This window comes from Telopea speciosissima, chromosome 9 (assembly GCF_018873765.1).
Source record: "Telopea speciosissima isolate NSW1024214 ecotype Mountain lineage chromosome 9, Tspe_v1, whole genome shotgun sequence".
Classification (NCBI taxonomy): Eukaryota; Viridiplantae; Streptophyta; class Magnoliopsida; order Proteales; family Proteaceae; genus Telopea; species Telopea speciosissima.
Genome location: NC_057924.1, coordinates 58083473 through 58141306, shown reverse-complemented (window position 1 = coordinate 58141306; position 57834 = coordinate 58083473). Strand labels below are relative to the sequence as shown.

Genomic DNA, 57834 nt, shown 5'->3' with positions numbered 1-57834 from the left:
CGTGGGTGCGGCCTCTCAGTTTTATGCTAGGAAAATTAGTGATGAGTAGATGCTGAGGTCCAAGTGACCATTACTCCGTGCACGTAGGCAACTTGCCAAAGCACGTATTTCTCTGTGTTGTGGATGCTTGCTTGCCTTGGTTAGAAGTGCATTTCTGCAGGATGGGTGTACACACTTGGTAGAGCCTTTGAGTCTGGCTAGGGTGTGTATACGACTTTGTGGTTTGTATTCAGATCCTCTAGTTGTGATTGAGTCGGTGTGCTTGAGTGATGGATCTCCAACGATTGACATAGCGACTCTTGACAACACTTTGTTTAGTAGCTCTTGGCAGCGATGTCGGTGATTGTGGTTGTATGTGACCGTGTCAGGATTGCTAGTTAGAGTGTGGTTGTGTACCTGTTTGCCTTTTGAGAAGACTGTGTGGGTGGTTGTGGTGAGTGTTAAAGATCTTAACAGGTGAATTGGGAGTGAACCTGTTGGAGGGAAAGATTTTTATAGTCCACTGATTCACCCCCCCTCTCAGTGGCCATCACTGTTCAACAAGGCGGTCAATGCGTGCCACCTTATGTCTGCACAGTACGATAGGATAGAGCAGCGTGCCGTAGAAGATCTGTGTACCCAACCAATCCACCTCCCTAATAATTGGGGACGGTTTAGGGACAATGAGAATTTTCAGCCTTCTAACACATCAAATCCTGCAAATTATAGACCGGAGATTTAAAGGAAATAGATAGCTCCCTCAGAAGATTAAGGGTCAAATAAAGGGTGTACCCAACCACTTTAGAATTTCCATCAAATTTCCTTTTGTTACATTCCAACTAGAGAACATATGGAACAAAAACCACACTTGTTAGCCAAGCATCAGCCAAGCTAACCACTTTAGACTCTCATCCACCAAAGGATAAGCTCTACAAAGGAAGATGGAGACGGCCATTGTAGACCGAAAAAATCCAAGAAACCACATCACACTTGTCTAGAGTAATCACAATCAAAGAAGAGGTGGGAAATAGAATCGGTTGCCATAGCCCTTCAACCTAAGAGTCTCATCAATAGGAATTTTTTCATGCCCTAGTCTCCAAGCAAAAGAAGAAACTTCTTCTCCTCTTCCTTTTTTAGTAAGGTTTCCTTTTTTTTTTTTTTTTTAGCCTGTTACCTAATACAACATAAGCACCTACTCCAAATTGAACTCAAATTGAAGAGTACTAATGTTAATCAAGAAGAAAGGTGATCAAGTCAGCAGGTTAAGGGTGGAGAGAAAAGGACAAGGAGAAAGAAAAGAAAACAGATTGTGTTATTTCAAAACTGGACTTGGTTGGAAAATACTCAAACCAGATTAGATTAGCTTAGAGCCTGTGAGCATTTGAGATCCATGGCTAGCTACATGGTTGTTGCAATCAATGAAGTTGATTTTGAGAACATGAGAACCCCTATTTAATAGTGTCATCTGAAAATCAATAGGAAAACTCTATAGTTATCCATATACTTAATCAAACAGAGTGGGTTTTGTTTCAAACAGACATAAAAATAAACACAAAAGAATGAACCAGTTTAAAGGTTTCATGCTCATGCAATTAAACTGTCCTGCAAACTCAGGCCATGAAGGCAGTAATCTTCATCTTCATCTGCAACAACAAACAAAATTTATGAGTCAGAGGAATTACTCCCCATATTTAATATAATAACTCCTTTCCACTTGTAAATGAAGCTCCAGAGACATGTGATTGAATCCCATGAGTGTGCAAAAAAGCACATGTAGGGATCATTAATAAGCATTTCTCTCCCAGGAATTGAAAAACATGAAACATTAGATAAAGCATGGAAAAACTTACATGAGAGGATGCTAGTATGGCCCTGTTTCATAAAATAGAATAGTAGCAAATCCTTCTTTATCAATTGTAGAAGAGCTCTACATTAGATAATCTTGGAGTTGGGATGATGAGAAGTGGTGTTCTTTTCTTCAACACGAGTCCAAATTCTTCTGATAGATCAAGCTCTACATTTTCTGGCAATTTCCACTCAAAGGAATGCAAGAGAGAAGCTAACATATAAGTTGACACCCTTTCTGCTAAGGGAATCCCTGCACATATCCTTCTTCCAGATCCAAAAGGAAGATAATTGAAGTTGTTGCCCTTATAATCATATTCATTCGAATCTCCTAAGAACCTCTCAGGGAGGAACTCTAATGGATCTTTCCATGCCTCAGGGTCCCTATGTATCTTCCAAATATTTAAAAAGACATTACTACCCTTAGGAATAGTAAACTGACCAATAGTGCAAGATTGGCTTGGGCAGTGTGGGACCAAGAGTGGGAGTACTGGGTGCAACCTCTGAGTTTCTTTCACCACTGCATTTAAATATGGCAACTTGGATATGTGGGACTCTTTCACTGTGTTACTCATTCCAACTCCTTCACCCAGTTCTTCTTGAGCTTTCCTCATTATATAAGGATTCTGCATTATCTCTGCAAAAGCCCACTCTAATGTAGTGGTTGTGGTGTCTGTTCCAGCCGTAACGATGTCCTATTAACAGATATAAACAACATTAGTTTTGTAAATTATCAGAAAAGAACCCTCGATTCTTCGAGATCGAAGGAGAAACTCACCATGGTTTCTTTGGTAAACAAGAACTCTGCTAGGTTCTAAAAATTCTCCCAAAGAAGAACATTTTTTTTCTTTTTTTTATTATCCGAGAATTATCTCTACAACCAAACACGTTGGCTTTTAAATAGCCTCAACTACAACCGATTAAATTAGAATACTATTCATACTCAAAAACCAATAACTAACTAAAGACACCTATAAAAAAACAAACTCTAGACTTCTAAGCTCCTACGGAAATAAAGAAACCTAGACTCACAACATAAAACAACTATTCCTATTTGATAACTCTAAAACAGCTTATCCCCGAAACTCAATACCAACTACAGATAACTATTAGTGTTGATGTTCTGTACGTGTGGGCTTGGTTGGCTTAGCTGGACCATCGCTTCCTTTACGAGATTGGGTCTTTGCAGAATGCCTAATGGCCTTAGTATGATTGTGGCCCGTCTCAACCTGATCTGCGATAGTATCCGGGCCTACATCAGACTCATCCTAATGTATTGGGTTCTTTATATACATATAAAGCATCCACAATGGGTCTTTCTTCTTCTGGTCCAATAAACAATGTTATTTCTCTTCTTAGTTGATTTGAAATTTCTTTTTCATCAAAATAATATATGGACATAGTTTTCCTCCACCCATAGAGGATGGTTCACCCACCATCTTAAGGTTCACAAACCTTTCCTAGGGTTTTGTTGTTAGGGTTTTGGGTTTAAGCACAAGATAAATACACCCTGCATATCAAATTTGGAATAAACAGGTTGTTGCCTTCAGCTATTATTTATAGGAAAGACTAGGATTTTGGGTTAGATGGGTTCTATCCAGTGGGGTCCGCCACAGCTTGATTCCTTATTCAAGTAGACTTATATTAGAACATATATTAGAGTTATAGAATATACCCAACAATCTCCTCCTATGTTCTACATATAGTCAGCACCAAGAATAGATTAGTATTGTTCAAACGAAATACTGAATCAAATAAATAGAATATTTAAAACTTTAACGAATCATAAAGTAAACTTCAAGAAATAAAACCTTTGAGTTTTAGATCAAATCTAAACCCAAACAACAACAAGAAGTTTCACATGCAAGTGAAAAATTAAAGAAAAAGAACCTTGCAATCCTTAATGACTTTACTCATCAAGTAAATTATCATCATCGAGATCCAGATTTAAACGTTCTCCTCCATCTAATTTGTATATTCTAAAATACCCTTCTGATACCCATTCTCGCCCTTTCCTACCCCATATATATATATATATATATATATATATATATATATATATATATATATGAAGCATAAATATATAGGGAAAAGGATGGATGCCCACCATGTGTCTCTCTCCCCTCCCCATGGGAAAGGACCACCCTGCCCCTCCCATTGGGCAAGCTGCCCGCTTACCTGGAGCAGAGAGCATGCCTTATCCTCTCCCAAATATATATTATGGATTAGGGATAAAGGTGGGCAAGCAATCGCCCTATACATGCCTCCTCTGCTCCTCACATTCCTCTTCTCTCTCCTCATTAAATGGTGGGGCAACTTCGTAAATCGTTTGTGACCCTAAAAATCTCTTTAACCTTTTTAGCATGTATGATTCCAATATATATTGTATCATATCTGAACCATAGTACTATGATAATGTGTATTTGAACCAAGCAACTTAAAAAGGGTGCACTCAATGCAAAAGGCTCCCACAAGTCTAGGATCTAGAGAGGGTCATAATGTATGCAGCCTTACCCTCACTTTGCAGAGAGGTTGTTTCCTAATTCGAACCCGCAACCGCTAGGTCATAATGAGCAACCTTACCTTCGCACTGAGACCCACCCTCTTGACCCAAACAAATCTTGAACCCAAAATTCCTGGGCTAAGACTAGGCCTTCATTAACCTAACCCAAGCCAGCCCCATTACATCAATACTATATATATGAACTATAAATTGAGAAAAATTTCAATCAAATCAATTAATGTAAGATTTAAAAGGAAAATTACCAGTAATAAGGCCTTAAGTTGCGTCATGCTTAATGTTTCTTTGCCATCTCCTTCTTTCTTATTAAGCTCCAAGAGAATTTCCAAAAAATCTTTGCTTCCCAGATCATCCTTCGATGGCTTCTTCTCTGAGTGCATTGCTTTCATTTTAAGCCGTTCATTTATTACAGTATCCAAGATTGTATCAGCCCACAAAAATACCTCCTTAGCTTTCCTTTCAATCCCTTGTAAATCAAAGCGAGCAAGGATGGGAAATATATCTGAAACATTGGTCTTACCAAGTAGAACAACCAATTCCCCTATCATTTTCCGAAACTCTACACCAATTCTAGTCTTTTCTTCTCTCTTTATTGCTCCACCCCATAACATGTTCATAAGCATATCAAGCATGGTTACAAAAATAAGGTCACCAATATCAATTGGTGTACCATTCTTAGAATAAACCTCTCTCAACATTTTTTGAATCTCTTGCCGGCGAAGATCGTAACAGACATCAAGACTTGTATTACTCATCATCTCTCGAACTAATACCTTACGCATCATTCGCCAATTCGGGCCATGGGTATTCCATAAAATGTCATTACCACCATAAGTAATGACCAAAGCTGCAATGGGTGGATTGTGATTTGCAAAAGTTGCATCATTGTCTTTTAAGATCTCTTTAGCTAAGGAAGATGAACTCACTACAACACATTTCTTGGTACCTAATTGAAGTTTGAAGATAGGACCATAGATTTGAGAAAGCTCAGAGAAGTGGGTATGGAGATCAGGTTTGAGAAAAGGGAGATTCCCAACCAAAGGCAAGCCTCTTGGTCCTGGTGGCAAAGGCAATAAGTCTCCCTTCTTGGATCTCTTTGATAGAAATACATAAGTAGTAATTGTAAGTGTAATCACTGAAAGTGTAACGATAATTACCTGGTAATTAATGAAGTCTTTGCCATCAGCTTCACCGTTTGATTGATTTGGATGAGAACCCAAGTATGCCATGGTTATAAGAAACTTCTGAAGCTTTGTTTGATTGAATTGGATGAGAACCCAAGTATATATGCATCCTCTCTCACCTATCAGATTAAAAGACATTTGTTGCCGTGAAGAGAGATTAGGAATTTGTGGTGGATAAGTGTTGTTGCCTATCTCCTTTTCTATCCTTTCTTTAATGGACATTATGTCTGATCGTTCACGCCTCATCCCCTAGCAATCCAGGTGACAAAAGTCGTTGTGTAAGCTTTCATTTTTTTTTTTAATTATTAAATTTTAATTTTTGTTTTTTTGGGTTTTTGGGGGGGGGGGGGAGGAAGGGGTGGGGGGGGGGTGGTTTTTTTTTTTTTAAAAAAGTTAAAATTTTTTTTTTTTTTTTTTTTTTTTTTTTTTTTTTTTTTTAATTAATTTTTTTTTTTTTTTTTTTTTTTTTTTTATATTATTTTTTATTTTTTTTTTTTATTTAATGAAGGAGGGGTTTTGATTGGTTTTTTTTTTGTTTTTTATTTTATTTTATTTTTTTCTGGATTTTTAAAATTTTTTAAATGGAAATACATACGGATATGAATTGAATATTTTATCCGTTTACATGTAAATATAATTTTTCAAATAGCTATAATCTATTTGTATTCGCATCTATTTAGCTTTTGGACAGATTCGGATACTGCTAAATGGATACGGACACGAATACGGAAATCGACTATTCATTTACACCCCTAACTTGAACTAGATAGTTGTCTTCAATGCTTAATTTTTTATCTCGAAAATAAATAAATAAATAAAAATAAAAAACCAAGATATCAGCCATCTTGCGTGAGATTTTCCAGTCTCACCTTTCATATTTCATGTTTTCCAGACTATCCTTGACAAGATCACCTTTCCTTTATCATGCTATGAATATTATATTTATATTAATTAAAATTCACTTATGTTTCTTTCCACCATTACGATTCTCGGCGCAATGGCGGAAGGGATGAAATTGGCGTTGAAGTCATACGGATCGTTAGGTGGCAATTGAGTACTACTAATTTGTGCAACGGCGTATGGAAACGACAGAAGCAGTAGGAGCAAGTAGATGCAAATGAGTCTATGGTGACCTGCTCTGTGACGACCGAACATATAACAGGATGTTTTGCTCATGCTGCACTAACTCTTTCAATTTCTTTACTTTCTTCTTCGTAGCTTACTTGCTTTATCGTTTGCCTTTGGCAGCTAGGAATTGCAGAGCTTGAGATGAAATCAAGGTGGAGCAAAATATAAAGGGTTAGGAAGAAGAAAGATTGAATTGGACGGTGATGCAGAGGATTGCCAAGGGTGGGTTAGGAGGAAGAAAGATGCATTGTGTGTTGGCAATACACCCAATGCGCAGCGGAATTTGGATCAGGTCAATACAGCTTGTAGTTCATGATCAAGAGTAGAGAAGAAACTAATTCAAAATAACATTCATGGTTATTTTAGAGTCGCAAGTGTAACTCCTCTTATAGATAATAGGTCTTCCAACTTGTGCAAACTTGAAGATTGAAAAATTGTTCAACACTTTAAAGCTTGATCAATCCTTGCAACCTTCTAGAAGATCACAAAAAACACCAAAGCCTAAGTCTCACACACACCACTACAAGAGAGGGGATAGAGAGAAATCGTGGGAGAGGGAGAGAGCACTGCCAAAATTGTGGAGAGGCTCCTCCTTGTCCCTCTTTTATAATTTTAGAGATCCTTGGATCTCAAACATTCCCCTTCCATCTTAGCCTTGGCTCAATCTTTCATTTTTGTGTTTTGTGAATCTTCTAATTTTTGCAACTCCAATTTGCTACTAAAGTGAAGACATAGAATCTCAAAAGAGATACAATCTTTCTAAACTATTGTATAGAGGTATGAAGTGGGTTGCGTGTGCATCCCTCTCTCGATTAATTAGTATACTCACATTTATGATATGTTGTATAGAGGTATGAAGGGGGCAAGCTTATATAGAATGAGACCCGAACCATAGTACTATGATAATGTTTACTTGACCCAACCAAATAAAAAAGGGCGTACCCAATCCACAAGGCTCCCGACATTGTGGGATCTGGGGAGGGTCATAATGTATGCAGCTTTATCCCCTCTTTGGGGAGATGTTATTTCTTGATTTGAACCCACAACCACTAGGTCGCAATGGAGAAACCTTACCACTGCACTGAGGCCCGCCCTCCTGACCCCCCAGGTCAATCAGGAACCCAAAATTCCTAGGCAACACTAGGCCTTCATTAGCCTAGCCCAAGCTAGCGCTCCATTACATCCTTACTATATATTTGAGCTAAGGATTGAGAAAAATTTTAGACAAACCACTAATTGTAATATTTAAAAGGAAAATTACCAGTAACAACGCCTTAAGTTGCTTCATGCTTTATGTTTCTTTGCCATCATCTTCTTGTTTCTTATGTTTTTTTTCTTCGTCCAAATATAAATAAAATTTGGAAAAGACAGGCACAACATCCGTCCACTCCAAGCTAATGCCTGCTCTATCTATCTCTCTTTCTCCCTCCTTTGAAATGACCCCATTATCCCTCCTGTATGATGTCCTGTCCCATGCCTTCGTTGGTGTCACCTGCCAGCTTATTGCGCATGGGAGATATATCTATATATCCCTTACTATAAATATTAAAGCTAAGATCACGTTCACGTAAGTGAATGAATGAGAATGGCTCACAGCCATTCAGATGGAATCCACTCTATGAGACCCACGTGGAGTGGAACCGTTCTCGTACATTCACGTGAGCCCAACTCATAAAAATTAGACTAACGTTGTTCTAGCCTACCCGAGTAGTTCTGTCACACCCCTATCCCGACAAGGGATAAAATACAATATCGGGGTATGATTGGGGTGACACGCGTCATCCCACCTCACCGCCAGGATCTCGATGCAATGGCCAACTCACAGTCATAAACCAATATTACAATACAATAATATCGAGTGCGAAAGATAAAGGAATATTACATTTCCAACGATCATAAAATAAGCGGAAGCGTTCATGGTTACCTCATGTTCACACGGCTAAGTGATACATAAATAGTTTGGATGGATATCCCGAATGACCATAGCATAACTACCCCAAAACAAGTATAATAATAAATATTTATACAAGGCACGTGGCCCCAAAAGAAAACAAAAGAAGGAACAAGTCCCAAGTATCAATACACCCGTAGGCACAATCATCATGGGCAACCATTGCCATGATCCTCGATCCACGGCCTTGGCTCCACAAGAATCATCGCATCAAAATCTAAAAAGAATGTGTACGGGGTTAGCTCCACCGAGCTAGTGAGAGAGAAAAGGGGATGCACAATCACACAATCACAAATAGTCCATGGTGCATGCTATTATTAATTCATTTATCACCTAACACACAATGCTAAGTCAATGGGTATATGCTACGCAATAACTCGGGAAGACATTGTGGATCCTTCCATTCTCACCACAATGCAACCTCAATTATTACTATGGAGCCCGCCGGTCGTAGTCATCACCACCCGCAGGCGGACCAGATAACCATTACTACCCTGGCTCGGCCTCTCTAACTCTCCACAGCGGCAGTGCTTGCTACCCAACACCTAAACCCCTGTTGGTAAGGGTCGTAGCATAGGGAACTCGAGCCATTTACCACCTAACACACAATGCTAAGTCAATGGGTATATGCTATCGCAATAACTCGGGAAGACATTGTGGATCCTTCCATTCTCACCACAATGCAACCTCAATTATTACTATGGAGCCGCGCGCGGTCGTAGTCATCACCACCCGCAGGCGGACCCGATAACCATTACTACCCCCGCCGGCCTCTCTAACTCTCCACAGCAGCAGGGTGCTCGGCTACCCAACACCTAAACCCTGTTGGTAAGGGTCGTAGCATAGGGAACCAGAGCCTAACCATGCGGATATACTACATGAATCCTATCGTGTTGAGAGGGTACATCCGGTGTGTCAACGTCCCATTCCATCTAACACCGGTACCAAGACAACACGGCGCATACAGGAAAGAATGAGATGCAATATACAATTCCACGTAATACGGGGTTGGTGCCAATACTTCCCGCACACCGTAACCCAACACAAATCCATATCATCCAAATCATCATCATCGAATAAGAATAAATGCAAATATGCAATCATGCTTGAATGATAATGTCACAATATAATTCATAAATGCATGAATAAACAATAGTAAACAAGCTCAAACAAATCACCCAAACCCACTCACCAATTACTTCAAATGGAATTTGTATAAGCGCAACGATTCCCGCTTAAAATCACCCCATTGCACATATATTGGCACCTATGGAAGTGAATAAGAGTGTGAGAGAGTGTAGGGGAGGCCTCATAGAGAAACCCCACCGTTTACATAAGTTATAAGCTTTAAAAACTGCATCGGAGGCAACGTCGGACTCAGCAGCCCGCCTCCGACCTTGCCTCCGACCTTCCCCGCAGGCTCGGGACACATCGGAGGCAACATCGAGGCACAGACTTGCCTCCGATGCAACCCAAATGCGATTTCAAGGTCTTAAAAGCCCGGGTTGTCCCATTTGGTTCTCTAAGCCTCAAGGGACTAGGGAGGGGGTGTCTTGGAGTCTATTTGGGTCTTAGAAACACCCAACATTCAAAGATTTAAGGGGGTTTAAAGGATCAAAAGCTCAAAATCCAGATTTGGGGTTTTCTTTGGTGGTTGAAGCTTTAGAATCAAATAGATTCAAAGAAGAGGTCAAAATAGAGGTCTTTATAGGATTGTAATGAAAATGGGATAGCATCCTACAAGGGAAACTACACATGGCTCGAGCTAACCCTTTGGGTTTCCAAAAAGAAATCCCATCTTGGGGCTGCAACCAACGAACCACCCAAGCTCAAGCGAGCAAGGGGAAGAGAGAAAAATGGGGGAAAAGGGCACTTGGCTTACCTGGTTTGAGGTACACACGAGGTGCCCTCTTTAAAGCTCCAAACCCAGAGCTGCTTTCCTTCTTCTTCTTCCCTTCCTTCTCCTCCTTCTCCTCCTCTCTTCAAAGCTCTCCTCTCCTTTCACGATTAGGTTAGGAAAGAGAAAGAAAAAAAGAAAGACTAAGGAATAGTCTTACCCTCTCTCTCATATAGACTTCACATTTATTGGCCTATTTGGATAAGGCCTCATAAGTGTAACCTAGGGTCTATTTGGGTAGGGTCAAACATGGCAGGCACCAATAGCACCTTAGCCACAGGGTCTCACCCACAAGGGTCCTTGTTAGCGGCATTGGATGCGGGGTCGGAGGCCGAAGTAACCTTGCCTCCGATGCGAGTAGGAAGGTGGTTCCCACCATAAGAGGTCGGGCCTTTGGACCATACTTCGAGGGCTTTGAGAGGGCGAAAGCACACAACAAAATTTGGTCAACTACTTACCCCGACACGCAAGGTGCAACCTCCGTGGTCCCGACTAGTTTCCACAGGCAACCTCGTACTATGGTCAATATAGTGTTTGACCACCAGAGAACAACTCACCAAACACGTGGCGTGATAACTACACGTCACGGGAAGAATTAATAATTAATTATACTCAGTGCGGGTATAACAAGTTCTATCCCTTAGGCTCCATTTGTTTCAGTGCAAAATTTTACCTGTAATTTTACTTCGCAAATGTATAATTTTACATGTTGAAAATTTTTTTAATGTTTGTTTTCATAAAAAAAAAAAAAACATTGGAACAATTTTCAACATTTAAAATTGGGTAAATTACACATCACCCCCTAGTTTTCAAACGAAACTCAAATGACCCCCTGGTTTTTGAAAAACTCAAATCGCCCCTTGGTTTGGACCCCAATATGACAAATTAGTCTCTATCATTAGTTTTATGTTGTTAAGTGTTGATGTCAGCCAATTAAATAAATTTAAATCCCTAAACTACCCTTGACCAATGTTGAAGATGAAGGAAGGGTAGTATTGTAAATTTAATTCTATTATTTTAGTACAAGGGTAAAATAGTCCTTTCACACCAATAACTAACAGTAAACTAACACCGTTACTGTAGAGGGGGTGATTTGAGTTTTTTCAAAAACTAGGGGATGATCTGATTTTCGATTGAAAATCAGGGGTTGACGTGTAATTTACCCTTTAAAATTTTACATCTACAATCTTTTGAAGTGAAAATTTATTTTCATCCTGGGGAAAACCTTCCCTAGCCATTAAGTTACTTTTGTAGCCTACACGAGTAGCTTTTTCCCCAAGTAAATCTTCCCTGGGTATTATTACTTGCCGTGTAGATGAAAATAATTGATCTGGATCATTTGGGATCGATAGGGAAGTTGGGGTAGGGACAAGCAGGAGGGAGGAGATCCCTAATCGGGAGAGTAATAATAAAATTAAGGGAAAATTTCACGAACACTCGCTAAAAGTATCCAATATCTCAAAAACTTACCATACTTGGTCAAAATGTCACGACACCCCAAACGTTAAGCACAGTTAGTACCCAAAGATGAAATTTTACCCCTTAGTTATTTAAATAAAAGGACAAAACTGTCATTTCATCTTCTTCCCTCTATGGCTCCGGCTCCGGCAACCATCACCTGCTCTGGCTACGGCGACCATTACCAGCGGCAAGGCAAGGAGAAAGCGAACTGAAGAAGGGCGACAAAATGAGAAGATGACCGAACTTCCATTTCCACCCATGGCTGAAAGCAAACTGAAGAAGGGCAACCAACCAAGGCAAATACATCTTCCATTTCCGAAACCCCATCACCGATCATCTCTCAAAACCCTTCTCTGCTAAAACCGCCATCATCTCCACTAACCCCTATTTCTCCTTTCATCCCTATTCTTTTCTCTTTATTTTTTTATCATTTTCATTCTAAAAACCCTCATCCCACCATCACCGATTCTCCTCTCCATTTCTTTTCACTTCTAATCTAACCCACATCCTTGTCTAAACAAAACCCCAATCTGAATTCCAGCCATGACCACACCCATCCTCAACTAATATATCATTTCTGATCCCATCATGTCTTTGATTTTCATATCCATTTTCCCTCCCATTAACCTTCGGATCCCTATTTCTTTTCTTTTATTCCCATTTTTCCAAACCCAACACAAAATCAGAATCCATTGGCTGCCATCATTTTTTTTCAAGCTCTCTAGAATCCATTGTCTGCTGTGGTGCAAAGAAATGTGGAGTAGAAAAAATAGAAGAAGATTAAGAAGAAGAAGAGGAAACCCGGGCAAAGAAGAAGGAGATGAGGAGGAAATTGTGCGGACATAGAAGGAGGGCTGGAGGGGGTGGCGGTGGTGGTGGTGGTGGTGGCGGCAGAAGAAACAGCAGAAGGAGAAGAAGGAGAAGAAGAAGGGGAGAAAAAAGGAATAAAAAAAAAGTATTGAATAAAAACAAGGGCAAAATTGTCTTTTTCTAAAAACTAACTTCTAACATCATTAATTCATTGTTAAGGGTATTATAGGGATTTCACTGTGGTAAGGGTAATTTGGCCATTTAAAAAGAGTTAACAGACACTTAACTACAGAGACTAACGGAGTGGACTAAATTGAAATAAATTCATAAAAACAGGGGGTGTCTATGACATTTTGACCAAATATGATAAGTTTTTGAGATATTGGATGCTTTTAAGGGGTGTTCGTGAAATTTTCCTTAAAATTAATTCTTTGACCAAGTTGCATGATTCCCAAGCCTTCATGTGATATTAGAATTTAAAAAAAAAAAAAACAAAGCGCGTGAATACCAGTGTACACTTATCCAATGCCTTTCTATAAGAAAACAATTGAGGCAGGACAGAGCATAGCAAAGAAGAGAGGTCCCTCAGTATCTCTGCAGCTGCAACTTCATTCATGGCTTCATTATCTGGCTCCTCTCGTCGTCGGCCTTCTTATGATGTGTTCATCAATTTCAGGGGTGTAGATACTCGTCAAAACTTTGTCACTTTGCTTTATGATACTCTAAGTAGAAATGGAATCCATGCCTTCATAGATAGCAAATTAAGAAATCTGGGAAGGAGAAGAGATTTGCTCGTCGGTTCTAAGTGCAACCGAAGGGTCCAATATCTTGATTTCTGCCTTTTCTAAGCGTTATGCAGATAGCAAATATTGCCTTCTGGAACTTACTGAGATATCGGAGTGCCATTTATCTAAAATATAAAATACTGTCGCTACTAGATATTGATTCTAATGATGTACGATTTGTAGCTATATGTGGAATGGGTGGACTCGGAAAGACAACTATTGCAAAAGCTGTTTACAACCAAATCTTTTGAAACTTTGTAGGGAATAGCTTTCTTAAAGATGTAAGAGAAGCATCACATGGAAAAAAAGGTATAGCGTCTTTGCAAAAGCAACTTCTTCAAGAAATCTTGAAAGAGGATCGTGACATAAGCAGTGTTTCTGGAGCGTTGATTAAAAAAAAGACTTCAGAGAAAAAAAATCCTTCTTGTTCTTGATGATGTGGATGATACTGAACAGCTTGATGCACTGGCTGGTGGATGCAATTGGTTTGGTCAAGGAAGCAATGTCATAATAACAACTAGAGATGACCATATTTTGGATGTACATAAAAGTAAAATCGATAAAGATATTCCAATATACATGCCCAAAGAACTGGATTTCAAGAATTCTCTTCAACTCTTAAGTTTGCACGCCTTTGAAAGTAGTGAACCTCCTGAAGATTATAAGCAGCTTTCACATGAAGCCGTACACCATGTTGAAGGGTTACCCTTGGCTCTAGAAGTGGTGGGTTCTTTTCTAATTGAAAAAAACGAAGAAGAATGGGAAGATACATTAGAGAGATTGAACAATATTCATGATGACAAGAAGTTTGGAAAGCCAATAAAAAGCTATGATGACAAGGTCTTTCGAAAGTTGATGGTAAGTTATGAAAAACTAGGAGATCCTGAGAAAACCACATTTCTTGATGTTGTGTGCCGTTTTATTGGATGGAAAGTAGAAGAAGCAAGTTTCTTATGGAAAGCCTGCGAGTTGGGTCCAAAATTAGCAATAAAAGAACTCATTCAAAAGCATCTCTTAAAGATTAAAGGTTATGATAAGAAATTGTGGATGCACGATCTACTTCGAGATATGGGAAGGAGAATCATCATGGAAGAGAGCTCTGGGGAACCCAGCAAACGTCGTAGGTTATGGTCTGATGATAAGATCTTTAAAGTATTAAAAAAAGACAAGGTAAGAGCTAAATGCTTACATCTTTTTTCTTGTTCACTTTTTATTATAACCAGTCACATAATCCTAATAGTAGTATTGTCACTCTGCATGATTGTAAAAATTGAGTTGACAACACAATAATATAACAAACAAAATACAAAGGTAAGGACTACCTCTAATCAACCCCTCATGGACCCTACGGAAGTAGGACTAGCACAGGGTATGGTATTTTTAAACATATAATCCTAGTTTGTGGAGATATATTACTACCACGTACAAAAGAATGAACCAAGTACAATAAATATTAATTGCATTGAGTAAGATTCTACATCTTTACCTTTTGTTTGGGTGTGTGTGCATTATATTTTCTTTACTTGGAATGCTATTTTTCTGTTGTAAGAAACTCAAATGGTTGAAGGTATCCTCCTTCATGGAAATATTAAATTTGAAGCAAAAAACATTTTAAGTTGGAAAGACTTTGAGAAAATGCACCATTTATGATTTCTCCAATTTAACAAAAGAATTAACAAACTCAATGGAGATTTTTCACAACTTCCTTCTACAGGAAGCAATACCCTTTGAAAAATCTACCAGATAATTTTTATCATGAGGAATTGGTTCATCTTGAGTTCTCTGGAAATTATTATATCGAACAAGTTTGGAATGATACTCCTCAAAATAAAAATAAGGTATCGTAAAATAGTCCCTCTTTTTTAGTTGTTTTATTATCAAATTTTAAATAGAGAACAATATTTTAAATCATTTCTTTGTTTTACAGCGGTTCCAAAACTTGAAGGTTCTTAGTCTCACTAATTGTTGGTATCTCTCTAAATCTCCCGACTTCTCATGGTTTCCATGTCTACGAAGATGCATGGGCAGGTCCTTTTCTCTATCTTTCTCTCAGTTAATTACTTCAAATGCAAGTTTCTATACATCGCAGCAATGCTATAATAAGTAGGTAGTGCTTAAAGTATGGTATTCAGCTCTCCTCCAACAGTGGCTGGAGCTGGAGGATCCAGCCCAACAAAAACAGAGGTGTTTGGGTCATTTCACAAGCCACCACTGGCCTATGAAATGACCAAACCCCCGTGTTTTTCTGGGTTGGATCCTCTAGCTCCCACCACGGTTGGAGGAGAACCAGGTCCATAAATATATGTCACCAATTAGTTAATTTGTATATGTGATTGACGAGACTTTTCCTTCACTACTAATATAAATGCAGCAAACATTTCTATTTATTTCTCAAAATGGTACTTTTGGCAAAGGCCGTGGGAGTATCTCAATTGTTGCTGCTGATGAGATCTATATTGGTTCACCAGTTCTGTGTGATGTTATCCTAACATTTTTCGAATATCCAGTGGATACCAGCACTCTTTCTATTTACGCTTCTATCCGTTGGAGAGGAAACAGGACTAAGAGTTACCATTCGATAAGAATAGAGAACCTTCAAATACCCAACCATGGAAGTCCTTCGTACTCCCATTGGATATATATCCACCAATTCAAAGGGTTTGGCCGCGAATTCTGGGAATGTAAAACAAGTATTTGTGAAGGGGGGGGGGGTGGAGCAGCAGCAGTAGAGTATCATTGTGGAAGTTCTTAGTCGAAAGCAAGAATTCATTATTAGCAGATTCTCCAGATCGTCAGGTATTGACTATGTTGACAATGAGTACGATGCGATGTTGAGGGAATTTGTGAGAATTAGTTTTGGAAACAAGGAAGAGAAAGAGGAAGAGGAAGAGGAAGAGGAGGAAGAGGAGGATGAAGAGGACTCTCTCTGTCTCTTTGAGTATAATTGATGAGGAAGGCTAGCTTTATTAATCCAAGAAAAAGAACCCTGCTTGACAGCACGGGCGCCTGCACCAGACACAAAGGGATGCAAAAATTCCTGTTCGTTTTGATGCTCCCGTGCATATTGTGATTGGCTATTGTGACATAATGGGATGCAACATAAACAACTTCTTATTGGACCAACAGGTATTTATATACAGTGAATTAAAGGTTTGCCAATACAATTAGGAGATCATAAAATCGCATTTGAGTTTGAAATTTGACATATGACCAAATGGAACATATCCCCTTCCCCCTTTATCTCCAAAAGCTCTTTTGTCTGATAGTTTGTAATAGTGCCCTCCCTCGTGAGGTGAGATCTCCTCAATAAAATTTTTCTTTACCCAAACAAGATACAAGTTCACAACTAAAATTTGTAGTATAGATATTAAAACAGATCAATCATTGATTGGGTGATTGGAGTTCTTAACACAACTTTGTAGGATAATAGTATCACAAGCAAGGGAATAAAATTGTTTTTAGATATTGAAATAGATGGGTAGTTAACCAAATAGGCCTTAAAGTAGTAAAGCCCCATGGTGGAAGGTAAGGGTATCAATGTGTACCGTGTACCATATATTGATATCGTTTTCGTACCAAATTATCTGTATCAAACTGTATCGAATAAATTCGGTATGGTATTGGTCTGAGATACCTATACCAAGTCGATATTCGGTACAGTAGTAGTATGGACATAATGCTGAAAATACATCATACCATTATGATACCATACCAAATATCTGTACTGAACCATACCGAATCGATTTTGTATAATATCGGTATGATATATCTATACCGAATCGATATTTGATACCATATCAGTATGGGATATATGTGCAGTGTACCATACCAAATACTGTATACTGTACCTATTGACATCCTTAGTACTGGAAGGAATCCAACACAAAATAAACTGCCACCTCCATTTTGAAGAGGGTTGTAGTGGGATTAAACTGTCTTTAATCCCTATGAACCAGTTTAGAGGTTCTATGCTCATGCAATTATACTGTCCTGCAAACTCAGGCCAAGAAGGTACTAATCTTCATCTGCAACAGCAGAAGCAATTAGAATTATGAGTCAGAGGAATTACTCAACATATTTAATACAATGGTGCAAGTTCTCTGTCCAAGAGCGCATCTAGGTGAAGGCTGCACCCAGACACATGTGGCATGACAGGAGCGGGATTTTTGGCATTCAGAGGGAGTGGTGGACCGATCATTTTACCCAACCCCCATGTGTCTAGGCACACCCTACACCCCTGGTGCAGAGAACTTTTCTCCTTGATATAATATCTCCTTTCCAATAGTAAATTAAATTCCAGAGACATGTGATTGAATCCCCTTTAGTGTGTAAAAGCACATGTAGGGATCATTAATAAACATTTCTCTTCCAGGAAAAACATAAAACATTAGATAAAGTACAGCAAAACTTACACGAGATGATGCTAGTACAGCCCTTTTTCATAAAAGTAGAATAGTAACAAATCCTTCTTTATCAATTGTAGAGCTCTACATTAGATAATCTTGGAGTTGGAATGATGAGAAGTGGTGTTCTTTTCTTCAACAAGAGTCCAAATTCTTCTGATAGATCAAGCTCTACATTTTCTGGCAATTTCCACTCAAAGGAATGCAAGAGAGAAGCTAACATATAAGTTGACATCCTTTCTGCTAAGGGAATCCCTGCACATATCCTTCTTCCAGATCCAAAAGGAAGATAATTGAAGTTGTTGCCCTTATAATCATATTCATTCAAATCTCCTAAGAACCTCTCAGGGAGGAACTCTAATGGATCTTTCCATGCCTCAGGGTCCCTATGTATTTTCCAAATATTTAAAAAGACATTACTACCCTTTGGAATAGTAAACTGACCAATGGTGCAAGATTGACTTGGGCAGTGTGGAATCAAGAGTGGGAGTACTGGGTGCAACCTCTGAGTTTCTTTCACCACTGCATTTAAATATGGCAACTTGGATATGTGGGACTCTTCAACTCTGTTACTCATTCCAAATACTTCACCTAATTCTTCTTGTGCTTTCCTCATTATGTAAGGATTCTGCATTATCTCTGCAAAAGCCCACTCTAATGTCGTGGTTGTGGTGTCTGTTCCAGCCGAAACGATGTCCTGTTAACAAAATTATAGATATAAACAACATTAGTTTTGTACATTATCATAAAATGCAAATTAATCTAATCTAACAAGTTTACTAGTGAGATCCATCCTAAATACATATAGGGGAAAAGGGTGGGTGCGCTGTCAAGGGGCCCATCCTGTGTCTCTCTCTCTCCTCTTCATGGGAAAGGACCACCCTGCCCCTCCCTTTGGGCAAGTCAGTCAGCATACCCAACCCTCTCGAAAATATATATTATGGATTAAGGATAAAGGAGGGCAAGCAATCACCTTATACATTCCTCCTCACATCCCTCTTCTCTCTCATTAAATGGTGGGGGCAGCTTTGTAAATCGTTTGTGACCCTAAAAATCCCTTTTACCTCTTTGGCATGTATGATTCCAATATACATGGGTTGTGTGCGCATACCTCTCCTGATTAATTATTATACACACATTTATGATATGTTGTATAGAGGCATGAAGGGGGTTGTGCGCGCATCCCTCTCTTGATTAATTATTATACACACATTTATGATATGTTTTATAGAGGTATGAAGGAGGCAAGGTTATATAGAATGAGACCTGAACCATAGTACTATGAGAATGTTTACTTGACTCGAGCAAATCAAAAAGGACATACCCAATGCAAAAGGCTCCCGCCATTGTGGGATCTGGGGAGGTTAATATTAATGTACACATTCTTAGTCCCGCTTTGGGGAGAAGCTATTTCCTTAGTCAAAACCACGACAATTAGGTCACATTGGAGAAACCTTACCTCTGCACTAAGGCCCACCCTCCTGACCAAGGTCAATCATTGACCTGAAATTCCTGGGCAAGACTGGGCCTTCATTAGCCTAGCCCAAGCCAGCCCCATTACATCATTACTATATGGGCTGATGTTCTCTATGCCGCAGCGTAATTTACGCCCAGACATATGAGCCTGCCATTCAGGGGACAAGGTGGTCATTTCACCCACACCCATGTGTGGGGGCTCAGCCTACGCCCCAGCACAGAGAACATTTGGCCCTACTATACATAAGAACTATAGATTGAGAAAATTTTCAATCAAACCATCAATTAATGTAAGATTTAAAAGGGAACTTACCAGTAACAAGGCCTTAACTTGCTTCATGCTTAATGTTTCTTTACCATCTCCTTTCTTATTAACCTCCAAGAGAATTTCTAAAAAATCTTTGCTCCCCAGATCATCCTTCGATGGTTTCTTCTCTTGCTCTGCTTCCATTTTAAGCCTTTCATTTATTACTGTATCCAAGATTGTATCAGCCCACAAAAATACCTCCTTAGCTTTCCTTTCAATCCCTTGTAAATCAAAGCGAGCAAGGATGGGAAATATATCTGAAACATTGGTTTTACCAAGCAGAACAACCAATTCCCCTATCATTTTCCGAAACTCTACACCAATTCTAGTCTTTTCTTCTCTCTTTATTGCTCCACCCCATAACATGTTCATAAGCATATCAAGCATGGTCACAAAAATAAGGTTACCAATATCAATTGGTGTACCAATCTTAGAATAAACCTCTCTCAACATTTTTTGAATCTCTTGCCTGCGAAGATCGTAACAGAGATCAAGACTTGAATTACTCATCATCTCTCGAACTAATACCTTACGCATCATTCGCCAATTAGGGCCATGGGGATTCCATAAGATGTCATTACCACCATAAGCAATGACCAAAGCTGCAATGGGTGGATTGTGATTGGCAAAAGTAGCATCATTGTCTTTTAAGATCTCTTTAACTAAGGAAGATGAACTCACTACAACACATTTCTTGGTACCTAATTGAAGTTTGAAGATAGGACCATAGATTTGAGAAAGCTCAGAGAAGTGGGTATGGAGATCAGGTTTGAGAAAAGGGAGATTCCCAACCAAAGGCAAGCCTCTTGGTCCTGGTGGCAAAGGCAATAAGTCTCCCTTCTTGGATCTCTTTGATAGAAATACATAAGTAGTGATTGTAAGTGTAATCACTGAAAGTGTAACGATAATTACCTGGTAATTAATGAAGTCTTTGCCATCAGCTTCACCGTTTGATTGATTTGGATGAGAACCCAAGTATGCCATGGTTATAAGAAACTCCTGAAGCTTTGTTTGATTGAATTGGATGAGAACCCAAGTATATATGAATCCTCTCTCACCTATCAGATTAAAAGACTTTTGTTGCCGTGAAGAGAGATTGGGAATTTGTGGTGGATAAGTGTTGTTGCCTATCTCCTTTTCTATACTTTCTTTAATGGACATGATGTCTGATCATCCCCTAGCAATGCAGGGGACAAAAGTCGTTGTTCAGGCTTTCATATTTGACTATCTCAAATAATTCATTAAAGCTTTAGATTTTTTAAGAGATTTATTGCCGTGAAGAGAGACAAGGCACTTGTGGTGGACAAGTGTTGTTGCCTCGAAAAGTTAAAAGAGGGTCCTTCCTGTCCCTTGTCTATGTAAACAGTACACCTTTTTTAATAAAGAGGCTTTTGTCTTTTTTTGTTTTTTTTGTTTTTTGTTTTTTGTTTTTTTTGGTAAGAATATGCCACACGATTTTTTTGAATTGTACTTGAACTGAAAATGTAAAGGAATCGGATTCGATTCAGATAGTATTATATTCGTATCCACATTCAGATGAATTTGAATACTACTAAATGGATATAGATATGGATACAAATTGAATATTTTATTCATTTACATGTAAATATAATTTTTTGAATAATTAAAGCCTATTTGTATTTGCATCCATTTAACTTTTGAATAGATTCGAATAATACTAAATGGATATAGACACAAATACGAAAACGAATTTCAACTATTCATTTACACCCCTAACTTGAACTAGATAGTTGTCTTCAATGCTTAAACTTTTATTGACGAAAAAAAAAAAAAAAACCCAAGATATCAGCCATCTTGCGTGAGATTTTCCGGTCTCACCTTTCATATTTCATGTTTTTCGGACTATCCTTGACAAGATCACCTCTCCTTTATCATGCTATGAATATTATATTTATATTACCTAAAATTCACTTATGTTTCTTTTCCACCATTACGATTCTCTGGGCAATGGCGGAAGGGATGATGTTGGCGTTGAAGCCATACGGATCGATAGGTGGCAATTGAGTACTACTAATTTGTGCAACGGCGTATGGAAACGACCGAAGCAGTAGGAACAAGTAGATGCAGATGAATCTATGGTGACCTGCTCCGTTTTGCTCATGCTGCACTAACTCTTTCTATTTCTTTACTTTCTTCTTCGAAGCTTACTTGCTTTAACGTTTGTCTTTGGCAGCTAAGAATTGCAGAGCTTGAGATGAAATCAAGGTGGAGCAAAATATAAAGGGTTAGGAAGAAGAAAGATTGAATGGGACGGTGATGCAGAGGATTGCAGAGAGTGGGTTAGGACTTAAGACTTAGGACTTGGGAGGAAGAAAGATGCATTGGGCGGGTTGAGATCAGAGTTGATCCATTTTGGGGCTTTTAAATCCAAGGGTAAAATAATAACTCAACCCATGATTAAGGGTAGTTTAGGAATTTAAAAAAATGAACTTGCTGACTTTATCACTTAACCCCATAAAACTAATGGTGTGGACTAAACTTGTAAGATAGTTCACTAATTAGAGGATACAAAAGTGAATTTTAAACTAAACCGGGGATGAGTTGAGTACGGGAAAACTTACAGGGGATGTCACGTAATTTACCCAACTCTAAATATAATGAAGCTATTGTTGAGAGTACGGAATTGTTCTAAGTTATTATGGTAACACAGGACCGCACAAAATGACCGTTGCACCCTCAATAATTTCCACTTTTCCCTGGGGGCATGGAGAATACATTAGGGAATCCAGGTTAGAGGGAGTTCCTTCATTGAGACCAATTGAAAAATTCCTCAAGACATCAGAAGATCAATATGATTTTGATCAAGTGGAGTCAAGATTTCATAGAGATGACGGATCATGCAAATGTGAATAGAGATCAGAATCTTTCTGTATAACTTCTCACAAGCTAATTAACAAGGACCAGGTTTCTCCAAACAAAAAGGAATATAATACAAAAGTTCAATCACAAAATGGCCAACTGGACTTTCATCCAAATAAGAAAAACAAAAGGCCAAATGGAAACTTTGTAAAGGAAAAATATTATAAGGAAAACTGATCTTTTAACAATGCTTCAACCCCACACTCTCAAGCTGGTTTTCTTCTGTTAAGGAACACAAGTTATAAATATCAAGGCTGGTGAAATGTATTCCCTCCATTCTCTTGGTGACCAACTGGAAGACTCACCACAGGAATATCCAAGCTGCTTCCCTCTGCTTCAGGGGATATTCTTACATCAGCTATCCTTGCCTCTGTAGCCCTAATATCATTCCATTCCCCATCTCTGATTGAATGGAGATCGACTTGATTTACAGACAATTGGTCGATGCCATCCTCAGAAATTGGAATAGCTCTTGAAACGCTGAGACATGCTTTGTCTACATTCCCTTGCAAGAAGTCTACATGCTTTGTTAATGGAAAGGTGTCACCAACATCTGAGCATGACTCTGTCTTCTCTTCAAAAACATGTTTTGTATCACTCTGCTGCCTGTAAAAAAATAAAAATGTTCAACTTTGCTACATTTTTATTCCTAAGAAGACCTCCCAAAAAAAAAAAATCAGAAAGAACAAGGAGATATTACCAAGATAAGTTGGCTTTAGAAATGAGTTAATATAAGCTACCATTAGTATCTGATCTAGAAGTCTTATTCGTTAGACAAATGGATACTCCGTCATCTAAAACAAGCTGATTGGACATGTTTTGACATCTTGTTACGACCACATCCAAGCGAAACAACCATATCCATGTCATCATTTTACCCTTTCCCCAAACAGGTACTATAAAATAAATCTAACAGAATAAAGGAAGATCAGAAGATGTACCTTTGTAGTTGTCCTTGCAGTGTATTTACATATGCTAGGAGCTTTTCCTTCTCCTTCACAGCAGCCAATTCTTTCTCTACAGCTTCTTTTACCTTAGCTTCAGCATTTGCCTCTGAAACCCTCACCCTCTCTTCAGCTCTAACAACAGCCCCTTCCAATATCACAACACGTTCTCTAGCTTTTGCAAGCTCAGAACGCCATAGGTGTGCCTCCTGAAGAGCAGAGTCTCTTTGCTTTAATAGTTGATCCCTATCCCTACTTAGAACTTCAACCTTTTCTTCAGACACTCTCGACTACAATTTACCAAAAACAAATCAATGTGGAATTAGAAAGCAATTAAATATTAGCAGTATCACTTAAAAACAACAAGAAGATGACATATAAAAGAGAAGTGTATTTTATATAGTTTCTGAAGAAAATCTGAGTAGTAACTGGGAACCTACATCATGCAGCTTTCAGGTAAAGGGAGTGCTGAGAAATCACATCCACATTAACCAGAACATCAATAGGAAGTGGGGACATGTACCCAAAATGGTCCGGGTACAAGGATTTGGTTATGTTTCAAGAGAGGGAGGTTAATGCATCAACAAAAAAGCAGAGTCAAACCTATTCTTCTTCACTGCTGTGTCCGAATCTCCAGCTTCTTGTCGCAATTTTGGACGCGTAAGTAATAACCTTACCCATATCAGTAGATAAATCACAGAAGTAGGTTTATTTAAGTGGAAATAATCCCTCGGTTAGGTTAAAAATGTGTTGAGCCTTGGTTCAAGGGGTTTTCATTATAATAGGCCACTTTAATGGGCCTAAAATATGGATAGGAGGTAGGAAAATGGGATTTATAAGTTAGTTAAGTTGGGATTTTTATTCTTTTATTGTAAAGCTAATAGTGGTTTGGGATTGTTTTACTCCAAACTGAGCTGGCTGCTCTTACTAGATAGATGATGTAATAAGTTCGTTTGGGGCATTCCTATTAGTTAAATGATGGAAGCTCTGATTTCCTATCAGGTGAAAGATGTAAGCTCTCCCTTTAGCCAATCATGGGTGAAGAGGAGCTATAAATACATGTAGGACCTTTATAAAGATATTCAGTTTTTGGAATTTTGGCTAGGTGGTTCCAGTGCTTCCTGCTGTGGATTCAGTGTTGTACTTGGTGGATTCCAAATGAAAAATAAGGTGGATTCTTTAGTGGAAAAATAGATTCTCTTCATAAGCCTTGGTGGATTTCTAGCCTGAGGTTTAGATGGGTTCCTACCTGTTTACCCTCTATCTTTAACTATATCTCTGTCATAAACTAAGGTCAAATCTACTCACTAGTATACCGTACGGCTAGACTCTTTTTTATCAATTTTCAGATCTGTTCTTGTGCTTAATTTCAATTTCTGTTTCTATTTATCAGAAGTGTAGTCTGCCTTCTATTAGCTCCAGCAAATTTTCAGATTTCATCCTATATAAAATGTTGTAATTGATCTATGAATCTGTTCAATGCTAAAAACTTTGGATTTTGGTGAGATTTCAACCCCTACCGACACTGAACTATTTTGATTAAACTTCGGTTAATTTTGCATATAAATTTTTAGGGTAATTTACACATAACACCACTGAGGTTCAATGAAAGTATAATTTTACCCCCCAGTTTTGGATAGTTCTGTGTATCCCCCTAAGGTTTACAAACGTTAACAAATACACCCATTCCATCAGTTCATGACTAATAACGTTAAAAATATGATGTGAACTGACAAAATTGCCCTTACAAGAGAAGAAAAAAAAAAACCTGCAACTCATCTTCCCCAAATCGAATTTGGGGAAGATGAGTTGAAGGTATCCTTGTAGGGAACACCATGGCTTCATTCCCAAATTCATCCTTTTCTGTCCCCTCCCCCCCTTTTCTGTTCCTCGAATTTGGGGAAGATGAGTTGAAGGTATCCTTGTAGGGAACACCATGGCTTCATTCCCAAATTCATCCTTTTCTGTCCCCCCCCCCCTTTTCTGTTCCTCTCTCTCTCACTTTTCTTCGATTGTATTCCTCTGATAACCCTGCTGAAAAACTAAAATTACTTCTTCCCCAATTGATCAAAATGATCGAATAGGGTTTAATGGTTTGTTGCAGAACCTTAAAGCTTAAATCGGAGATGTTTACCCTTCAAAAGAATGTAAAAAATCTAAATCCCTGATCAACAACTAAACCCTAATCTAAAAGAAGGATTCAACTACATTCATGATTCATCCCTTAACATGTTCCTCTTACCCAATAAAACCCTAATCTAACTCTTCGTTTCTCACGGTAAAAAGAAAAATTCAGGAAGGATCGACGGATCCCTCGGTTTTATCAGATGCAAAAGGTCGGATTCGGATGGGAGATTGTTGTATTCTGTAAATATATTTAACAATTGGAGGTGGGAGCTTCTGTTTTATGTCGGTTTTTGTTCAGGTATGTGTTCCTGTAGCTTCAAACTGGTTTAACAATTAATTTTCGTTAGGCTAACTGTTCAGATCTTGGTAAGAATTGGGTATTGATCGGTTTGCATGTATTTTAGGATTTCATTTCAGGGTTTATCTGATCATTGTGTTGTAATTTCACCACCAGATATGATGCTGGAGGTCGAAACAAAGAAACATGTATGAACATGTATGATGGAAGATGAAAATTGGGGGTTGGAGAAGGGAAGAGTTCACAGTAATCAGCAGCATTGCAGTAATGGTAGAGAGGGAATGGAGTGAGTGGAGAGAAAGAAAGATTTATAAAGGGAAAGGGCAGAAATCGGATGAATTTGGGAATGAAGCCTACCTGCAACTGATCTTCCCCAAATCAAATTTGGGGAAGATGAGTTGCAGGTTTTTTTTTTTCCTTGCAAGGGTAATTTTGTCAGTTCACATCATATTTTTAATGTTGTTAGTCATGAACTGACGGAATGGGTGTATTTGTTAACATTTGTAAACCTCAGGGGAGTACGCAGAATTACCCAAAACTGGGGGGTAAAATTATACTTTCGTTAAACCTCAGGGGTGGTATGTGTAAATTACTCAAATTTTATAGCCATTTCGTATCGACACTTGTCTAAACCAAATATTTCACTGAAACTTCAACATTTTGGTCGAAATTTCTAACCATTGTTCTGTTACAACTTCTTACAATTCCTTATGGTAATAGGATTGTTCTAGATTTCAAAATTCAGCCATTAGACTTTGCTAAAATTCTACAGACCTGTTCTGTAAAAAGAAAACTTTTGGCGTAATTGGAGCCTAATCTGAACCGTTTAACCCTATCTACTGAGATTTCTTTGTTTCTGGTTTAAACTCTTTATTATCGTGATCCTGTTGGAGAATTCCAACTGGATTTCCTTGGTTCTAATTTATCCTTTATTAATTGGTATCAAAACTATGGAAGGACCGCAGAGCCATCAATTTTTCCAACTGGATTTCCTTGGTTCTAATTTAACCTTTATTAATTGATATAAAAACTACGGAAGGACTGCAGAGCCATCACTTTTCAACAAGGTTTCAAGGGTGCTGATTTCCAATTGAAAGTTGATCGTATGGTTCTGATTTGGCGATGCTTCAAAATTCCATGGACAAGTATTTCTCAAGCCGAGAAGAATTGATGCAGATAAATTAGAGAAGCTGGCTTAGTATAGTGGAAATAAGCTTTGGGTTGGGTTACATATATGTTACACCATTTTTTATTTTTTTGTGGGGATGAATTATATGTTACACCATTGGTCCAAGGGGTTTTCAATATGTTACACCATTGGTCTAAGGGGTTTTCATTTTTTCATTGTAATAAAAGGCCACTTTAATGAGCCTAAAATATGGGTAGGAGATACGAATACAGATTTTATTAATTAGTTAAGTTAGGGTCTTCTAGAAGATTAGTTTCTCTAATTTTTTATTGTAAACCTCTCTTGGTTTTGAATTATTTTATTCCAAGCTGAGTTGGCTTCTCTTTTCTTATTGGATGGATGATGTAATAGGTTAGTTTGGAGCTTTACTATTGGATAGATTATGAAAGCTCTTGTTTCTTATAGGATGAATGATGTAAGCTCTCTCCTTGGCCAATCATAAGCTACAAGAGTAGCTATAAGTACATGTACGGCCTTCAAGTCATCACATAGATTTAAAGAAATAAACATATTCAGTTTTCTGAATTTTTGCTTTGTGGACTCCAAGTGAAGACTAAAGTGAATCCATTTGTGGAAGAGTGGATTCCTAATCTGTTTTGTTCTTTTATCTATCTATCTATCAAGTTCAGGTCAGAATTTTCTCATCTCTTCACCATGCAATTTACTTCTGCCAGAATTTTCCGGTTCCAGATTTGTCCTAAAAAGTTAAGTCTAGTTACTGAAGTAACTATCAACCAAATCCTGCCATACTCGTCATCGAATTGCCTGTTTGCTTTTAGAATTCAGTTTTTGTTTTAAACTCAGTTTTCTCATCGATTTTAAGTTTCCTAGTTCAACTTAATTTCTTCAAATTCTGATTTCTGAATCTGAATAATTATTCTTCTGATTCTGGTTGCTGTTTACTAATTAATCAACCTTGATCTTTTTTTTTATTGCTGTTTCGAAACCTTTCCCAGCTTTCCCTACATCGACGCTGCTATCTTGCTTTGAGTTCCAGTATCCTAGTTGAAGTAGGTTAGTTCTAATTTTGAAATATAGCCACTAGAATCACATTATAATTTGCAGTCTTAATCTCCTTGTTAATCTGAGATTTATCAACCTAAGTTTCAGGCTAATCCGACTTGGATTACATAAGTTCTTAAATTTCTCCTAATGGGGATTTGATCCTTTTCCCTGCGAACCTGTTGCAATTTAATCTCGTGCTGGAATTCTCCTGGTTCCTATCCAAATAACAAGGCTAGACGATTGCCTTGGGCGCCTAACTGTTGCCTAGTCGCCTTCTTAATGTTGCCTTGACATCCAAGCCCCCTCCAACAACTTGGCTTGCCTAGACACCGTGATAACTATGGAACCAACTAAAGTTTCGGAGTTCATTTAGTGACAGTAAAAACATTTGACAAAGTTCCCTCCCCCCAGCGCGCGCGCAAGGGCAACCCTATTTCTTAGGTGGAGGAATTTAAGGAATTTGCAGTTAAGAAGCGTCATATAGATAAATTCAGTGTAGCAGAGATGAGGATGTTGAGATAGATGCAGGGCAAAACTAGCATGGATAAAGTAAGGAATAACCATATGGTGAGTTGGGAGTAGCTCTGATTCATGATAAGCTACGAGAGAGTCGCTTGAATTGGCATGGCCATGTTCAACAGAGGCCTTGGGATGCTCAAGTACGGAGAAGTGATTTGATTCAGATTGAAGGAACTAAAAGAGCAAGGGGCAGGCCCTAAATAACCATAGTAGTGGTGAGGAAAGACATGCTTAGCTTAGAGCTTGTATAATGTTTAACTTCAATTAGAGCTGATTGGAGAGCAAGGATCCATGTAGCCAACCCCATTTAGTTGGGATAAGGGTATAAGGCTATGTTGTTGTTGTGGAAATAAAGGACTTTCAAATTGATCTCTTCCACTTCATGAAAGAGAAACAACTCACTAGTAAGGAAGTACAGTATGGGAGTGTGCCATGGAAGCCAGGGCTAAGGCGAATCTAACTATTGGCATTAGCTGCAGTTTTGTCCCACAGAAAATAGAAGAGGTTTATAGAAAATTTGTTGAAATATAAGTTTAGGGGCAGTTAGGTCTTTTTACTTTGGTTTACTTTAGTTCTTTATTATGTCGGTTTGATGTAGGGGCATTACTGTCCTAAAGTTTATTTTATTTTAATTATAAATACTAAAGGGACAGGCCTGCGGGAGAACATTCTGTTCTACCCGCAGGTCCTCTCCTCTCTTGGGATTTGTGTGGTTCCTCTCTTTTCTTCTTTTCTTTTTCTTCTTCCTCTCTTCCTCTGGTCTGATTATTAGTTCTTGATATTCTAACAAAAATAAATGCTCCTTAGCCTCAAACTTCATCTTTAACATAAAGAACAAGAAGAAAAAATAAAAACAGAAATTTTTTAGCATGCATGTTTGGCACAGGGAGAGGAGGGGAATGACAAGGAGACAAAGAACAAAGTCTTGAAGAATATTTCACTCATCAGTTTGTACATCACCAATCAGACTAAATATAGTGCCAGAAGATCCTCTTCAATATTCAAGAGAAGAATACATCGGTACCTTCAACATGGCTGACTCTAGCTGTTTCTCTGAATCCTTTGTTAAACGCTCAATTTCAGCACAAGCAATTCTTCTATGTCCATCCATTGTATGAGCTGCAGATGCTGCAGCCTCAGCCGCTTCAGCAGTCTCAGATAATTTCTCTGCTATAACTTTTATTGTTGAATCCCGTGCACGAAGATCCCTAGCCAGTTGCTGTAGTTCCTCATCCTTTACTCGCAATGTCTCCTATGGACCCATAGCACAAACAAATTGATGACAGCAAGCATATTTTATACTGATTTTACAAGAATGAAAGTATATGAAATGTAACTCTTCTTGCTTATGATTCTCAAAGTCTAAAAACAGCAATAATATCTAGCTAGATAGCATAGTTGTCAAGGCATTGCCTAGTCGACGCCTAGGCATCCAGGTGCCTTGGTCGACTTGGGCGCCTTGCCCGCCTAATTGGTGTCACCTAGAATTTGGACCCTCTCCACCGCCTTGGGTCGCCGAGACGCGGTGACAACTATGCTAGATAGGAGGTTGTAAACTTCAAATCCAGCAAATACACTAGCACAACCCCTCTTGAAGGTCATAAACTCTGGCCAAGTATCAAATGGGATCTGTCATTAAAGATTGGCAAGTGTATTTGACAGTCTGTAACAGACCAAAGTTACAAAAATATTTCAGAAAAAAGAGTAATGATTTAAATGAAAATGAAAAACACATCAGTTGCTACCACTAACCATATTAAGGAAATGAGTATTAAAATATTTATGGAGTGTAACTTATGACATGAATGACAGAGATCTGCAGACTACAGGATCATTCGGGGTCCATTGCTTCAAGCCTAGACTTTGACCTCCAACTGGCCACCAGGGAAACAGTAGTTTTTTTTTTTTTTATTGATAAACACCAGGGAAACAGTAGTAAGTCCTGGGAATATACGCTATGGCATTTTCATATAGAAAGCATCCTTCCCTCATATAGGATGCTAATCCATGATGCACTGGAAGTTTCCATACACTAACAGACCAACGTTACAAAAATATTTAAAAAAAAAAAAGAGTAATGATTTAAATGAAAATGAAAAACACATTAGTTTCTACCACTAACTAAATTAAGGAAATGAGTACTAAAATATTTTTGGAGTGTAACTTATGACATGAATGACAGAGATCTGCAGAGTGCAGACTACAGGATAATTTGGGGTCCATTGCTTCAAGCCTAGACTTTGACCTCCAACTAGCCACCAGGGAAACAGTAGTAAGTTCTGGGAATATATGCTATGGCATTTTCACATACAAAGCATCCTTCCCTCATATAGGCCATCAGGGAAACAGTAGTAAGTCCTGAGAATATATGCTATGGCATTTTTATATAGAAAGCATCCTTCCCTCTTATAGGATGCTAATCCACGATGCACTGGAAGTTTCCATACACTACAAGGTGTATCAGGACATATCCTAACAATTGGCAACTTGATCAGTTGACTGAGCTTGTAAAAGACTTCAGAACCATTTCAGAAGGCTAATAATGATAAAAAGATACAGGGAAATGCCAGATGCCACTTGAAAAATATTTTCTCCTTATTTTTTGAAAATTTCTAATGTTAGGGAGGAGCTATCTAACCATCCTGAGTCCTGATAGCATCTCCAACGTTCGCTTCTCCAATCACAATGATCATCTCTTTGAATCGTTGTGGGACAAGCTCTTGGGAGGAGCTATGTAACCATCCTGAGTTTCTCTCTCGCGGCTGTGGCATCCACTTCCCTGGTCCCCCAATCCCCCTGACTTCCTCTCCCTCTCTTGGATTATTATCAGGCAGGTATCAGACCTAATTTTGGTCTTAATCCAAGCCCAAATCAATACTAGCCCGATAAACAAAAACTGATAACAGTCCAAAACCAACCAACCAACCAATTACAGATTGGTTTTGGTTTCAGTCCAAAAGACCAAAACCTTTATCACCCGACGCCCAGTTTCCCCTACCTTCCATGTCAAGGTCCACAACCGACAGCCTTCGTTGGCCAGCAGGGACTAGTTTCTTTACTTCAATCCACTTACATCCCAGGCGAGAACTGAACAGAGACTCTTTCTCATTCAAATACATTAGCTAGAAAGTACAGACGTATAGTTGCCATTAGCATTTCCTTTTGGAGCGAAGTTTAAGGTATAAGGACACAGAGGGACTACTATAAACCAGAAATATGTTCGGTCCTGTCTCATCTCGACTGAAACCGGACCGTACTGACTGTTTGACACCCCTAGTCTCTAGCATGTTTCAACTTAGAATAGTCACCTGCATGCTGACTATTTTACCCCACATAGGAGTGATGATTGGGCTATTCTGAACATAGGATAGATGGGGGTCTCCCTGGGTAGAACACATGTCAAATTTAGTGCGCATTCAACTGCATGGCCTACCATGTATGGGGTTTTCCCTTTGTTTCTTCCAACAGTCCCTGTTTTTCAAACAGCCCCAAACAGATTTGTGACAAGAACGACACATCCACTGAATTTAATCACTAACCAAATCACTATGTGGCAGTTAACAGCTGATGTGCTGGGAAGCCTTCTTGTAGGATGTCCTTGTGCCAGAAACTTCCCCCAAAAAATAAATTCTAAGAATAAAAAGGAAAAGCCCATACAGGAGGATTTTAAGTTAACATTAGCACTTAAAAGGAGAAAGAAAAAAAGTTATGTTTTATTTGAACATTTAGTTTGTGGAAGAGAATCTAATAACTATCACTCCGCAAAAAAAATAGTCGACATAATAGTCACTCAAAATGAATCTATCTAAAGGGTTACATAAAGCTCTGATTCTCTTAAATCATTCCAATATCTTAACAACATCCTTTTTGGATTGCTTTGCATCCTTTGGCCAATTAAATCATGCACCCAGAATCTTTAGAGGCACCAACATGTGTCGAAGTTGCCAAAAAAAAAAAATATCTGAGACTCATTATAGAAAAAGAGTTCAACAGTTTATTTCCGAGGAAAAAATAATAGAAGATGCAGTCAGCACAACCATGCTATAATATTACAATCAAATAAATTTTCAGATGCAACAAGAAATACAAATGACAGAGGGTATCCAGTAGTTAAAATACCTTCATGATTGCCAGATCATCCATTTGACCTTCGTGTGGTCCATTTGTCACCATGGGTTTATTTGTCACAATGCCCAAAGCATTTCTCATGGAGATCTGCATAGCTGCTTCAATTTCTTTAGCAGCTTCCTGAGCTGTTGAGTTGGCAGCAGCAACAAGAGCTGCAACCGTTCCCAATTTTGCAGAACCATTTCCACTTATGGAATTCACAGCTTCTTTATGGGCAAATAACACCAATTGAGTTGCACTGGATATTGGACAAGAAAGAAAGACGATAAGAATGAATACAGCTATATCATTACTAAAGATAAAGTAAGTAGGAACCAATGGAGTTCACTAGAAGTCATAAGACATTCATTTTACAGCAGAGAACAGGACAAGGAAAGCAGGAGATTTACTCTAATAAAATCTAATCAAATATGGTTAAACACAATTGAACTTTCTGCAAAATTATATGAACATGAAATGCTATTAATTAAGACAAAATCAAAGGTTCAAAAGATGAGAAGCCTTTTTTAGACAGTAACAGAGGTGGGTATCATACTAACACAATGTGAAGTGTCATTGATGCAGTTGCATTAGACATTAATCCGTATGAGGCCTTTCCGTAAGCTTGGGAAACCCATAAGATGCTGGTGGAAATCCAATAGCTGAAATTGACCTTTGGGTAGTTATATAATAAGTTGGGAATTTTATTTTTTTGGGATTCATTGTAATGGGCTTAATTTATAGCCCATAAAGTGGGGATAAAGTTAGTAAATATAGTTTGAGGAACGTTGAAAAGAAGAAAGAGCCAGCCCAGCGAGCATTGTCCATCCAGCCCGCCAACCTAGGCCTTTGGGCCAGCTATTGGTCCACTTTCGTGGGCTAGATTGAGGCCCAGTACTGAGCTAGGCAGTCCATGCACCCCGGGGGGACTTTAGTAGCTTTATTTAGTCTCTATTTTGATATAGGTTTCTTTCATCTAGTAATAATCACTAATTTAAGGACTATTCTATTTTGTTAAGTAGCCACAAATTAGATTCTCTTTTACATTTAGTTTCTAATTAGAGGGTTTCCATAGTGCAAGGAGATCTCCTTTCCCACGTAAGGAGGGATCCATGCTGCTGTTATAAATAAAATAGGGGCTGTCTACACACCTAGATTTTGAGTATCGGAGAAAAGCTTGGCTTTGTTTTACCGTGAGATACAGTTATGGTGAGAGACCTAAGGTTAGTGAGAGACTACCGAGGCCATCAGTGAGAGGCCTTGGTCATATCCCCCTTCTTCCTCCCCTTTCTCTTATATCCTTTCTTCTTCTTCCCTTCTATTTTATTTTTCTTCTTCTCCTACAGTCTCTGCAATTCCAGCAAGGATTGATTCAAGACCTGCTCTTGGAGATTAAGTTGCTGACTTCCTGTGCAGTTGTGCTACTGAAGAGAAGTATTGACTACAAAAAGGGGAGATCACTTGGGGGGACTCAATCTTCTTTACAGGTGTTAAGAAAACAACGCCCAGAATGGCGATTTGCAGAAAAAAACGAAAAACAGAGAAGACACACAACACACAACACCAGGGATTTACATGGTCCACCCCCAAGATGGGAAGCTACGTCCACAGCCGAGCAATAGAACAGATTTCACTATCTTTTGGAAATGTTATAAAACCTCTCTTACAGCCCTCCCAGAGATAAGAATATTATATAGAGAAGCCCTAACCCGAGAAAGTATAGAAATGCCCCTAGAACAGATTTCACTATCTTTTGGAAATGTTACAAAATCTCTCTTACAGCCCTCCCAGAGATTGAGAATATTATATAGAGAAGCCCTAACCTGAGAAAGTACAGAAATGCCCCTAGACCCAAGAAGCCAAACCGGATAGGGTCGGACCAAAACATAACATATGTCTCAAAACATATCGATTCAAAGGTCTCGACGAGCCCAACACAACACATTGCCTTTGGCAATGATGTACGCCCTTTTTAGGCCATCCGAGCTCGTTTCGAGGCTGAAACGGCCCTCCAAAGATCCCAACTGCACTTTCTGGACCGAAATCAGGCTTCACCAATAACAACAGGATCCTGCGGCTGCAGAAATTGGGAGTTTCTTTTGCTTTGACTTTTCTCCTTCAGAGCTACCGTCCAGACCAGCAAACCATGGTGAATTTTTGACAAGTTACAACATCTTCTCAAAGTCATCCTTCAACCTGAGTTGCATCTCCACGACTCCATCCAAAGTCCAGGTTGGCAGTAGCATATTTACTCCCAATCGATTGTTAAGAGGTGGTAGTGTTAGAAGTCATGTAATAGGAGTAGTTTAGGAACTAGTTCTATTACTAGTTGCCTTATTATGTAATTCTGTTTTTCTTCTTTATTTCCCTTATACCTCCCTAGGAGGTGGATGTAATTCTCTATTAGTTATGATTGAATGAATATATGGTATATGAAGAAGCCTCTCCAACACAATCGATTACAGCCTAATATTCTCTTCTCCCTTCTCTCTTCTCTTGCTATCTTCTTCCTCCTCCAACTTCTTTCTTCTCCCTTCTTATTTCCCAAACCTAGAATCTAACTTGGTATCAAAGCAGGCTCAAGGTTTGAGAGTCGTGTTCAGTCCCTGTTTTCATTCTTTCTCTTCTCTTTGAAATCCTTTGTATCTAAGGATTCCAAGGAGAAGATTTCTGTGTACAGCTTTGCTTAAAGAATATGGAATAGGCTCATTCTAGCCTCTTTTGATGATTAAAGGATCTACTTGAGATCTTTTGAAGCTTCTTTGGAGATTTGGATCTCCCACAGCTGCTGCTCCAAGTTCCGCCAGTCTCAGTTTCAGGTTGCAACTGCTGCCATTCTCGGATTCCTTTTGTGTCTTGGTTTGGCCCTTTTGCATCGCCCAAGGACACTTATGAGAGTGGATATGATCTCCCTTGCTGATTGAAGAAGCTATATGAGCAGTTTTGCTCCTTGTGTGGGATCCTTTGTTCTGCCCAGGTAAACCTGAGAGTGTTTAATTCCTTTTCCTTGCTTCGAGCTGCAGTTTGATGCTCCCTTGGTTGAGGGATGTGTCTGCATAGCCTTTGTGTTTTACTTGTTTGAAGTTATTACTACACCTTGCAAGCCTTTGTGAGGCCTCTTCTTAGGGACTACCTGCTGGACTGTTGTTGTTATGCACTAGAAGTGCTTGATTTAAGTCCTCTTAGAGATTTGCTGCTAGGACTGCTTCGGTAGTGTGCTATCCTAGGCTACTTATTGGATTTTTTGCTTGTTTGGGTTGAGTGTGTATTCCCCACTTGTCTTTGGTGTTCTTGTTTATTGTCTTTGGTAAAGAATGGCTGCTTCAGATGCATTTGTGCTTGGTACTGCTGATTCACAGCCCCCTACTGTTGTCCCTCAGTTGGCTTATGAGAGTACTCACCAACAGATTTCTTTTGAGAAGCTTGATGGTACTAATTACCTAGATTGGTCACATTCTGTGAGACTTTCTCTTAGGAGTACGGGAAAACTTGGATATATCACAGATGCTATCAAGGCTCCCACAGCTGGTTCACCTACTTTTGATAAATGGGAGACTGAAAATTCTACAGTTATGACATGGTTGATCTTCTCCATGAAGCCCGAGATTGGGAGAAGGTTTATAAGGAAGGAAACAGCCAAAGCTATTTGGGATAGTGTCTCTGTGGCCTTTGACAGAGTAGGTGACACTACCAAGGTCTATCAGCTCCATCAAAGAATCTGACAGCACTATTTCTGAGTACTACAGTGCGTTCCTTAGTCTTGTGGAAGAGTATGATCACTATAGAGACCTTCATTTGACCAACCCAGAGGATGAAGCCAAGGTGTATCTGACTCTTGAAAAGGAGCGTGTCTTCTCTTTGCTTGGTGGTCTGAACTCTGACTATGAGCCAGTTAGACTCCAGTTGTTAGGCCGGTCTCCCCTTCCCTCTCTTAGTGAAGTCTGTAGTTACTTACAGAGTGAAGAGACTAGGCGACTTACTATGGCACCACCACCAGCATCATCTAAGAGGTCAGCCCTCAATTCTAGTTCTGTTCGAGACACCCGTGGAGGTGGTAGAGGCCCAGGGCCTAACCGTGAGGAAGCTAGTACTATGGAGACAATTGGTACCAGTGGAGTTGGGCGAGACAGATTTAAATGTGATCATTGTGGACGCACTGGACACACTAAGGATAGGTGTTGGTCTCTCCATGGTCGTGCTCCTGGTATGCGTGGTCGTGTTGGCCGTAGAGGGGGAGCTCAAGCTCATTCCGCAGCGGCGACTGATGCTGATGCCCCACAGGATGACTCCACCTTTATGGATGCAGTGGTTCGCAGGGTTGTGTCACAATTGAGCACATCTTCTACATCTAGTATGGCTGGATCCTCATCATCCTCAGCTTTGCAGGTCTCCACCTCAGCTTCCACTGCTACCCAGTCTTGGGTCATTGACTCGGGTGCCACGAACCACATGACTGGTACGTCTCATTATTATGATTCCTATACCATTTGCTCTGGTAAGGAGTAAGGACAAGGTTGGGGTGGTTGATGGCTCCCTTTCCTCCATATCTGGTAAGGGTAATATCCCTGTGACATCATCTATTTCTCACTCTTCTGTTCTTCATGTCCCTAACCTTACATTGAATCTTTTATCTGTGAGTCATTTGACTAAATCTCTCAACTGTTGTGTCACTTTTTTTCCTTCTCACTGTCTTTTTCAGGATTTGATAACGAAGAGGATTATTGGTAGTGGACGTGAGGAACAAGGCCTCTACTTTTTTGATCCGCTTTTGCCCACAGCTCATTCCTATGTGTGTGGTCGAAATGATAGTAGTTCTGTGGATTCTGTTATGTTATGGCATCACCCTTTTGGCCATCCATCTTTTGTAGTAATGAGGAAACAATTGCCTCACTTATTTTCATCGATTGCCTCTTCTCATGTTTTTCAATGTGAACCATGTATGTTTGCCAAACATTGTCGGTCTTCATATCCTTATCATGGTAATAGAACTGTTGCTCCTTTTCATATTGTGCATACTGATGTTTGGGGTCTTTGCCCTACTACTTCTTTATTTGGCTTTCGTTACTTTGTGTCCTTTGTTGATGATTTTTCCCGTGCCACATGGACTGTACTTTTGAAACATAAGAGTGATGTTTGTGATGCCTTTCAGAATTTTTATCACATGATCCTTACTCAATTTGAGACCCGCATCAAAATTGTGCGATCTGATAAAGGGGGAGAGTACATGTTTGGTGACCTTCAAACCTTCTTTACTACTCATGGCATTATCCATCAGCTAGCGTGTGTTGACACGCCCCAACAGAATGGGGTTGCTGAGAGGAAAAATCGCCATCTACTAGAGGTCACTCGTAGCCTATTGTTTGGCATGCATGTTCCCAAGACCTTCTGGTCCGCAGCTCTTCTCACTGCCTCCTTTCTCATCAATAGTATGCGTACCAAGCTTCTTAATTTCAAATCTCCCTTGGACATCTTATCTCCTAAGGCCTCTGCTTTTTCTCTTCCACCTAGAGTCTTTGGTTGTGTTTGTTATGTGCATGTTAACAAATCTGCTCGCACTAAACTTGACCCCAAAGCTCTAAAGTGTCTCTTCCTTGGGTACTCTTCTACTACCAAGGGGTACAGTCAAGTCTATGGAATTGACTACCCTTTCTTGAGTCTCTTCCCGCTGATGTATCATTTCCAAGGATGTTACCTTTCTTGAGTCTATCCCTTTCTTTGTCCCTTCTCAGCATCCTCTTCAGGGGGAGAATTGTGGGAGTGAACAGGCTACTGATGATTTCTTTCTTTCTCCTCTACCTACATCTCCTTTTATGCTTGACATTGGGAAACACAGGACTGTAGATATGGTTGAGGTTGATGACCAACAACCAGAGGGGAATACAGATTTGATTCTTGAAAGTGGTTCTGGTAAGGATTACCACCTTATATACAAAAAAAGTGAAGACTTGCATAATACAAGAAAGAAGACCTACCAAAAGTCCTCTTCAAATCCAGATCCACATCCTGAGAATCATCCTCCTCAATCAGGTGACATTTCTTCTCCACCATCTGATTTGGACCTTCCTATTACTATTAGAAAAGGGAAAAGAACTTGTACTAATCCTATATCCCAGTTTGTTTCCTATGATGCAATTTCTCCTACAGGCCTTGCCTTTATTACTGCTCTCTCTACTGCTTCCATTCCCAAGAATGTCATTGATGCTATGTCTGACCCAAAGTGGAGACAAGCCATGTCTGAGGAGATGATGGCACTTGAGAAGAATGGTACTTGGCAACTTGTTGACCTCCCCAAGGGACGTGTTCCAGTTGGATGCAGATGGGTCTATACAATCAAGTATAAATCTGATGGCAGTATTGAGAGATACAAAGCAAGGTTGGTGGCCAAGGGGTACAGTCAAGTCTATGGAATTGACTACCAGGAGACATTTGCCCCTGTGGCCAAACATAACTCGATAAGGGTTCTTTTATCCTTGGCTGCCAATAAAGATTGGCCTTTATATCAGTTGGACGTGAAGAATGCCTTCCTTCATGGTGATTTGGAAGAGGAAGTGTACATACACACTCCACCAGGCTTAAAGATGCCTTCAGCTGAAGGGAAAGTGTGCCTCCTTAAGAAAGCCCTATATGGTCTCAAACAGTCACCAAAGGCATGGTTTGAGCGCTTCCGACAGGCTATTCTAAAGAATGGATACTCCCAGAGCCAAGCTGATCATACTCTCTTTACCAAGCAGAGTAATGGTACTATCACAGCCCTCATTGTTTATGTTGATGATATCGTAGTCACAGGAGATGATATAGCTGAGATAGGTAGATTGAAGAGCTACTTGGCACAGCAATTTGAGATCAAAGATCTGGGTCCCTTGAAGTACTTCTTAGGAATAGAAGTATCAAGGACCAAGAGAGGAATCAACATATGTCAGAGGAGGTTTATTCTTGACCTGTTGACAGAGACAAGGATGTTAGGCTGCAAACCAGCAAACTCCCCTATTGAGCAGAATCACAAACTAGTAGAGGACTGTGGTCCTTCTCTTGTTGATGCGGGAAAGTATCAAAGGCTAGTGGGGAGGCTTATCTATCTCTCTATGACTCGGCCAGATATCTCTTATGCAGTGGGAGTTGTCAGCCAATTCATCCATGCTCCCAAGAGTGGCCATTTGGATGTTGTATATCGCATTCTGAGGTATTTGAAGTCCTCTCCAGGGAAAGGACTGTTGTATGCAAGGCACAACCACTTAAGAGTGGAAGGTTTCACAGATGCCGATTGGGCTGGTTCCATTACAGACAGGAGATCTACCTCCGGCTATTGTACCTTTGTGGGAGGTAACTTAGTCACATGGTGGAGTAAGAAACAGCATGTTGTGGCCAGATCTAGTGCCGAGGCAGAATTTAGAGCTATGGCACATGGAGTGTGTGAGCTCATCTGGCTGAAAAGACTGGTTAAGGAACTGGGATTTGACACGGAAGGACCCATGAGGCTGTACTGTGACAACAAGGCTGCCATCAGTATCGCTCACAACCCCGTTCAACATGACAGAACTAAGCACATTGAGGTTGATAGACATTTTATCAAGGAGAAGATAGACTCTGGCTGTATTTGTACTCCTTTTGTGAAGATTGGTGATCAGCTGGCAGATATTTTCACCAAAGCTCTTGGCTCTCCTCAGTTTAGCCCTTTCCCAAGCAAGCTGGGAATGTATGATATATATTCTCTAGCTTGAGGGGGAGTGTTAGAAGTCATGTAATAGGAGTAGTTTAGGAACTAGTTCTATTACTAGTTGCCTTATTATGTAATTATGTTTTTCTTCTTTATTTCCCTTATACCTCCCTAGGGAGGTGGATGTAATTCTCTATTAGTTATGATTGAATCAATATATGGTGTATGGAGAAGCCTATCCAACACAATCGATTACAGCCTAATATTCTCTTCTCCTTTCTCTCTTCTCTTGCTATCTTCTTCCTCCTCCAACTTCTTTCTTCTCCCTTCTTATTTCCTAAACTTAGAATCTAACTGGTAGCTGTTGGGGAAGCCTTCTTATCAACTTAAGAGTTCCTGTTGGTTCTACTTGCTGACTTATAGTCTTAGTGAAAGAGGGTTATAGATTAAAGGATCCAAGGAGGGTTTTACTTCCTATTTTCATGGACTATCACTATCAGTTTCTGTTGGATTACAGATTACTCCCTCTGTCGGCCCTGCCTTGCCTAATCTCTTTCTTTCCTGGACAAAACCAACTACTATGTTAGATGTTCAGACAATGACACTCAGCTGTCTGAAGTTATCCATCATTTATTTCAAAGCTAATCTTCGTACGGATACCCTGATTTAAGGGTTTATTTATCAGATTTGAGCATTTTCAGATCACAACATCCCAGAATTGGACCACTCTGATATTTTTGGATTAGATCCTCTCATTACTAGTCACCTTTGACCAGAAATCCAGGTTGATCTAAAGTGCTGATCTGAAGATCTGTGAAATCTCCTAAGAAGTAGGATCTAGACTTGCTATTTCGAATTATTCATAAACCCAGATCCCACTGTTGGATTCCGTTAAATTTTTGGGCTTTTGTTTATCTTATCAAAGGGCCTACTTGACCTGAAAATTATCATGATCAAAGTTATAGATCGTGTGGTATTAGTTTTCTCTTTAATTTGGTCTGTCTTTGTGACCTGTGAACCTGCCTGTTGGACAGCATCTAAAACCTATCATTAAGATAACCAGATTCCACTATTACTACACAGGATTAATAGCTAAGCTGAGTGTTCGAGTTAGATTAGAATACTTAATAGTTAGATAGAGTTCTGTTTTGAGTTCATTTATTTCACTGAGTGTGTAAATGTGATTAGGAATCCTTCAATGAGTCAATTTAGGAATTTTGAAGGTCATTATATATGCAATAAATCCTCCATCAATTAAGGATGATTTGAGTAAAGAATGTGAGTTTTTTTAAGAGTTTTGATGTTGTTGAGCATTGCAAACGGGGTTGGTATCCCAAACCTGATTTATTTTCTTCTCTTCTGTTATCTTCTTCTCTCTTCTTCCTCCCAAGAAGATCAATCTCATCTCTTTTCCTTCCCCTTCCATCAATCTGATTTCTTCCCTTAACAATGCAGTTACTTCCTTTATAAGTTTATATCAGATCTAATCATAGATTTGAGTATTGGGCCTGCTTGCATCTGAGACCATAATCTGGCTTTTCAGGTTGCAATAGTCATACTCAACAAAACCCCGAAAATAGGATTGAAGGACTCGAGGGGATATACAATCTTTTTTTAAATAATTTTAAAATTAATTTCATATCAAGATACCAAAATAAATAACTCTACAACTGTTTTGCAAGAGATCAAATTATGTACACGTGTACATACCCAAATTATTCCTATTGCCTTTAGATATTACAGTAAATCTATGGGTTGTTTAACTTTTATCAGAAGAATAATTCTACACCTGGATGATACACCTTTTCTAACTCAGATAAAAGGATATAGTCACAAGCGTTTTGCACAGAGATATTATGATTTAGACATAGAGTCTCACTATCCTGTAGAATTCAAGGAAAAGAAAATTTCGAAGACAGTGCTTTCACACAGCTGTAACGCCCTGTTGATGGACCCTAGGTCTTTTCTATCAAGTATAAATTTAGTTGGAAAAAATGGCAAACCCAAAATTTAAATAAGCAATTCTATCTTCATCTATCTAACATGTGAATATTGCATGGTGCCCTTACTTGATCATGTGAATTTGACTCTCGAGTAGATGACTATTCTCATTGAAGACACGCAGTTAAAGTTGAGATTTAGGTAATGGATGTAAGGTAGAAAAGAAGAAGAAAATAGAAGAAGAAGAGAAGAAGAAGATGAAGAAATGGAGAGAAAGAGAATTCGGTGGGAAAGTTGTGTGTTAGAGAGAATGTCTCTCACACACCTATATTACTTCACTAATGAGAATAGAACAAATTACATACTCCTCCCTAGGGAGGCAAAAGGGAAAAAGGTGAATTACAACATAAGGCAACTAGTAAACTAACTAGTCCCTAAAATACCCTTACAACATATAAACTCTAACACTCCCCCTCAAGCTGGAGAATAAATATCATGCATTCCCAGCTTGCATAATAGGGTACCAAACTGGAGAGAAGAAAGTCCTTTGGTAAAGATGTCCGCCAATTGATCACCTGTCTTCACAAAAGGAGTGCAAATACAGCTGGAGTCTATTTTCTCCTTGAAGAAATGCCAGTCCACTTCGATGTGCTTAGTTCTATCGTGTTGTACCGGATTGTGAGCAATGCTTATAGCTGCCTTGTTGCCACAATAGAGCCGTATAGGATCATTTGCAGCAAACCCTAACTCTTGAACTAATCGCTTCAGCCATATAAGTTCACAAACTCCATGTGCCATTGCCCTAAATTCTGCCTCTGCACTGGATCTAGCTACAACAGGTTGTTTCTTGCTTCTCCATGTAACCAAATTACGACCAACAAATGTGCAATAACCAGAAGTAGATCTTCTGTCTGAGATGGATCCAGCCCAATCAGCATCTGTAAAGCCCTCTATCCTCAGGTGATCATGCCTGGCATACAATAGTCCATTACCTGGGGAGGATTTCAAGTATCTAAGTATACGGTATACAGCATCCAAGTGCCCACTCTTGGGGGCATGCATTAACTGACTCACAACTCCCACTGCATAAGAAATATCTGGGCGAGTCATAGATAGGTAGATGAGTTTCCCCACTAATCTTGGGTACTTCCCTGCATCAACAAGAGGGGGACCACAATCTTCTCCTAGTTTGTGATTTTGCTCAATAGGAGAGCTTGCTGGTTTGCAGCCCAACATCCCTGTCTCTTTTAACAAGTCAAGAACAAACTTCCTTTGACATATGTTGATGCCTTTCTTGGACCGTGACACTTCAATTCCCAAAAAATTCCTTAAGGGACCCAAATCTTTAATCTCAAACTGTTGAGCCAAGTTGGACTTCAGTCTAGCTAACTCAACACTGTCATTACCAGTCACAATAATGTCATCAACATAGACTATAAGGGTTGTAATGGTACCATTACCACTCCAAGTAAATAAGGTATGGTCAACTTGACTTTGAGAGTATCCATTCTTCAGAATAGCCTGCCTGAACCTCTTAAACCATGCTTTTGGAGATTGTTTGAGACCATATAAAGCCTTCTTGAGGAGACACACCTTGCCTTCAGCTAAAGGGAACTTGAAGCCAGGAGGAGGCTGCATGTATACTTCTTCCTCTAAGTCACCATAGAGGAACGCATTCTTCACATCCAACTGGAATAGGGGCCAATCCCTATTGGCTGCCAATGATAAAAGAACCCGAATAGAATTGTGTTTAGCTACAGGAGCAAATGTCTCCTGATAATCAATCCCATACACTTGACTATAACCTTTGGCTACCAATCTTGCTTTGTACCTCTCAACTGCACCATCAGACCTATACTTGATTGTATAGACCCACATGCATCCGACTAGGACTCTTCCCCTGGGAAGATCTACTAATTTCCAAGTACCATTCTTCTCAAGAGCCATCATTTCCTCAGACATGGCTTGCTTCCACTTTGGGTCAGACATAGCTTCAGTGAGATTCCTGGGAATGGAATCAGAAGAAAGAGCAACAGTGAAAGCAAGACTTGTGGGAGAGAGAGCATCATAGGAAGCAAACTGGAAAATAGGGTCAGTATAAGCTCTCTTTCATTTTCTAATAGCAATCGGAAGGTCTAAATCAAAGGGAGGAGAAGGGATATCACATGAATGAGGTCGGTGGAGCTCAGGATGAGGATCCAAAGAGGGCTCTTGGCAGGTCTTCTGTCCTGTATTATGCAAACCTTCACCTCTTTTGTATGTTCTGATTACCAAAACCATTTTCAACAACAACAACCCCTTCTGTTTCATTGCTAGCATCATCACCTGAATGAGTATTAGTATCAACAACAACAGCCCCTTCTTTGTGTTTCCCAATATCAAACAGAAACGGAGAAGTAGGCAAAGGTGGATAGAAAGGGATAGAAGCAGCCTCTTCATTTCCACTATTCTCCACCTGAAGAGGATGATAAGAAGAAGTAAAGAAAGGAATAGATTCAAAGAAGGTAACATCTTTGGAGAGAAATGTCCTTCTGGAAGAAGGATGGTAGCACTTATACCCCTTGGTAGAGGAGGAGTATCCAAGAAAAATACATTTGAGTGCTTTGGGGTCAAGCTTGGTCCGAGCACATTTATTGACATGGACATAGCAGACACACCCAAACACCTTAGGAGGAAGAGAGAAAGCAGAAGTCTAAGGAGACAACAAGTCTATAGGGGATTTGGAGCCAAGAAGTTTAGAGGGCATGCGATTGATTAAAAAGGCAGCAATAAGAAGGGTTGCAGACCAAAAAGTCTTAGGAACATGCATGCCAAACAGGAGACTCCTAGTGATTTCCAACAGATGGCGATTTTTCCTTTCTGCCACCCCATTCTGTTGAGGGGTGTCAACACAGGCAACTTGATGGATGATGCCATGATCAGTAAAAAACTGTTGAAGCCCCCCATACATATACTCCCCCCCTTTATCAGAACGAAAAATTTGAATGCGATTATGAAACTGGGTACAAATGAGCTGATAAAAATTTTTAAAAGCATCATAAACATCACTTTTTTGTTTCATCAAGTAGGTCCAAGTGGACCTGGAATAGTCGTCAACAAAGGAAACAAAATAACGATAGCCAGCTAGAGAAGTAGTGGGAGATGGTCCCCAAACATCAGAGTGCACAATATGGAAAGGAACATCAGATCTATGACCATGACAAGGATAAGGAGAACGACAATGTTTGGCAAATAAACAGGGTTCACACTTAAACACATGGGAAAAAGGAATAGAAGAAAACAGATGGGGTAATTTTGCCCTCATAATACCAAAAGAAGGGTGACCCAAACGCTGATGCCACAACATAACAGAGTCAACATTACTATTGTCATTACGCCCACATACATATGACTGAGCAGTTGTAAGAGAAGATGGACCTGTATCAAGAAGGTAGAGCCCCTTTTCCTCACGGCCTCTGCCAATTACCCTCTTTGTTACCAAATCCTGAAAAACACAATGAGATGGAAAGAAAGTAACAGAGCAATTCAAGGATTTAGTTAGATGGCTCACAGATAGGAGATTAGTATGAAACTGAGGAACATGTAGAACAGAGTCAAGAGAGAGAGATGAAGTAACACGGACACTACCTTTACCAGAAATGGAAGAATAGGAACCATCAGCAACTCTAACCTTTTCCTAACCATAATAGGTAGAGTAAGAGTCATAACACTGAGATATGCCGGTCCTATGATCAGTGGCTCCAAAGTCAATGACCCACAGAGAGGTAGTAGAAGAGCCAAATGTAGAGGCCTGTAAAGTGGAAGCTGGCAGTACACCAGTGCCTGTCTGTAGTCCATATGGAGGTCGCATAGGTGTATCCTCAGTCAACAAGGTGCATGCTCTGGTTCCCCCTCTTCTGCTGCCTGGTATACCAGGGAGATAACCATGAAGTGTCCAACATCTCTCTCGCGTATGTCCAAACTTCCCACAGTGGTCACAGCGGAACCTATCTCTGTCATTTTCTTGGGTTAGGCCCTGGCCTTTTCCACCAAGAGCTGACATAATGTAGGAATGACCAAAGAAAAGGAAATGATACTCAAATCCAATGGGGAGTTTATTCTCAACCCAAAAAGAAATTTTCAGATACTGGTAATTGCAGTCCAGGTAGCAAACCAAGCTAATACTTCAACAATATCCAATTCCACCATATGCTTCAAAGTGTAATGGCACCATACAACAACACGAGAGACTCAAACAACACACCTCACCAACACCAAGCAGCTGAAAGTATCACATACCATCTAGGTCGGTAGCTCCCTTCTTCACCAATAGCACCTTCTATCCATTATAACACAAACCATAATCTTGAAACAATATAACTCAGCAAGTAAAACCCATCAAATAGGTTCAATACAGTAGTATATCACAAAACAGTCATTATTTCAACAACTGGCAGCATTATAGAGCATCACAGTTTGGAGTAGCAGAGAAAGAGGGCTAGATATCACCAGCTGAGCCTATATAGGCTTGAAAGTAGACTCCAAGGCGACTCCACAGGACCTGATTTCATCTCCAACTGACCTTGGATGAAGGAGAAACAAGAAAAACTTCCTAGAACAGGCAGAGTTACTGTAGCAGCAACATAAAAAGTGAGTTGCAGACCTTGGGCTTTCCTCCTTTGCAACCAATGTTTTGGGGGCTTGAAAGGGGACCCTAGGGCGACTCCAATGGGCCAGGTCCAAGCTTCAACAAGCCAAGATGAGGGAGAACAAGGGCTGTTTCAGAAAAAGGAACAGTAATTTCTCGGGTTACTGTTCATGGAACAGTATTCTGGGTTATCTTTCATTGATTTGGGCTTCAAACAGCCAAGTCTTCACATGAAGACCTATCTTAGTGCTTCCATAGGCTTCATCAACAGATATGGCATAATTTCTTCAAAGTTTTCACATATCAGCCTCTTCCTTGGAACCCCTTTGTAACCTAGGGTTCCAAAGAGAGGGAAAGGAGGTAGAGAGTTTGAGCTTGTAGGACGACTCTCAAACCAGAAACGGAATGTGCTTTGATACCAAGTTGAGATTTAGGTAATGGATGTAAGGTAAGAAAATAGAAGAAGAAGATGAAGAAATGGAGAGAAAGAGAATTCGGTGGGAAAGTTGTATTAGAGAGAATGTCTCTCACACACCTATATTACTTCACTAATGAGAATAGAACAAATTACATACTCCTCCCTAGGGAGGCAAAAGGGAAAAAGGAGAATTACAACATAAGGCAACTAGTAAACTAACTAGTCCCTAAAATACCCTTACAACATATAAACTCTAACAATTAAGGGTGTCTAATCAGGACAATTGGGCCTTAAAATACTTTATTTTAGCCCATGGTTGGGTTATATGGGCCTTGGGCTTGTTATTTTTGAGTTTTTTTAATGTAATGGGCCACTTTTTTTTTTTAATTAGGGAGTCTTTTAGTTCCTTTAGTTCTTTTAAAAGTAATGGGCCACTTTTATGAGCCCAAAAGATGGGATTTAAGGGGTACAAGGGATTAAGTAGATGAATAAGATTATGTGGGATCCACTAGTAGATTTTTTTGGATTAGGGAGTCTTTTAGTTCTTTTAGAAGTCTTACCTTATGGTTTTTACTAGTTGGAATTATATATTGACTAGACTTCTAATTACATTTTTTGAGTTGTCTTCTCTCCCCTCTCACATTATTCTTTCTCATACCCCTTTCTCTTATTTTTTTATTTTCTCTCCCAATTACTCAGGTCAGTAAAGTTGTCTTTCTGAATCCTGCCCATATTTCTCCCTTTCCTTTTAATTCTGTTTACTGTAATTTCTCAACTTCAGATCTGTCCTTTATTGCATGATCAGATACAGAATTGATTCTTCGATAATTCTGCTTATTCAGCTACAGTATTGATGCATCATTAATTCCTGCTATTACAGGCCCCGCTGATTAAGCTCTTAAGATCCAAATCAATTTTGATTTCAAAACACAGATCAAATTTCAAGAATCCTTGTGCCGTTTACTTCTATAAAACCTATGAGTACTGTTCACTGCTTACTCACTATTTTAGATTGTTGTAATATGGGTACAAGGGTAGTTTTGTCTTATTTTATTCCCTTAGGGATATTCTTGTACTTGTACCTATTCTAGAACATTCTATAGTCTATTTAAATAAAGTGGGCTGTGGACATAATGTCACAAGCCATTATTCGTAATTACATCATGGTATCAAAGCAAGGATCAACATTGTGGTCAAAACCATAATGCCAAAACCCTAGCACTTTCCACCTCTCAGCACCGCCACCCTTCAGCACCAGCGCCGCCACCACTTTATTTATAATAGACTAGAGAATGTTCTACAATAGGTACAAGTACAAGATACCCCAAGGGAATAAAATAAGACAAAACTACCCTTGTAATCATATTACAACATAGATCAATAATTAAATTCAGTTTTGAAGCTCCAACTCCTGCCTATCGCTTTCTGTTCTTATTCTGGGATTTCAGTTTCCTAATCCACGTAGGAAACCTCCATAATTTGAAACCTTACCATTTGATTTCATTCCAAGTTGGTTAAGTTGTTCACTCTGATAAATAAACCACTTGACCCAAAATTTGACTAGATCAGACTTGCTGACCATCTGATATTTAGTTTCTCATAATCATGGTTTGTTCCTTTTATCCGGAATAACCTCCATAACTTGAAACCTTACCATTGGATTTCATTCCAATTTGGTTAAGTTGTTCACTCTGATAAATAGACCACTTGACCCAAACTTTGCCTATATCAGACTTGCTGACCATCTGATATTTAGCTTCTCATAATCATAGTTTGTTCCTTTAATCCTGTTTCCGAAATTTTCTGTTGGTTTCTTAACCCTTGCCTTCAGGTGTTCTAGAATCCGCATTAGACACCCTTAAAATTTCTTGATCAACCACAGCACATAGAGAGTGAAAGTAATCATAAGCAAACATTCTTAGAAAAGTCGGTGGATATAAATTCTACCAAGTCTATCATCCAAAGAGAGCTAGAGAGAACTTACCGTAGAGTTGATACCCAAGCTCTAGCAGCACCAGGAGTTTCAGCACAAAGGAAGTAATCTTTTCTCTGGGGGGTACCAATATCTATTCAGAACAGTTAAGAAGCATGATATCCATGGCACTGAATATGGCACTTTAAAAGCCAGTGAAATAGCATGAAAGCTGTCAATAAAAGTAAAGAATTCAAATATCCTTATCTATATAGCCAGCAAGTTTTAAGATGTTAATCTAGATGGATACACAAACAGCAACCATCATATTTTGGTAGTCCACTAAACAAAGGAAAAAAGAGGAAACAGATCAGTACACATAAAACCCACTTAGACAAATCAAGTTCCTTAACTTTTTAACTTTCCTAGTAAATTTCTTATTTACGAGTCAAAATTTTAAAATAAATACATGGGGGAAAAGCAGAAAGGATATACAAAAGGCAGTAGTAGGAATCTTACTGGAAGTTAACAGGAGAGATGGTAATTGTGCTATTTGCATCAAATGTAATAATTCCCTTGACAACTGACTCATTCCTCCGAGTCCTGCAGCATATGAACAATAGAGTTTTTCATTTATTTGAATTCAGACTTATCCCAACTAAATAAAGTTGGTTACATGTATTTTTTTCCTCCAATCAGCTCTATTCAAAGACATACTTATTACTAAGCCTAAGCCATTCATGTCTTTCCTCACTTCTTCTTCTGGTGTCATTTAGGTCTACCACTGCCTCTTTTAGCTCCTCTAATTTGAATCATATCACTATTCCTTACTGAAGCCTTCATAGGCATCCGTTATACATGTCGGTACCAACTCAACCGACATTCTCTCAACTTATCATGTATTGGAACTACTCCTAAATTAGCCCAAATTTATTCATTCCTTATTTTAATTTGCTAGCATTACCGCTACTCATGCCTTTAAATCCTACAGTGTGTTGTCAACAGTGAGGGAGTGTTAAACTGCATGTTACAAACGAATAATAACTTCAGAAAATGGACGGTTTCAGCAAAACATGCAAGGATCCCATACTTGTATTCCATTTTTCCGGTACTCGGGTCCAAGATCATCCATCGTTCATTCCATTTTTTAATCTGTCAAGAAAATAGATTCAGCTACAGTCCTGAAGAAACTACAACATATATGGAAACTTCCAAGAGTATAACCAGGTCTTTATAAAATATCATAACCAATCAATATCTGATCCAGAGTCCGGCCCAGACCAAACCATTGAATCTTTATTATATGCCATGGTATCACAAACATAGAACTCTTCATTTATGCCAATGAGGATAGAAAAAGTAGATCTAAATGTTTTAAGTGCTATTATTCAGACATAGGATCTTATATGCGTTTTGAAAAGGATGTAGGAAGAAGTATTCAGACCTTATCTTGGCCACATATGTACAAAAACAGCACTTTGTGCAACCCACATAGATCTTCTATTGTACTATCTATCAATCAAATATAACATAGAAGATCAAAATTTTATAAACAAATCAAATTATTTCATGCACTGGAGTACCGAAACATCAAAGCTTCCAAAGATAATTCTATTGAGAATTAGCAACATAGAAGGGTATGTCAGGGTTTTAAGTATTTATGTGTATCATATCGGCCGATAGGTATCATTATCAGTGGGGTATCGATACGATACTTATTTTTTTTTTTTAAAAACCTATCAACTGATACGGATTGATACTGTCCGATATAGGACTGATACAATCTGAGACAGGGCCTATACATCTAATACGGTCCGATATGGATTGATACAAGTCAGATATACTTGATACACTTCCTTTAAACTTGCAAAACAGAAACCGTGAGTAAGATACAAAACCAAGAGAAACCGAAGGCCTTGAAAATTTGTTTTCACTTCAATCTGAGTTGGGGAAATCATACAACAACAACAACACTCGGCCTTATCCCAACTTAATGGGATCGGCTACATGGATCCTTTCAAAAACAAACTCCGAGAAATGAAGAGGAATGCAGTTTAAAAATGAAGAAATGGGATAAAAAAAAATAAGTAATGGAAAATGAAAAATGTAAGTAAGAAGAAAGAGGATAGCTCAGGGAATCAGGAAAATCTCAGCTACATGGTGTCGATAACATGGATCCTTGCCCTCCAAAAGGCTCTATCTGAGGTCATCCTTGGCACAAGATCCAGACTAAGCACTAACATAAAAAAGACCCTAACCTTCACCATTTCAAAATGTTTTGGGGATTTACAGTGCTCAAATCACGGATCAAAACAGATTTGGATGAAAAAGAGGTACAGTTGTAGATCTTCTTTTTTTCTTTTCTTTTGTTTTTGGGTTATGCACTGCTAGATTAGGTAAAAACTACTCAAATCCTTTCATCAAGATGATATATATTTATATTGCATAATAAAGTTTTTATTCTTCAAAACTGTATTTTATATGTATCATATGCACATTCATGCATTTCTTGACCATTCCCGTCTGTATCTTTAGCATACTTTGCAGTTGCGTCTCTCCGATACGATACAATACTTCTCTTAAAATCACCCCTCCAATACGATACCCAATATCCATACTTAAATCCTTGGGGTAATTAGTTAATTTCTTCAAGGGACTTCATCATATATTTGCATGAAACAAATTGACATCTCCTATATACACTTTGGTTGAGTTCTAGAAGAGTGAGTTTAGTAAGTGGTCAGGTCATAGCAGAAATTACAAATTTCAGCCTAGTTTTAAGTTTTTCATAGTCAATTATATATAAGAAGGTTCTAGGACAAGATAAATACTGCTTCCTGGGTTTGAGTTGAGATGTAGAGAATTTCATTCAGTTTTCCCATTATCACCGCTACCTTGCAGCTATAAACTCTGCTTCTAGCTCTTCCTACAAGTGACAGCATGCCAGTACTCCCTTATTACTTGGATTTCTGATGTTTGTTGGTTTTGGTGACATTCTGTGAGCCCTTTGAAGCCCCACCTACACTTAACAGGTTGGATTGAAATTTTAGGGTTAAACGCTATTATAATACCCTCTTAAACTGAAAATTCTAAGGTCCTCTTTACCTGTCTAGAAGGGGTCAATAGATTATAGCAGGTGATTTATACCATTTACCCGCAACTCAACCAATCTGATCTACCAAAACACTCAGAGGTCTTAAGCCCATATCTCTACTCAAAATCACCAATAAGATTAGTTAAAAGAGCAAAGTTAAGGCTCTACTGACCTTACCTGTTTACTGCCATGTAAAGGGCCTTCCAGGGTAAGGTTAAAGACCAAGGGTGAGGCCATTACCCAACCTTACCTTCCCCATCGCTGACCCTTATCACTTCGTTAGCATACAATCTCCCTCCACAATTTCAAGCGATCTAGTTACATATTGAATGCAGTGGATTATATCGACGAAACCTTCTAAATTATAGATTTTCCTGTTTCATTGAAGTTTGGAAGCATAAAATGGAAATAAAAAAGTTTACATCTTGTGACATTGCCATTTCTCCTTGTATTCATATCTAACGAACCAATCTTTTTTTAGCTCAACGCAATAAAGAAACTTTTCTTTCTGGCCTTGTGCGTATTTTCCTGACTTTTTGGACACACATACAGAGTGAGGGAATCAGTCATGGAATAGAGCAAGTTGGGGGGGAGATGCATGAACTGTTATGGACACCCACCAAGAGAGAGGGGAAGGGCGTTGGGAGAGAGGATTAGTTACAGAAGATGCAAAGTGGGAGAAAGTCGAGAGAATTAATTACGGAAGATAGGAGAGAGAGAGAGATTATTTATCCATGTAAAGTGAGAACTGGGAAGAAAATTCCCCACTTGGGTTTTCTAATTACCATGAAGTTAGAGCATTGTAATTACTAGGATATCTTAACTCAAACACAGATTTTTAAGAGATTAAAACAACTGAAAATGGAATTCCAGCTCCCAATCCAATTCCCATGATCGAATACACATGATCCAAATACGCCATAAAGGATATTAAGACACTTAATTTGGGTGCCATTAGTTTATCTAATTGGCTTCCACTAACTGATTAGCCATACTACAATTGTTCTCTTTTCTATAAAGAGTATATGTCAAACACTCCTCAAGCACCTCCTTGCCACCTACAAATAGCATTCTCTTCAACCTCTCCCTCCTTATGGGTGACAAAACAAAAATAAGGAAAATGGTCGCACTGTGATCCAGATATTCAATCATAAGTTCTCACTTATCTAATTCTTATTTTTGCAAATATTCTGCATATTTTGTCTTGGTTCAGATTACCACTTCCATATATTCTGTCATGGTTCAGCTTATCATAAAAAAATTCTGATTCTAAAACAATTACTCACCATTATAATTGCCATTACTACCTCTTCAATCTCATCAATCAAATACAAACAAACCAAGAACACATAGCCAGTCAACTCATCCATGATGAATGCAAGAATATATGGGCTCAATACCAACCAGCCAGCTCCTGTTATAAGCCGACTGTACTTGGTAACAAGCTTTTCTATTCTAAAACTACTTAGAACTCCATTATTCATGTCCACAACCATGTAACTAATGTCTTGTGATTGACGCAGGCAAGGGATTACCAAAAAATACCCTATTATGTATGCAAGTAATGGACCCCTAGGAAATAAAGGAGAAAATCCCAAAACAAACCTCAAACAAGATGTAAGTAATAGACAAAGAGAATAACATGAGTAATGACAGAGAATAGTATGGGGGGAAAGAGTACAAAGTCTGTCAGGTCACAACCCAAGGAATATTGCAACAACAAAGAAGGAATCACTCATGATCAAGGTTTGAGGAATCGGTATCGGATCGGCCGATTCCTGGCCAATCATGTATTGGTGGATTGGTACAGACCAAGGGCAAAAAAAATTTTAAAAGTCCAATTTTTGAAGAAAAACAGGGGTATATCTGTCCAATGCAAGCCGATCCGAATCGGTATCAGCCAAGACGATACCGATTCCTAAATCCCTGCCCATGATACTTTCTCCATACCAAAACCACACCCTAAGGCTCAATTTCATTAACTCAATACACCGAAGAAAATTGTTTGAAGCCCTATAGATAGAGTACCCATCCCAAAAACGAATTTTGACTTGGATACTAAGACAAATCCAAGAACAACTAGGAAACTAACTTTCTTTAGTAGTAAAGGCTCATAATATGAATCCCATACAATATACAAAACTAATTATTAGAAGGATAGATTTTAAATAGAACTCCTGATCCATTCTGACTTCCTAAAATTGAATCCCATCACAGATTAACACTCCATCAATAAATTGATCATAACTGTCTCAATACAAATATAAATTGCAAGATCATGGTCTCGAGGGAGGTAGTTCAAAAAACTTTCAAACAAAATCAATATGACACAAAACAAAGAAGTTCTCACCATGCCATAGGCTCCAAGAAATTTGACAGAAATAAACCCAGTTTCCTGTAATATGATGCTACCCAAACCAAATAGATATCTCCAAGGGCTTAACAATTAAGAACTGTTACAAAAGTTAAACATATCATTATTCGATAAACCCCTCTTAAATAATTGTTGAGGTATAGTATGATGGAACAATTGCTATTACAACCCCTGACTAGTTCTTTTTTTTCCATTTTTGGTAAAAAAAACCCTGACTAAGTTCAGTGCCCAAACAGATGTGTTTCTACCAACCTAGGGGCTTTTATATTAACAGTTGCATTCTTCACAAGTGGTATCATGGCCACTCCAATTGATGAGTTTGAGATATGGCGGGGCAATCTAAGAACTTCCAATGTGGAAAAAGCTACCTGTATTATAGCCAGGGTGATTGCAGCATGTTTGAGTTTCGTGACCCAAGGATATATTTTTTTTTAATTTTAGATTTCCATCAATTCTACAGCTTTAGGCCTATCAGATTCTTCAAAATAACCCCACCCTCAATTTGTTTCCTTCCTGACAGAACTCTATACTATTGCTTGTGAGGACTATTCCATCTTAACTCATTCCAGTTGAAGATTCATTGTGTTTTACACTCATGAAGGGCACTCAATTTAGCAATGAACCACAAAACAATCAAAAGAAGCCAAATACAACATCAAAACAAAACCAAAAAAAAAAAAAACACCAACTGATTAGAACAATAAACATTTTGTCCGTTTAATCAAAGTAAAACCATCAACCAAAACGACCCAAAGTTCCAAAGCAATCACGTACCGCCCATACAGAAACAGAATCTCCAGTTTCAGAATTACAGAAAACCAAAACCCATACCATTTCAGATCTTTTAAGGAGCGGCCCTTGCAACAGATTCCTCCCTGAACCCGACGTAAGCTGCCTTTTGATTTTCTCCAAGCTGTTTTCAGTTTCCGCTCCCTGCAACATCAGAGAAAAAAGGGGGGAAACAAGCCCAATGAAGACACCCAATTTGCCAACTGAAACCAAAATCCTCAGCCACAACCAAAAACAAAAAACCCAGTCATCATAATTTAAAATGAAACTCACTGGAGATGTGCCGTTGGAAGCCATGGATGGAGAAACTAAACAGTAGAGAATCAGGGATTTGCGAATTTATGAGAATGGAGAATTAAAAGAAAAAACATTTAGGCAAAAGCTTAATTTATTGTAGGGATCCTTTCATGACTTCATGTTGAAGACTTGAAGGTAGCCTGTTAGGTTTCATGGGACTCGCAGGTTTGGTTGACAAAAACTCTGCGAAATGCGAAGTGCGAAGTGCGAAGTGCGAAGTATATATATCAAAGGTAAGATGTCTACGTGAATATCAAGTCTATCTTTTGTTACCACCGTTGGATTAGAATTTTGAGTTGCTGTTTAAAACATTGTGGTAATCGGACGGTAAAGATCTTAGGTGAGTGTTCTCCATAGGTAGACTCTGTCATTGTTCTTACAGTTTGACTATATATGTCCATTGTCCTAAACAACGAGGTTGATGGACTACTAAGTAAGACACGTGTCAAGGCAAGGTTACAGCAGCTCGTGTGCTCGACCCATGCCGTGTTCAATCTGCAAAGGTAAACGGTTGTAACGATCGGCCCATTGAACCGTACCCAATGTTGAACCAGAAAAGACTCATGGATCCAGTTACTGGTAACCCGTAACCTTGGGTACCTGACCAGAAGAAGAAGTGATATTTTTTTGGGTAAGACTTAAGAGATCAATGTCTGGTCACATGGCCCAGCATCAGCATGGGGATCAATGAGAACGGGCATAGGGGTGTCGTTATGGATGAGTGTTTTTTGTATTTCAAGGGAAGCAGGATCATAATTTTACGTGCTCCTGTGATCATGTATATTATGAATTTTTATCTGCTATTGTAATTGGAGTGTTGCTATGCGCATCGTGTGGCGTAGCAAAGGCCATGTGTGCATAGTGGGGCCCACTATGCACATAGCCGTTGTTACATCGCACTATGCGCCCAGCAGCGCTCCAGTTACAACAGTGGATAGAGGTCCCGTATACTACACACAATCAAGCAGTTGTTTCTTTTTGGGAGAATTGTCTAAATCTACTATATAAGAATAAAATTTACAAATCTGATAGGTATAAATTAAGTATTACAATCACAAGTTATGAGGTAGAAAATTTATTACTGAATCCCCATATGGGTAAAAAAAAAATTAGTGAACTGCTTGAAATGCCCCTAACATCCTTCTTTCTTCTAGTACTTCATCTTTCTCCGTTCTTCCTTCTTCTTTTTTTCGACAAAGGAACACTTCTACAACCACTCGTTTTTTCTCCTCCTTCCCCCCATGCAACCCCACCCCACCCTCCTCCCTAAAAACCTGCCCGCACCACTACTATCCATCCCATCCCTTCCTCTCCCTGCTTGTCCCACCATGCTCCCCTTACTTAATTCATTCAATAAAACGGGGAAAAAAAAGATAGAAATAGAATAAATTAAGAAATCACAAACAATCTTTCTCTTTCTTTTCCACCATTATATTTGGTGGTTCTGGTTACGTACAAAAGATGTCTTACCTTTTGGATTCTGTTTACAACAAAAAATTGCAACTTTCCGGTTTCTAGGAAATGTGGGTTAATTTGTTGGGTTGTGAAATTTGTTGTTATTGCTTCAATCGATGTGAAGTCAACACCAGGCTTTCTATTTGAGGTTAGCAAAGTTTTATGGTTTTCCATCTAAGGAAATCTGAAGTTTGGGAACCTTAGAACTCAACACTAACATGCAGATGCAGACGAAGAGTAGTTTTCCATGAATTTAATTTAATATACTCTGAAATAGGGTTTGTAAAATTAACCAACAAAGCAAAATTTTGTTGATGTTTATAATCATCTCCAGTTGCGCTCTACCAATCCAGTCGGGAAAAATCAGAGAACATGTAAGAATTTTTAGTATTTTGTGTTAGATGTGTTGGTAAATTGTTTCTTATCTTCTTCGATTATTGTTCTTTCTCTTCGGATA

General features: G+C 39.0%; 3 protein-coding genes and 1 pseudogene across 3 annotated transcripts; 1 reads left to right on the top strand and 3 right to left on the bottom strand.

The window, feature by feature from the left end:
• Positions 1–1820: 1820 nt before the first annotated feature.
• Positions 1821–5574, bottom strand: LOC122639175 (flavonoid 3'-monooxygenase CYP75B137-like). The gene is made up of 2 exons (XM_043832001.1): positions 4591–5574; positions 1821–2519 (listed from the first exon to the last, which is right to left on the bottom strand). The coding sequence occupies exons 1-2, from the start codon at positions 5572–5574 to the stop codon at positions 1890–1892; spliced, it is 1614 nt and encodes a 537-aa protein (XP_043687936.1). The 3' UTR covers positions 1821–1889.
• Positions 5575–13629: 8055 nt separating this feature from the next.
• On the top strand, positions 13630–14835 carry LOC122639174 (annotated as a pseudogene).
• A 3018-nt stretch (positions 14836–17853) lies between these two features.
• On the bottom strand, positions 17854–20701 carry LOC122640009 (flavonoid 3',5'-hydroxylase-like). The gene is made up of 2 exons (XM_043833085.1): positions 19754–20701; positions 17854–18661 (listed from the first exon to the last, which is right to left on the bottom strand). The coding sequence occupies exons 1-2, from the start codon at positions 20285–20287 to the stop codon at positions 18035–18037; spliced, it is 1161 nt and encodes a 386-aa protein (XP_043689020.1). The 5' UTR covers positions 20288–20701; the 3' UTR covers positions 17854–18034.
• A 2076-nt stretch (positions 20702–22777) lies between these two features.
• LOC122640426 (differentially expressed in FDCP 6 homolog) lies at positions 22778–56065 on the bottom strand. The gene is made up of 10 exons (XM_043833615.1): positions 55899–56065; positions 55668–55769; positions 50459–50520; positions 49888–49971; positions 49679–49710; positions 49441–49522; positions 32829–33075; positions 29734–29961; positions 23569–23861; positions 22778–23233 (listed from the first exon to the last, which is right to left on the bottom strand). The coding sequence occupies exons 1-10, from the start codon at positions 55920–55922 to the stop codon at positions 22876–22878; spliced, it is 1512 nt and encodes a 503-aa protein (XP_043689550.1). The 5' UTR covers positions 55923–56065; the 3' UTR covers positions 22778–22875.
• Between the last annotated feature and the right edge of the window lie 1769 nt (positions 56066–57834).

Bases quoted from the DNA above. Each gene is read 5' to 3' on its own strand.
- LOC122640426 (XM_043833615.1), bottom strand. From the start codon at position 55,922: ATGGCTTCCAACGGCACATCTCCA. The intron at 29,962-32,828 runs GTATTTTAACTA...ATGGGTCCATAG, and splicing joins ATGATCTGGCAATCATGAAG to GAGACATTGCGAGTAAAGGA. The intron at 23,234-23,568 runs GTACATCTTCTG...ATTTTTTTACAG, and splicing joins CTGCAAGGACAACTACAAAG to GCAGCAGAGTGATACAAAAC.
- LOC122640009 (XM_043833085.1), bottom strand. From the start codon at position 20,287: ATGATGCGTAAGGTATTAGTTCGAGAGATGATGAGTAATTCAAGTCTT. The intron at 18,662-19,753 runs GTAAGTTCCCTT...TTTTGTTAACAG, and splicing joins AAGTTAAGGCCTTGTTACTG to GACATCGTTTCGGCTGGAAC.
- LOC122639175 (XM_043832001.1), bottom strand. From the start codon at position 5,574: ATGGCATACTTGGGTTCTCATCCAAATCAATCAAACGGTGAAGCTGAT. The intron at 2,520-4,590 runs GTAATTTTCCTT...ATCTGTTAATAG, and splicing joins AACTTAAGGCCTTATTACTG to GACATCGTTACGGCTGGAAC.